This window comes from Lagopus muta, chromosome 1 (assembly GCF_023343835.1).
Source record: "Lagopus muta isolate bLagMut1 chromosome 1, bLagMut1 primary, whole genome shotgun sequence".
Taxonomy (NCBI): Eukaryota; Metazoa; Chordata; class Aves; order Galliformes; family Phasianidae; genus Lagopus; species Lagopus muta.
Window position 1 is genome coordinate 76,139,775 of NC_064433.1, and position 60,948 is coordinate 76,200,722.

The following is a 60,948-nucleotide window of genomic DNA, read 5'->3' on the forward strand; positions in this document are numbered from 1 at the left end:
CCCTTCATCATCCTTCTACATATCTCTCTCTCTTTAGAGCATTGCACTTTAGTCTCTGCAGGACATTCCATGCAGCCAGGGTGAAGAAGAAATACTCCCCTTGGAGTACAGACTCACCAGCTGGGGAAAAGGAGAAAGCTAACAGACACAGTGCTGTAAGGGTTGCAGAGGTCTTCATCCCTGTGGAGAGGAGGAGAAAGGGGTCAGAAAAAAATTAAAATGTGAGCAGAGATACTCTCCCTTGTAGCCCAGAAATTTTGCTTGCTGCCTCCATTTCCACCTCAAGACCATTTGTTCTTTCCAACCTCTCTCCCACCTGTCTCCCTTCCAATCTGACCAGTTTTCCAGACATTTCTGAAACATTTTGGACTGAATGTAAAACTCCATCTGCCTTTTCCCTCTTTCCACCTTGTTTCAGCTTCCATCCCTTTTCTTATTCAGGTCGCTAAGCCCCCTCCGCATGCAACCCCAACATGCAAAGAAGTTATCTTCTTCCTCCACTCTCTCCCACTTTAACATTGTTTTGAGGTGAATTGAGAGAATACATAGGATTCCCATCACTTACTGCTGCCCTTGATCTCCGCTTGTTTCAGCAGCAGATGCTCTGTCTTTCTCCTTTAGCAGTTCCCCCCACTTTGGCTATTGGGAAAATCAAATGCAACCACACCCAGAACATGCTCTACTTTTGATTGTCTTCAAAATACAATTTCGAGGGAGGAAAAAAAAAAAAAAAAAAAAGGAAGAAAGAAAGAAAGAAAAAGGAGAAGCCAGTGAGATGCTGGGATGTGGTGTCATCATGCAGCTGGAATGAGAAGGGAGGTAGCGTGGAGCAGCAGCCCACACCCTCATTCCAGACTTTATTATACTCCAAAGGAAAACTGCTCCTCCCATTCCCCCAGGATGGCCCAGCACCAGAGACGGATTCTTGTGCAGACGTTAAACATTCCCATTTCGCTTTGTTCCTTTCATGCAGTGCTTTCGCTCTCCCTTCTCTCTTCTACACGAAGTCCCATTTTCCCACTTAGCTGTTCCCTCGATACTGTTTTTTGACCGTTTCCCTGTCTCGCCCTTTTACACCAACAGTATGCAGTATGCATATATTTTCCGAAACAACATGCTCGGCTCGCCACGGTGACAGGATGGATTCTAGTCTTCCCCCATGTTCCCCAGCATTGTAGTATTCCAGACAGACCGCCCTATCAGGCATGCGCCGCAAATGATGCTGGCCAGGAGAAATCCGAAACCATTTAGCCAGCGGGACCAGAAGCCAGAGCGGCGGACGGGTCGGCGCACTGCGGCACGAGAGCAGGGCGGATAGGGACGGAGAGACGGGTGGCTGGACGGGAAAGGATATTCCCACTGTGGCGAAGAGGGGTGCAGAATGACGGCGAGCACAAGGCGGCCCCGGCCGCGTGATAGGGAGCAGCGCTTGCACAGGCGAAGGCACAGTGCCACCATCCCCCCCCACCCCCCGCCCTCCGCGCAGATAGCAGCCTGGCCGTCAACCAAACAGCTGGCAAGAAGCAGTGATGACATCAATCGCCGCCCCGCGCCAGGGCGGGAGGAGTGTTCCTGTTCCCAGTTCTCGGCAGCCGAACGGGGGCGGGAGTTGGGAATTGGATGGAGGTGCAGATGTGATAGGGACGGGGACGGGGACGGGAGCAGAGATAGAGAATGAAATGGTGAAAGGGGTGGAGATGAGGATGGGGTGGCGATGAAGAAGTGGTAGGGAAGGGGATGGGCACAGAGGTGGGATGGGAGTACCCCAGGGTGTGTAGGGATGTGGATGGGAATAGGGTGGGAAATAAGGATGGGCACGGGGAGGGGAAGGGGATTGGGATGGACATAGGGATGGGATGGGGAAGGGGATGAGGAAAGAAACGGGTAGGATGGGGATAGGGTTGGAGAGAGGTATAGGGTTGGGGAAATGGGTGAGGATGGGGATAGGAATCACAAAAGGGAATGGGGTGGGAATAGTGATGGGATAGGGGATGAGGATAGGAGTAGGAATGGGAATGTAGATGTGGTGGCAGTGGAGATGGATATGGGGAAGGGGATGGTAGTTGTGCTGTCAGTGTGGCTTGTCCTATTCTGGAGTTGTGTGCAATGGGGACAGGGATAAGGTGCAGGGCAGGAGTCAGCTCTGCAGTACCACTGCTGTTCTGGCCAGTCTGGGAAGGATGGGGAGCATGGAAAGTGTGTGCAAAGGGAAAAAGTGGCAAAATGGGAGAGACATAAAAAAACTGCAAAAAGAAAAGTGAGGAAGGAGATGTAAGCCTCACTGATGCCATCCTTCAGAGTTCCTTTTGCTGCTGCACCTCCAAGGACACTGCACATTACAAATGAAGGGAGCAACACAGGTAATCTGCACTGCAGTTCCCACAACTCTCAGCCCTTCCAGCAGCCCTGGCAGCTCCTGCCTCCGGCTGCCTTCCCAGGATAGGGGATGGCCCAAGCTCCCTTCCTTTACAACAACGGAGGACATGAACTTTGCACGGGAAAGATGCAGCCTGTAAGGCTTACCCTTGTTCTGAACAGAAAACTAGGAACAGTGCTTAATTGGAAAAGGAAATCCTTAGTATGTCCTAGCTGTCACAAGGGGCCCAAAGCGTTACCTCATGCAACAGAACTGAAGCCAGCACCTCTTACCTAACAGCAGCTGAGCAGTGGTTGTGGCAGTGCTTGCAAGGACAACAACTGCCCGTTTGCTTATTCCTGGTCGTGCTAGGTCTCAGATGAAAAACACTAGTCAGCACTGCCTAGCAGCAGCAGGACATGAGTAGGGAGAATGGGGAAAACTGGACATTTATTACCCTGCTCAGCAGGGCAGTTCTAAAGTGAATCTAGATACTGTTTCACTGGATCTAGATACCACCTGTCCCACTTGCAGGGACTGGCCAAAACTTAGTACACTGGAGATTCCAAAAGGTGTTTGAACAAACAAAATAAACTGCTGGAAGCTCTAATAGCTCACTGGTTAAAGGAATCCTCTCAGATCCAAATAGCAGTATGTTTGGTCCATAACTTTCCACACAGCTTGGTTTACTGTTTGTTTCTCTCTGTGCCTCTTTCAGAGTAGCATGCATGATTAAAATCTGAGAGCTGCTTCAAAAATAATGCCTCCTATTTTATTATTTTATTATGGCCCACAACATCAGAGGTGAATGCTGATGGTGTGGCTATAAAGGTTGAACCTTCCCACCAACCTTCTGCTACATTTTGTTGCTGTGTGGCAGATGGCAGCAGAGGGGCATTCCGACAGAATAGCATCTGACATGGAAGTGCATGTGAAACAAATGTGTGTAACTGATTTCCTCCTTGTTGGAAGAAACTGCCCCCACTAATATTCACTGACACTTGCTGAATGTTTCTGGAGACTGAACAGTGGATGTTAAAACAATGAGATGGTGGTGGTGCATTTCAGCAGTGACGACAGTGACATGAAACACAAGGCACGTTCCAGAAGATCATGTAGATGATTTTTATGAGTGTGTCATACAAGTTCATCACTGATAGAAATGCATAGCTAATGATAGAGACTATGTAGAAAAACAGTGTTTTGTAGCTGAGAATTTCTCTATCAAACAGTGTTATTGCAATCTTTGTATCTGTTGGAGTGTCTATGGAAATAAATAGGAGGCATTGCTTTTGGTGTAACCTACTTTTTGCAGATGAAGACTGTGTGAGTTCTGAAACCCATTTATTTGAAAACTTTCACTGATGTCATAGTCTAGCAGGTACTGATGTATCACTATATACCACAGACTGCAGAATTCAGCTCGGGTCCTAAGGAAGGCTTCTTCAGATTACTTTTGAGCTTTAAGCCTTTTTTCATACTGGAGGATTGTGTTCTCTCTAGGCTGATCAGTGTATGTTAAGGGGACTGCTTTTAGCACTTGCTGCGGATTGGTGGGTGCTCACGGTGTCGGAATGGATGGCTGTGAAGCAGCTCAGTATCTTACACACCGGACAGACAGCAGTGAAGATAAATGGATGCATCCCGCTGTATTTGCTTTCTCCGTACACTGGAGGGAGCTGCAGCATACCAGCTTGGCAAGCCACATTTTTTCTCTTGCAGTCTAAGCACGTTCTTGGGAAGTGGCTCAGTGTCTGCAGGCCCTTAGCTGGCATGAATGGTCTTCTTTTAGCTCTCCCATTTTCCTCTGCATTGGACCCACAACTCTTCAAGCGTTTTGATGTAGGGGAATCTTGTTATTTTCCCCCCATCCCTGCTCTGTGGCGTTCACAAAGATGGCTAGACAGCCCTCAATGTTTGTGGATAAGAATAATTAACATAATCCTAAATCTTCCCTTCTAATCCACTTTCCTATCTAATTCTTTTCATGCAGCTGTCCTTCTCCAAAAGAAGTACCCTGGGGACATTTGCAGCAATTTGGCAGGTGACTCAACATTCTTCCCTCTGAAAAGTCAGACCTCAGTGCCACAACATGATGTGAAAGAGACCTGTGCTGCAGTAAACTGATACCTTAAATCAGTCAATCAGGAAACTAAGACTCAAACTGGAGTGTTAGAAAGCAGGTGTTCTTTAATATCAGTGCTGGATGCATAGGGGCTGTCCTCCTATCATGCATGGCTTACACAAAAGATCTTAAGCTTATATACATTATATGTTTTACATATGCTGATGTTTCCCAGAAGTATGTTACATGTTCAGTGACATAATTCCAATCAGGAACTCCTATTTTCTCCTCAGAGATTCAGCAGAACTTCCTTACCTCCTTGGTTCAGAGACATAGCTCCTTCTGAAATCTAAACAAATTGCAGGGCAGGGGTTTTAAACACTGAACACTAGCAAACTTAACAAAATTGTATCAAACAGCACGAGTAACTCATAAAGGAAATGTGTCCACATCCATAACATGTGCCCTAAGCTGAGCTAACCCCAGCACCTGTATGTGTTTACCTAAGAAGAGATGCAGTGACATTGATTCAGCAAGAAGTTCTCTTCTTTTCAAGTACTTATGGCACAAGGATGTTATAGCAATGGTAGCACGAAACTTTGGATAAGACACAAAATCAGCCTTCCCAAAAATGAAAATCACCTCCTGGTGTATTTCACCCTCAGAGATGACTGCATCTCAGCAGACAGGTGCACATCATTTGCAAAGGTCCTGGAGAGGCATTTAAATGCCAGATGAATTCACTCTGTATGTCTCTGGTCTTTGTATATCCTCACAGTAAGTTACATCTGAGTAATAATAAATTAACGGACTGCTCTAAGATGTTTGAGTGTATCATTCAATAATGTAGTATTTGGTGGTTACTTGAATTGGGGCTGGTGAAGTGAGTTTTCTTGGAATGTATATTGATGACTTCTTGTTTCTGATGGGCTCCACATCTGAGGTCTGAAACTATCCTGCAGCTGTCTCACTGATGTAGCTGAGATCATCAGTGGGGAGGAGGAATGAGCTCAAAGCCTGATCCATCTGTCCCCATTTTGGGGGATTCTGACTTCAAATCCAGTACACTGTAGAAGGGGAATACTACACCTCTTGTTGAGTGATAATCATACTTTATGCTGTTTGTGTCTCCAAGGATAAGGGATTCACCCCTTTATTTCCAAATAAGCAGGTTTGCCTTGTGATGTCTTACAGTCACACAATACCCTAAGGGAGTCCATGAAACTAATTAATACATGCTCACCTCCTCCGAATCATTTCAACGCTTGTGAAGAATGAGAATAGGCAATCAGTGAGCTCTGAGCTGTTCAGTGAGTTGGCCTTGTTATTTAGGCTTTTCATGTCCAACAAGCCTGCAGTGAGAAGTTGCCAGGATGTTCCTTCTTCCTTGCTGTGCTTCGGCATTCCATTTTCTGCTTTTTCTGTAGTTCCTACTACCAGAAAGCCCTTTTCTTTATGGTCCCTTATACCATCTCAAGGCCAATGTTCTCCAGGCTATTTCACACGTCCTTTGGGAATTCCCCTTTCTTCAAGCAGCTGAGCTTAAAAGTGGCTTTTCAGGGTCCTTTCTCCAAGACTCTTCTCCCAGGAAGAAATATAACACTGCCAGTTTTAATTACAGATTTACTATGGCCACAAGTTAAATGACAGTAGCAGTTTTAGACATTGATTCCTCCTCTCTTTCTCCTATCTCACAGCCTGGAGCAAAGTTAGCAGGATGAATCCTCCCATCAGAGAGCAGTAATTAGAGCTGGCTAAAGAAGTCACTGCCCTGTTCACGCCTCATCCGCAACCAGCTGCCTTTGCAGCTCCAGGAAGAAAGGACCTTCTCTTGAAATGTCTCCTGAACTGTTACTGTAATCTAACACATATGTGTGCTCCAGATTCAAGACTGTAAGTGGTTATTCTGGTTCTGCTCAACAACCAATCTAGTACCGAGGTTGCAAAACCATCATCTGGCTGCAAGCGAAGCAGATCTTAGAAAGTAGGAATGTTTTAAACTCAGAAAGTTCACCTGGTGGTGATTAGGTCACATCTGAGTTTTCTCAGCATTACTTGAGGCCTTAATTGAGGCTGACACTTTTCTACCATTTTATTGTCATTTAATAGTCCTAGTTTAGTAGCAGATGGGACAAGTTTTGGCACTTTAACTTCCTCTAGCAGGCCAAAGCCAGGAGCTGGCCCAGCCCTCTCCTCAAGCAAAACAGCTTCAGAAATCACACACTCAGCAGGCCACCCTGGTGTTCAGATGCAATGGCGCTGAGATGTGTACTGGGATCCTCATGCAGCCTCCTGATTCCAATAGTGGAAATCTGGGAAGGCTCTGACTGCTACAAGATGCAGTGAATGCAGGATAGTCAGAAACGTCCAGATTAAGCACTTCTGAGTCAAAAATTAAGGGGGGGGAGGGGGGAAAGATACCCCTATAAGCTCTTTAAATCAGAGATAGGGACAAGCGTTATGGTTTTTGTAACATTTAGAAAGATATCTACTGTAACGGGCTTTCAAAAGAATCCATCCACATTCAAAATACGCAAACTGTTGAAGTCCTTTTTGGTGTCAGTGATGACAGCATTTACCCTGCTGCTGGAAGGAGGTAAGAAAGGAGAACAGCAATTGGACTGTGTAGAAGAAATGCAAATTATGCTACCTGCCAGCAGATAAACTGATAGAAGTTTATTTTATGAGAAATTAGGAACCACCACCTTTCAGGTTTCCCATCCCTCCACAGGGACTGTAAAGGCTGATTTACTTTTTAAATCCTCAGTTATGTTTTATTCCACAATTGACATTATGGGAATTTAAGCAAATGAAGATTTTAGACATTACTGCAACTACAATAAACACAAATTGCTGTCTCTTCTATAGGTACAGTGGGGTTTGACCAGGTTACTCAGATTTTCTCTGTCCTTTCCCATGTGTAGTCACTATTCTGATTTGATAGCAGACTAGGCATACAATGTTAGTGATAATGTCCTAATGTGATATGCATGCATTTAAAAGGAAAGGAACTGCACTAATTTAACCAATCTCAGCTAAAACAGCACCTAAAGTAGACCATTCTGTATCAATATAAACAAGATATCTGTAAAAAGAAAACAACACAGGTGAATAACCCATAGCAATTTGGTAATATTTTCTGCTTTTCTCCGCTGAGGCAGCTGTCCTAATATCTATTTTGTAATTAGAAAATAATTCAACTATTAATTTATTATTTCCTCATTTGTAATTGTTCTCAGAATAAAATCGTACTGGAATTTCAGTTGCATGCAGCTGTACAGAATATTTGCACTGAAATCAAAACACATTTGGTTTGCCTGTTGAAGTATATAAATGCTATTTCTTTGTAACAACCTAACCTGTTTAGCAAGCCTACTATACCCTTAGTTCTACTTCTTTATCTGCCATCTCAGATACTCTTCCCAATTTCATCCTTTTTTCCTCCTACTTTTAAAAATTTTTTCCTATATTTTTTATATTAATATTTTTTCTTCCTATCTTTATCTTCATATTTCTTCCTTTCTCTCCTCTTCTGTGCATGTCTTTTTTTTTTATTCCTCTTTTCTATTTTTTTTTCCACCTGTGCTTTCTCTCAGTTTTTCTGTCTGAGCTTTTACAACCCTGCTTTCTCTGTCTCCCTGGTTTCTGTTCATTACCTTCACTGAAATGCTGGCAGAAATATTTTTTGTCTTTGAGGCTAAATAAGTAACTGAATAAATAGCTAGAAGCAGACAGGAGGTTTCAGTTGCAGAATCTTTTGTGTTTTCATGGCATTTCTTCCTCAGCAAAGGAGACAGTCATGCTCCTGCCCACACCAGCCCTGCACAGGGACCTTGGCTGAGAGTGATGTATCACACTGCAGCAAGGGCTGGGAGTACTGCAGGGAGAGGAGGGGAGGTGTAGGGAGTGAAGGGAGAAGACAGTTTGCCAGTATCAGGATGGAAGGGGAGAATGGGGAGTGGTGGAGAGAGAGGAAAGAGAGTGCAGTATGGGGAAGGGAGGGCATGTCTAGGAAGGTGTGTTTCTGCAGGCTGCACCATTCTGGCTCTGGTTGAGCAGCCTGGAGAGACAAGATCTGAAGGGAGGCTGAGCCAACGATGGCAAAAAGCAGCACAGACAAGGCTGTCATAGGGCAGTAGGGAAACAGGCAGAAAATAGAAAAGCAATGGGAAAAGGGAGGGAGAAAGGGGTAGAGGGGGAAAAAAGTAAGGCTTGGTTTGCACAGCAATTGTAGAAGAACACAGCTCTTAGAATTTGAATTTCTTTGAAGCTGTAACAGGGGAGGTAACACTGAAATGCAGAAAAATTTAAAAGGTCAATCAAACAAGGTGAACTGCAAACCTCATTGAAGCTCCCTTCTGTTGTGCTCCAAAGGGTGCTTTTGGGCAGCAGTGAGGTACATTAGTATCTCTAAGACTACTGGTGATGGTAAGCTGCCAGCATCTGGCTTCAGCAGATTTGTTGCCATGTGGATTTTTGCAAGGAGGGTGTGCCATTTTTGTTGGGAATGCAATCAGCATCTCCACAGCACCAACTACAAGTACTGAAACGTTACTCATCATTCTTGCCTTGCGTTTCTCCTCTTCCTCTTTCATTTTCTCTCTATGCTTCTCCATATGCTCATTATTTGCTGGCCAGATTTTTCTGTTTCCACACAGCTTCCCTTCTTCCCTTAGTATTTTTCTCTCCATCACTCTCCGTCCTCTCTCTTTTGGTAGACTTCTTCCTGCTGCTCCCAGACCCAGCTCAGCGTCAGGGCAGTGTCAGGTCTGTTCTTGCCCAGACTGGGGATTGCAGGGCTGTGGTGCAGCATTTTCAAAGGGAGTGGGGCTGACACGCATCAGAGCTACAGCTCAGGACAAGAGTGCCTGTCTAGCTGCAGGAGGCTGTTCTTTTACAACCCGCCAGAGGAACTCCCCTCCAACATGAAGCCCTCTCCCGTGCTTGCCCCTTTGGCTCCTGCTGTCTGCCTCTCCAATCACCTCCCCCATCCCTCATCCAGCATCATGCTGTACCAGCTGCCGTTTTCAGCCATGCTGACCCAGTTTTGCCCCCCTGCAAGACTATTCCATTCCCACAATGCCAGCTGCAAAGAGAGCAGGGAAAGGGGATCCTGCACTATGGGGAGCCCCGGGGCACTATGTCTGCCATGGTGCACCCCCTGCCAAGGGGAGAGGGCCAGAGCTGAGGTACTTATGCCTGCCGCCCTTCATCTACTCCACGGGCTTGTTGCAGAGCACACAAGTTAGATGAAGCAGTTGCTCTTCACAAATGGGAGAAGAAAAACATTTCCTCTAACACTGACTCACCAGTTCTGGACACAGAATTGCTGGACACTGAGGGAAAACACCAAAATGACTGGGAGAAACAGCATGCTCTTAAGACTGATAAACATGTCTCCTTCAGGCTAAATGTAACAAAATGCCTGCAAGGTATAGCCACCCTGTGGCTGCATTATAACCTTCCCAACAGGCACTGAAATTGCAAGTCATCACTGCAACAGCATTCATCAAAAGAAAATGGGAACATAGAAAAGGAAGAAAAGGGCAGAACAGGGATGAAAAAGGGGGAAATGATCTGGAAATGAACAAAGGAAGAAAGAAAGGGAAAAAAAAAAACTTCCTCAAGTTGTTAGAGGAAAAATGGATAGAATGAGAAAAATAGGTGGGGAAGAGGAGCAAGGTAGACAAATACAAGAGATAGAAGGGAGAGAAGAAACATTTTCCTTCTGAATTACCACATCCCTCAAGGGTTACCTTTTCCCCTTTGTCCAGCTCCTCAGTTCTGTTCCCTGTTTCTATGCAGTGTAACTGCATTTAACAAGATGTACTGCTCTCTTTTAGAGCTGGTTATGCAGCAGGGCTCGAAGCCTACCAGCTGTTATTCATCCGCTCCTTTGTTTCCGTGTATAGCTGCCTGAGCTGCTTTGTGTTTTTCTGTACAGACCATGCCCAGAAGGAGGGCAGCAGCAGCCCCTGCCTTTTCCATTACCCATCACTGTGATGCGCGCTTTCCCCCGCCAGCTCCGGGCGGCGCTTTCTTAGCGGGAGCCCCGCCGCCCCCTCAGCACTGCTCTTCGGGCTTCTCCAGTCCTGGTTTCAGGCACTGGGACACGACGGGGTTCCCACTCCTCCTTCAGGAAGAATTGTTCCACGCCTTCAGTCCATCTCTTGCCCTTTATTTCGCCTCAGCGTTCACACCACAGGAATTATTTCCCGCCTGATCAGCTTGCTGGCTCCCTCGCTACCGCTAAGTGAGGAAATAGATAAAGCGTAAGAAACGGGAACAAACGAGTAACTCCTACACACCGGTCTCAACCCGTAACGCGCCTCTGCCGCGTAAGCATTTTCTGAGCTCAGACAGCGATCCCTCACGCGATGGGGAAATGGAGCGGAGCAGGAGACCGCAGACCGACCTCCGCCGCTGGTTACAGCCGGCTGCTACCGCCAGCGGAGCAGGCTAACAACGGAGAGACCGCTCGCAGGGGCGGTCCGCAGTCGCACGCAACCACACGCCTCCACTCACTCGCGCCTGGCCGAGTATGAGCGCGCGTGCTCCGCTGACGGCAGGGTGTGTGCCGCATACGCCGTCTCGAGGCCCGTCGAGCTGTGGCTGCCTGCAATCCGGTGCGCGCATCGCGCGGCTCTTTCCGTCAGCACCTCGGTCTTTGTGGCCTGCTGTCCGCCCTTTACTTGCCTGCCGCGGCTGCGGCTACTGCGGGAAGAAATGCTGCTCACTCGCTGGGAGCACTGCGCGCAACGAGGTGTGGTGCGGCCAATGGGGAAAGGGCAACCAGTTGGGAGTGTGGGCCTCGGTGTGGGGCTGCGGACGGGACGTGTTGGGAGGCAGCAGTGGGTTTGGTGTAATGAGGGTAGGTTATGTGTGGTGTGGGTCAGTGCGCAAATCTAGATGCTCTACCCTTCAAGGGGATGTGCGGTGCTGTTTGTCCCCGAGGTTGGAGCTGGAAGCGGCTGGCTGCATCAGGAACCTGGAGTTGATGGCATACTCATCTCACTGTGAATCTGCTCCCCTGGCTGCAATCTCTGTTTCTGCTGTCATACAGTAGCTTATTCAGAGCAAGAACTAATATAACACAGTTGGAACCAAAGAGAAGCTGTGGTTTTGTGAAATTCAAGATCATTTTGCATTATTTTGTATAGTTCTTATCTTACCTGGTGTAAAACAAGAATGATATAGCTATTTTCTCATTGAAAGACAATCCAAAAATTGTTTCCCTCCATGGGAGCATCTGAGTCCACATATGAACCCAAGCACTCACGTGTGAACAAAGGCATTTTCACCTTGCCTTATATTTTTTATTTATTTATTAGCCATCCAAGTGGGAAGCAGAAACATCGGTGCAAGATTTGGCCAAATTTGTAGCCGGTGCAGACACTGGTGACATGCAGCAAATTGATGTAAATAATAAGGTTTTGCAAATTTTTCGCGCTAGATTTTTTTTTTTAACCATTTTTCTCATCACAATCTCATGCACTTAGAGACAGTATATGGAACTTTCTGATGTCGGTAGGGGAATGATGCCCTGCAGACTTTGGCTTCAGAACTAAACAGCTGTTTTGCATTTTCAGTAAACCCAATGACAAAATATGTTTCATGGAATCAACAGTAAAATCAGATTTTGCATACATTAAGGCTTTGGACTAGTCCTCCATTTCAGACAGCATGGGAAAAATCTCAGAAGAAGGGCGTCAGCAATGCTTAGTGTGTGGAGGCATCCATTCTTTGCTGATAATATAGTTTAGTTTGTGTAGGGTAAAACTAGGCAGTCTTCTGGTCCATTGACATTGAGGGCACAAGCAGATGTTTTCCTTCCGCTATCAAACAATGAGAACTTTGTCCTAAGAACAGATTTGTGGGTAATTAGGGACCTCATGTTCATTGGAAAAAAAAAAAAAAAAAAATTCTACCTACAACTCAGCTGCAGTAACAATTGTTTAGAAAAAATATCTCAAAAACTTCTGCACCAGTGGGCATTTCTTTGGTGAGAATATTCTGAACAGTAAATTGGTGCTTTCATCTGTTTTGTGCTTGAAAAAAATAGCAAAAGAATTTGAGGACTCCCTCTAGAATGACTTAAGATTCTAGATGATGGGAAATTATTCTAGAGAGGTGTTAACCAATCTCCTTTTTCAACTGACTCCATCAAACTCAAAAGTTTGTGCCTGCGTTCCAAGTACTAGAACTTCAGCAGCTCAACAAAAAATAGTAAAGGTAATCAATGACCGCATTTTGCGTGCAGGAGAGCTGAGAAGGTAAATGTTAGTTGGTGGAACAAATTCTTGCTAATAATCCTTAGATCCATATGAAATATCTGAACAGTTTGAGATATGTTTTAGTATGAGCAAGCTGAGTGTCTTTCATGTACTTGTGGAACACCTTTCTTTAAGATGTGTTATAACCAAATACATATTTCTATGTTCTAAAATCTACATTACAGAATTTCCCAGCTGTGCAGTTCTTTCTATGAGCTGCTAATTATATCTGGGATGCAGAGGCACCTGCCTTAAAGCTTGTCTGCTTAAGGGAATATGAAAGAAAAAAAATCTGCTATGTGTCTGCTGTACATCACCATAGTTATAGCTATGTAAATCCTAACGTGCACATTCTTTTCTTGCTTTACATTGTTTTTAAAACAGCAAACATTAATATAGAAGAATTCTTATTCTGCCTGCTAAATGTGTCTTGGTTACACATATTTTCAGTATAGTAGTAATACCACAGTAGATTTCTGTTAGTAAATTCTTTGTGTAGACAAACCTTTGCACCTCACAACATGAAACTGGAGCTTTTGAAAATGTGAACTTGAAGTATGTGTGAACTCTAATCCACAAAGCCTAGAATTCAGTTATTCTGCCAAAGAATATGTTGTTTTGCTAATATAAAAGTAAAAAAAACAAAACAACTGTCCAGCATTTTTGTGTTTGATTTATCCCAGGAGGAGTTGCCTACAATTGCCTCCTTCTCAAAGTTTTCTTTGGCATTTAAATGAGCAGTAGTGTGTTCTTCCTGTGCAGAGTCAGGCAGATGGGAACCTGGAATCCAGAAGTGATCTCTGGCTTGCAGAAACTATTAAGGAACCAAAAATATTGGCAAGGCACTTAAGTATAGAGGAAGGCAGTGCTTCTGGTGATGTTCTGAGTAAATGGGGATGCTGACCACCAGTGTCCTCCATGATGTAGCCTTTTCCATAGCTTACTTACTAGGCAAAAAGTTTTCAGAATAGCTGCCTGAATCATGCCTGAAGTTCGGGGACTAGAACTAGCATGTTTGCAGAGCAAAATGAATGAAAGTAAACATAGTCTTAAAAATGCTCAGTGGTGTTTGTGTTGATGAGTTTTAAGTATCAGCTGTAACACTGCAGCAGGTGTAACAAAACAGAAATGCATGATATTATGGTACATCATTCTGCAATATGACTGAATGAGCATTGTATCAGATTTTAGGACATTCTCTAATAGGGATGTATACATCAGTACTGTGGAAATCAATCCCACTGTGTCAGTTAAATATAGAGGGCACTGCATAAGAGATTTGGATGGCACATCTTTGTTCTGCAACTGCAGGTTTTACAGCCTGTCTGAAACAGTTCTGGATGCATCAAGTGCAAACAAATTACACTGGGGAAACATGGAGTATGTAAGTGTCTGCCTTTTAGTTGGTGAAATTAAGGTGGTTAGGGTTAATTCTTGGAAGGCAGACGAGAGCAGGTTGTTTACTTGCTAGATTATTGGAATGAGTGTTAGGGACCATCACATTTGACCAAGTAGGTATGTCCCGTATTTGAAAAGTTGAGAGTGTAACACAGTGTTCAGCAATATATGTATATATATGCTGTTTTCCTTAGACACAGATGTTGTGTGTTTTATCCAAAGATTAATAAGTTAGATGAGTAAGAATTTCCTACAGGATAAGATCAGGACATTAAGTTGAATATGTCTTGATTTTGTGTTGAAGCCTAGTGATGCTGCATCTTGGGATCCTCAGTATGAGAGACGTGGACATAATCAACAGGTCCAGCAAAGGGTCCTCTTAAGATATGGTGGATAAGAACTTGGAGCATCTCATACATACAGATTCTGCAAAACTGGAGAAGGAGGCTCAGGGGACGAGTGAATACATGAAGGGATGGAGTGAAGGTGAAAGCAGACTGTTCAGTGGTACTTACTGAGCAGTCTATTCATTGTGCACAAACTGAAATACAAGAAACTCCATTTAAAAGTTTTTGGTTTTTTTTTTAAAATTATTTTTAATGTGAGGGTGGTCAAATCCTAGAAATTGTGGAGCATTCATTCTTGGAGATGCTTAAAACGCAACTGGGCGTAACAGTCAGCTCTGGCTGACCCTGATGGGGGCAAGGGGCTGCACTCAGCAGCTTCCAGAGATGGGAAAGTGTCATTGATGCATCAGGTATGCATCAGGTACCAAAGTGTGACCGGCATGGATTTTTGGAGCAGCGTGCCATTACCATGAAACATACCTAATATGTGCTAATATGTGTCTTGTAGTGTGGTATGGGGGAAGTTGAGTAGGTGTGCTACAGAAACTGATAAACATGGTGTTGGTTAACACACTGAATGTGTCATACTAATTTGTTGCCAGTAGTTATTATTTTAGACAAATGATAGCAATATGGGATGATGCAGCCCAGGTGGCATACTGGTTATGTCAAACATAATGATGTATGGCAAGTAGCGTGTGGGATATGTCACACGCTTATCTGCCATACGAAGGACAAAGGTTTTGGCTCTAGGTACCACGTGAAGCAGCAGCCGCGAAAAGCACGATAGTTATCATACGTTTTGTCATACCACCTGACGTTCACTGCTTAACCTGCAGCGTGCTGCCCGTACCCCGCAGTGCTAGGGTACAACTGGCACGTCCGCCCTGGGAGCAAGCAGCTGGAGCCGTGGAACGCAGTAGCCTGGCTAGAAGTACCTCACATAGCTGCGGGAGAGGCTGGGCAGAGCCGCGCCACTACTGCCGGAGCCCTTTTTGTCTCGGCCCTGGTCTGGGCTGCAACGCTGCGAGCGCGCTTAGACCGCATTTCTGGCCCGGGGTAGACGTAAGCGTATCGAAGGGGAAGCCGCTTGCCGGAGGTGGTCGTCGCCGGGCCGCGGAAGCCGGGGGGCGGTGCGAATCGCCACAGGCGTGCCCGTCGGCGGGGCGGGGCGAGGGCCCCGCCGTGCGGGTGCGGCAACCGCAGTGGCGGCCGTTGCGCCTGTGGGGTGCGCGCGTGGCGATCGGCGGGAGCGCGCGGCCTGCGTTCCTGCCTCGCCCGCCTCCTCGCGGCGCCCCGCCTCACCCTTCTCTGCGCTCGTCCCGGCCGTACGCGGCCGTTAGCGCCGCCGCCGCTGCAATTTATCCGTCAGTCGGGCGGCGGGAGAGAGCGCGGGAGGCGCTGGCGCCCGCTCTTTGGCTGAAGCGGCGACCGCGGGGGCGGAGGTGCGGGGGACAGCCGGTCCGGGCCGTCCTCTCTCCCCAGCCGCGGGGAGGAGGGAGGCCAAGGAGGGAGAAGGCGGAGGCTGAGCCCACTCCCCTTTAGGACCGCTCCTCTGAGTGACTGCTGTCCGCGAGGAGGGGGAGGAAGGGGCGAGTCTCTCTGCAGCCCTCATCGAGCCGCCGCCTGCCCAGGCCTCTGTTCGGCCCTGCGGGCGGCGCTGAAGCGGGCGTCGGCGGGGCGCGCGGGCCGCGTGAGCCCGGGCTCTGCAGCACACGGGGTGGGTGAGATGTCGGGCTGAGCGGATGTGAGCCCGGGGGTGGGGTCCTCTGTGTCTGGGGGGGTTGGGATCGTTCCGCCCGCCGCCTCGCGCAGCGCAGTGCCTGTGGTGATTGTGCATCCTGGGGCGCCGAAGCAGGCAGTGCTTCGATCTGCCCGCGCCTTCCAACCGCGCCCGTTGCGGGCAGGCCAGCCGAGGCACCGGCTCGGTGGCTTCACGGCAGGGTCTTTCTGTGCGAGGTGGGTGGTTGCACCTCATGCTTCCCCAGCTGTAAGGCGGCGCGGGTTCCGTACACCGCGCTTTCTGTGGTCGGATCGTGCTCCGCATGTACGTGTTGGGGTAGGTCTGCTCGCGTCTTGCCTTCCTCTCCATGCTTGCACGCCCTTCTCTTGCACGCCTTGTGCGTGCACACACGCGCTGGTGTGTATAAAGCAGCCACTGAGGTGGGGCAAAAATCGCTCCCGTGTGCCCGAATGCGAAAACCTGCGTCTGTTGGGGACAGCTTTTCACGTGATTTAGGTGGGAGTGTGTGTCTGTCGTTGCGACTTAAAATGAAATCTTTACAACTACGTTTCTTCTCTTTTTTTTTAATGTTTTCTTTTTCTTTTCCTCTTACGTTTAAAGAACTAATTTTTATGTTGGTGGTTTGACGGCTTAGGATCTACCAGGATATCCATCTTAAAAGTGTGCAACTGTTATGCTTTATTTCAGGAATTTAAACAGCTTATTAAACAGGATTCTTCTGCTCTGTAATGTACTTTTCTGCAGTCTTCATATTTGAATTCTAAATGGTCTTCTGGGGGGTGGTGTTTAAAGATTCCCACAAATAAATATGAATGTGTTTCTTAGATTTTAAAACAATTCTTCATGTTTTATGTGTAGATCCAGATTTAAGTACACGTTCCTCAGTAAGTTAACAAACTGCTTAAGTTTATTAATTTTTTTTTCCTTCCCCATTAAAATGGGTGTGTGTGATATTGTATTTGTGGAAATTGTTTGAAGTTGCACATTTTGCCTAAGTGGTTAATCAGATCTTTTTCTTTTGGTTCTGCTTGTTTCCTTGCATAATGCCTTCTCTTCCTTTGAAATTTGTTCACTGTATGTCTTTGTATGTTTATGTCTAATAGGGATCTTTCTCTTTCTTTCCTAGGTGTCTGTGTCTTCAGACTAATTTAAGATATAGTCCTGAGAAAGTTGAGACGCAAGGAATTACATACAGAACTACTACTTTCCGCCAGTATTCTTTTTCCTCTTTCCTATCCCTCTTCTTCCATAGGGGAGTACAGCTTGGGAATTTAGGTCCATTCATCCCACAGAAATCTACCTTATTCCTTAAGGGATAGGCTAGACGTTGCCTGTTATAGTACCAGGAGAACGTTATTCGTTGCTTGCTGAGGGAGCTTTATTTGTATATTTGGAGTGCAGTGTAGAGAGGCATCCAGGAGGCTTCCTTGCCCTCCCTTTTTGAGTGATAGTGGATTCGGGAAAAGGGGTGCTTACGGAGACACGTGACCTCGTTAAAGGACCCAAGACTGAAGCAGCACTTGGCACACTGAAGGAAGCACCCGCTTATCTTTTGGCATCTTTTTTTGTCTGCTGCTCGTTCCTCACCCAATTTCGGGTAAGTCTTTTCAGTCCATTCATTGATGCAGTGCATGTCTCCCTTCCCCCCACCACAGGCACTAGGAGAAGCATGCACAGACTGAGAGTAGGGTGGGGGAAGGGAGGAGGGCGAACAGGCGTGCATACACAGATCAGGAGGAGCAGAGTGTGCAGTACCACACTGCGGAGGAACCTGGACAGAGATGGAAGAACCTCTCTTTCAGAAAAACAGCTGATGTGGGAGGAAATGTTTTATTTGCATGCATGTGTGCACACAGTGGAGGGGGGTGAAAAATCTGTGAGCCTGTTGTGGACAAAAAAAAACAAACAACTAAGGTTGAAGTGGAGAGAGAGCTGTTCTTGACCACTGTTGACCAGCTGATGTTGCCCTGTGTAGTATGGAGGGAAGAGGGCAGATTATTCCTTGGAGATTAGGGCACTGGGGTGTGTGAATGAAGAATGTTACCACCTACTTGCATGCTTGAACGTATGTGGGGAAAGGCTGGTGGTGTGGATGCCCACATTTTATAGGCAGTTGTGCCTAGAAGGATTGCTATGCTAGCATCTTTAACATTACTCAGTGCAAAGGTAGGGAAGAGAAGGTGAGCGCCACCATAAGGACTGCATTTGCCAGTCATGGGGAGTGGGGGATTGTACTGAAAAAGAGTGAGAGTGATTAATACATTTCCGTATCCCATGACTCTTGCAGTCTACAAATCTGGCACGGGAAGGGAGGTGAATATTAAGCTGTGCTTTCAGGGGGGTGTGTTTGGGATTTACCTGCTTGCAGTGACTTTAAATTCTAGGGCATGTTCAGAGGGTGGATGATAATGCATCAGGGCTTGGTGAGTTGTACTGCAGCTGCTCAATATTTTATGTAAAATGCATTTAAAAAAATATGCTAACTTTTCAGATTTTTCACTTTTAAAAATCGGTTCTCTCCAAAGATGCTCAAACAATTATGTGGCATTTTTATGAAAACTAGTCTCTGGTAGGCAAAACAAGAATTTTTCTTGAGGTTGTCCGTAAGCATCACCATGGAGGAGCAGTGTCAGGAATGAATTGATTTACATTGGGTTTATTTTTACAAAGCAATTTTAGAAGTGGTTTAAGATGTTAGTCTTCTCTCTATATTCAAGCATAAATATTTCTTCCTAAAGTGTTTAGATATTTTAGATAATTGTTATTCTGGTGTCTCTGTGGGGAACAGAATTAATTGTTCTTTATGCTTGAAAGAGATGTGAACCTGCTATCCCTATATGCTCTATTCTCCTCACTACAGTGAGATAGATGTTTATGACACATGTGCAGCATATGACCCATCATACAGTCCTTAGTTAACTAATTAACTGATCTGTAAAGCTCACTCCGAAAGTAATGCCTCCTATTTATTTCCACGGAAACTCCAACAGATACAAAGAGCACAGTAACGTTATTTGATAGAGAAAATTCTTAGCTACAAAACACTTTTTCTACACCACAATTAGCTGCATTTTCAGCAGCAGTGAACAGGAGCCTGCATGTAGCACTCGTAAAAATCTGCACCAGTGGAGGTTACCTGCTGTCACGACTGCTGAAGCACATTGCCCCGTGCCTCACTGTGCTGGCATCCACTCTTTGGTCTCCAGAAACATTCAGTAAGCAAGGAGTGTGTGTGTGTGTAATTTTTTCTACAAGGAAGAATTCAGTGACATACCTTTGCTTCATACGTGTTTCCATGTCAGATGTCATTTTGACAGACTGTCCCTCAGTTGCCATCTGTTGCACAGCAACAAAATATAATGGAATATTTGAGGGAAAATTCAGCCTCTACTAGCCTCCATACCACCGCCGTCTGCCTCTGATATTGTGGGCCAATCTAATAAAATAAGAGGCATTACTTTCAAAATAGTCATAGGTGTATCTAACTTCTTCATTGTAATTGTACCTTGAGGTACCACCATTAATGTAACTTAGGAGTATCAATTGAATGTTCTAATGCCTTCATCATCTTCAGGTGTAGCCTTCTAAACAGCATTCTAGAAACTGCTGTAATGGTAGAGAAAATTGGTTTATTGAAAGTATGTGCACAGTTTCAATTCTTAGCTTATTCATGATAAAAAGTAAAGCAAAATTCCCTTTTCCAACTCAAATAATACCATTCTGTGGGGGGGAAAAAAAAAAAAACAACAAAAAAGCAATGAGGTGCGTGCATTAACGATAGATGTGAGACTGCACTGTTGTTTGTGGTGAGATGAGTGCTTGGAGTTAATTTTTTCCTTTTTCTCTATTTCCCATGGCAGTCATGACTGTCACTTTTTGCTCTTCTCAACTTCCTTAAGATTTTTATTATGATCTAAGATATAGGGATTAGGTGTGCCTAATGGTATGCTAAATCTAAGATTAGGTTTTACCTTTCTAACTGCTGAAACCCATAATCTGTTAGCTGAACAGTGCTATGCTGTAGCTGAAGCCTAGAGTTTCAGACAAGGACTAAAAAAGAGGTGATTCTGGGAGGTGGTGGTGATAATAATTGTTCCAATAACTTGTTTCCCAGATCACTGTGTGCAATGGGAGAGAGCTACATCAGATAACAAGTTAAGTAGTTCAGATAGATAGTACTAAATAGCATTGATTTCTAATGATACAAAACATTTGTAATTCCCATAGCGAAGGAACAACCAAAGTTTATTAATATAGAAATGTATTGAGTATTTGTGTTTTGAATAGAAAGGACATAGAACAATCTTCTTGTTTAACTAGATACCTTGAACATCACACATTTATCAATAATGCATAAATGAATTAGTGTATCCTGACAATTGATTCCTTGTTTTACCTTTGGGGAAAAAAAATGTCACAATCAAAAAGAAACTAGTACATTTTTTTTTTTCCTTCAGCTTTTTGGTGTTGAAGGTAGCACAAGGACTAAATGGAACAGAGAGACCAAATCTCTAATTCCTGGAGACAGGTCTTAAGTATGTCTGTGTGAAGAAGTGACTCCTTCAAGGGAAAAAGAGTGGTTTTCAGTTTTCCAGCTCTGTTTGGACTGCTGATATGATTGGATGAATTCCCTACTATGTCAGTATGATATATTCTGCTATGATGCAAAGTAGAAAAGAAGCACGGTGACTGCTTTTGTCACAACAGCTGCAAAAGGTATATTACAGATTCAAGGAATGCAGGACGAAATACGTTTGCTTGTGATGGGTAAAAGAAGAAACTGCTGTGTGAATGCCAGAATGAACTTCGCTTAAGCAATGCAGCAATACTGCAGCTCGAAGTGGAGGTTCCATCAATTCTCTTCATAAATTGCTAAGAATCTGTTCCACTCTGCATCTCTCTGAAGCAGATGCAGCAGTGACTGCTTGGCTAGTCTTAGACGCAGTTTGCTTTCTATTGTAGAACTTAGATGCCGCTGTTTTATTTATAATCTGTTTTATGCAGTTAAGTCTATTTTTTTCTTGTTGCTTTTCATTTTCTAAATTTGTTAGTTACTGGAAGATAAAAGCATTTGAACTGTTCATCTTGTAGAAGACATTTAAACATCTGCTCTTCCCTTTACATGTACTATGCTTACTTTGCAATTGATGTTCGCATGGATTAGAAACTATTTCATGCACACCCAACATTGTATCAGGCTGTGGCTTTTAGATTGAGGTAGGTAAAGTTGGTTTTCGTGGAAAAAATAGTGGAGACCACATCCAGATCAAGAGCATAATGCTGTTGTGCATCTGACTATAAGGCCAGCTTTCTTCTTGCAGACCATTTTCTTAAAAAATGTGGGAGGGATTTTTAGGAGGTTTAACCCAGTAGTGTAAACTGAAGATTTTGTGTTCCATGAGACTGCTACGAATTCAAAGTAGAGATTATAAGGACAGGCTGAAATTGGTAGATAGAGACCACTTATAGGAACACAGAGGTGAGGTAAGATGAGGATATTTATCCTAGATCCACAGATGAGGATATTTATCCTAGTGGAAAAAAATTGGTGTTGGTTAAGAGGATTCTAAAGTTAGGATTACTTGTTTCTGCTTTGACTAGTCTTATAGCTCGCTTTAAAGTGAATTTCTTAGTCTTTATCTGCAGGCTTAAGGTTGCTTCCTACCTGCCTTATGATGAAATAGGTGACTTAATATGTACATTTATTAAACTTCATAAGATTCACAAGAAGTGAGATGAAGTGTTAGGAGAGTGGTAAATACAAATCAAGGCATTTTGGATTGGCTTGCTTGTTTTAACAGGATAGTTAAGATACCTGGATAAGTCTTCCTGATGCTGTAGCTCCTCAAAAAAATACTTGTAGGAAAGACAGGCATATGCTGCTTTTTGTTTCATTCCCACCTTTCCTTACCCTCCCGCCCTCACTCCTGCTATTCCTTGAGCTCTCTCCCTCGTGGCTTCTTTCTCCCTTGCTTCCTCATTCCCTTGGTTCTGTCTTCCCTCACTCACTTTCTCCCTTTCCCCCATTTGCCCTTGCTTCCTCTGTGTTGTTACTTCCCTCCCTTGTAGTTTCTCTCTTTCTCTCTCCCTCCCTTGCCCCCTCCTTTCCTCACCCACTTTCCCTTGCCATCTCTCTCTCCCTCCCTCCACCCCTTGTGTTTTGTCTCTCTTCCTTTCTCCCTCATGTTTCTTGTCTCACTCTCCCTTGCTCCCTCCATTCCTCTCCCTCCTTCTCCCTTGCTCCTGCTGTTCCTTTCTCTCGCTCCCTCATGTTTTTTCTCTTCCTCCTGCCCTCATTTTTTTTTTTTGCCGTTGAGCTTTTCCTCCCTCTCCTTGTTCCCCTCCCTCCCACTATCCCCTTTTTTTCTCCATCCCTCTCTCCATGTTCTCCTTCCTCCCTCCAGCTCTCCTTTTTTTTTCCTCCCTTGCTTTCACCCGCCTACCTGCCTTCTCCTTTTTCTTCTCTCCCTCCTGTCTGCCTTCTCCTTTTTACCTCTCCCTCCCGCTCTCCCTGTTTTCCACTCTCATCCACCCTCCCTCCCACCTTCCATGTTTTTTGCTCTTGTCCAGCTTTCCTCCCTTTTTCCTCCCCAGTCTCCCTCCTGCACCCCAATTTCCTTCCTCTCTACCTCCTTCTCTTTTTTTCCTCTTTTCCTCTCCTTCTCACTCTCATTTTTCCTTTCTCTCTCTCCCCCTACCACCTCTTTTTTTTCTCTTTCCCTCCTGTCTGCCCTCTGTTTCCCATTCTTGCCTGCTGTCACTATATTCCTTTCTCACCCACCCTACACATTCCTTGATTTCTAGTCTCGCCTCCCCTTTCTCCTCCCCAGCTTCCTTCCCTTATTCATTTATTTCCCTCCTTCCTTCCCTCCATTTTCCTCTCTCCCTCCCTCTTCTTCCATCCCTCTCAGTTTTCCTCTCCCTTTGTTTTCCCCTCACTGATTTCTCCTCTCCCACCCTTGCTGTCTTCCTGATTTTACCCTCTCCCTCCCTTGCTCCCTCCCTCCTTTACCCCTCTGCCTTCCTCTCCCTTTTCCCCTCCCCCTTTCCTCTCCCTTCTCCCTTTCCTCACCTTCCTTTGTTTTCCTCTGTCCCCCCTCCCTCTCTCCATCCTTTCCTTCCCCCCCCCCATTTTTCTCTCCCATTTTTATCTCCCGCAGTCTCATCCATCCTTCCTTTTCTGCCCTCCTTTCCCTCTCTTTTTCCCCATGCCCTTCCGTCACACTTTCTGCTCTTACCTCCTCACCCTCTCCCCCCTACTTTTCCCCGTCCTTCCATCACCCTCCCCCTCTCCCATTTTGCCTCTTTCTCCCGCTCTCCATTTCCCCCACCCACCTCCACGCTTTTGACCCTCTCTCATTTTTTTTCCTAACCCTTCTGCGTGTTTTTTTTTTTTTTTTTTAAAAAAAAAAGAAGGCATTGAAATGGTAGCCAGAGAGAGGTGATGGCGCTGTCTGTGTAGATTTTAGGACATACAGATGTGGCCATGTATAAGAGAGACTTAAGAAAAATGAGAGGAGGTCTGTGTTGGCGAAGAAATCAAGGCTTAATAGCAAGTGAAAATGGGGAGAACATTGTGGGTGAGAAAACACTTAGCAATTTTAGTATCAATACCAAGAGGAAAAAAGGAAAGGGGGAAAAAACATACCGACCAATAGACTTGATGATCTGTTATGGCTTCTGTTTTGTTTTTTTTTTTTTTTTTTTTAAATAATCAGAAAGTCTATCTAGTGTGTTTTTTATGTTCTCTCTGTTCTGTAGTTTTTTTTCATGATGAGTTGTGCTATCCTGCTAGATACTGCTGCTTTTCAAAACAGAGATGGTAGGTTGTGCTGTTTTGTCTTGCCAGTTGTTGATGCAAAAATGAAATAAGGGTAGAAACCTTCTGAACTGTGTAGTAATGGTGCAGTTTTTGAAAAATATATCTTGTCCAAATTCTTACCTAACGATGTAGTAGTGCCAGAAAGTCTTCTGTGAACTACCATACTTAGAAAGCCAAAAAATGAGGCAGGATCTGTCAGTTATCTCCTGCTGCTAGCCCAAGACCCATCTTGCCTTTTTCACTTTCAGCTGTTTTGAAGGAAAAAAATACCAAACAACTGTGATACAAAAGATGTGCTTTACAGACTATTTCCCCTTGTGCTCTTTTCCTTGGGAGGACCAAATATTCCTTATCCTGCTGTCATTTGAGCATCTTGCTTGCTCTCGAGGGCTGGTCTGCATTTGTGATTGCTTTTGTCTAGCTTCTGCTTTCTTTCAGTCTATTAGTAGGAAGAGCTTTTTTTTCTTGGCTTTATTTTTGTTTCTAGTTCAGCAAAGCTGTGGAAAACTAGTTGTGGGGTATGCAGAGATTGCTTTTTGCCATTGTGATTCTTGGTACTAGGAATAAAAGTGACCACTTAAAGCTTTTTTTTTTCCTTCATTGTTGTTTAAGAAATAGGTTTGCTAGTAGAGAAAAAGAATGTATTTTTGAATTTAAAAATGAATCTGTTCTTGTGATTGTAGAAATGACCCTTTTGCCTCAATACCTGCTGCAGAAGCTTCATGTGTGAACAACAGAAAAAATACCTACTAGAAATTCTTTGAAATACTAAGTGAAGGTAGTTGTATACCTGAGGTCTTGTCTGTGCTTGTATCTTCTGATACCGTGTCCTGTCATTAGGACCACCAGGAAATTGCCTGTTTTGGTCTCACAGTTCAATTCTGTTTAAAAATCAGGTAAATCGTATTGGTGAAAAAAGTGTTTTTTCTCTCTTCGTTTAACAGGAAGATTTAAAATGTGTGGCAGAAAACAGCTCTGGTTTTCTCCAGAATTCTTTTTCTCTATGCCATGCTGCTTCCTGGTTGTTGTTTTGTTGCTTGTTTCCTTGCTTAATGCAAACATTTGGGTTTTTTTGGGTCCGTTAATATACCTTTAGTTGTTTTACAGCTCTTAAAATATTTTCAAATATAATTAAAAAAAAGCAACGCAAATCCTCGATTCAAATCAAGGGACACGCCACCGTGCAGTTTATCATTTCTAACATAATTGAAGTTTTCTAATTTGAAGCATGCTTTGTATATTTGTAAGTGCTGTTTATTTGTAAAGGTTGTTTTCCCTTTTGTAGATACAATCTTTAATCTTGCTTTTGGGTATGTGTATTAGTGTTTAATATTCTTATAATTATATTGATGCTCCTTGTTCCATTGGCTCTCCAGTAATATTCTGGCTAATATCAAATGTATTTCTCAGTAGATGCGAAATATTTGTAAGAGTGAATCCATCTTGAAATAATACCGTGGAAGTTACTGTTTTAATGCACTTTTGTCTGGGATATTTTCCTATTATAAAGATTTGGTGTAATCTGTCTTCTGTATATTGTGAAAGGATGTATCAGTTCTGCCACAGGTGTTTTAATGGTACTTAGGGAAGCACTGAGCTATTTACAGTTGTAAGGAATTACTCTAAAAGGTGGAATTCTTGCCTTCAAAGATGGCCATTCAAAATGTTTTCATGCCTCAGTACTGTCAGGAAAGAAGAATGGTACTGCTGCTACCAGTAATTGTCAAAATGTGTATTTACTGTGGATGAAACTAGGGTAGGAGCTGAGGTTAGCATTTAGTAAGTAGCACTGAATGTAAATGGATTTATTTCTGTTGTTACTTCAATTACAGATTAGGCATAGACATTTTTTCCCACTTGGAGGTTGTGAGTCTTTTGAGAAGGACTGACTTGTACAAAAACAATAGAACTCAGGACAGTGGGGAACATGGGGAATAGGAACCTGTGTACTCTAACCGTCTCATCTTCTCCACCATCTAGAAGTTCCACTGAAAAGAAACCTTGAAGGTTGCAAGAAAAGTCCAAGATGTGCAGTTCAGTTGCTCCCAGACTGTGGTTCTTAACAGACCGTCGCATCAGAGAAGATTACCCTCAGCAGGAGATCCTGAGAGCGTTGAAGGCCAAGTGCTGTGAAGAAGAGCTGGATTTCCGGGCCTTGCTGATGGATGAAGTGGTGCTGACAGTCGAGGATGGAAATCTTGGTGAGGATAAGCTAAGGCTGGGAATGTGCTGAACGGGTGCTTACAAAAAGATTTAATATGGAACGTGTACTTTTTGATAATGAATTCTGTGTGTGCCAGGCTACCTATATGTTATCTAAGTAATGCAGTACACAGGATACCATATTCTCCAGCATTAATTGTGATAGTCAAATATATTAACTTTGCCTGTTTGCTTTAGAAGTGCATTTGCCTTCCCTTTTTAGAACAGAGAAAAGGTTTGCTTTAGCTGATTAATTCCTGGATAAGGACTATAAAGTTTTCAAACTGAGACAAAATTACTGAGTTTTATTTTTGTGTGGATACTTTTAATTTCATTGATCATACTTTGAGAGGTTTAGGTAACTTTTTTTCTTTGGTTTATGTTCTGGCTCCAAGTTACCAGTCACATTTGAAATAAAAGGGATTTTCAGCGGACAGTACAAATTGTTAGGGAACTGGAAGTAGTAATTTGATATAACCAAGCATTGCTACTTTGCGGGTGTGTATTTAGAAAAGGACACTGAAATAGACAGTATGTGCCTCAGAATAATTTGAACCATTATTTCGACTTACAGTTTTAAGCTGAATTGTAACACTTCTATTTTACTATTAGCTTGTTTCTTCTGAGGTAATTAAAAATGAAAAGCAAAACATCAAGGTGTGTTAAAAGTGTTTAAGTAATCTGATTTTTTTTTTAGCTTATGAATTTATGTTATTGGTAGAAAAATAATGCCATTGTCAAACTGTGTAATGCTGTATTTTTACAGCTTTTTAGTTTGGATTTCCAATAGGAAGGAGAATGCAATGTTCTTGCATCCATACCTTTTCCATTCCTCTTCACTGTATATCACTCAAGGGAGAGAGGAAGGACTTACATTCCTGCAGGTTGTGTTAGGATTCTGTGTAGGAAGAAAATATGCAGGTATTCAGCAGTGAAGAAGAGGTTGCCACATTACTGTATGCCTTGTTCCTCGTTGAGGAATTTTTATAGGAGGGAAATCTTGAATTGGCTTTGGGGAAGAACTTTGGTCAGCATTTGTACTGTAACGTGAATCAGTTGAGCATAAAACAGAAATGCTTGAGGAAATGGGATTTTTAATTCTTCCATTACTAAACATTCATTTTGTTACTTTGAATGTTGTTATTTTTGTTAATTTATCTATTACTGTGAAATGTCTGTGTTTTTTTTACTGGGGACTTGAAATTCTGCAGGATGTCTACAAATCAGAGAAACTTGTTGTCAGAAAGTCTGAACATTTTTTTGCCTACAGTATGCTGTTGATTGGACAGTATGTTCTGTTAAGGCAGTCATCCAGAAATGTGGCTGCAGTCTTTTAAAACTCATGGTAGATCCTTCAGCTTTACAGTATTGTTTTTTATTTCCTGTCCTCTGCCTGTATTGGGAGAATTAAATATGTCAAGCATGAACTGTGGGCCTTTCTGCTCTCTTCCATGTAATATTGCAAGAAGAAAAGATAAAGTATGCAAGCTGGAGTTGCTGAGAAACATGTAGTACAAGAATGGGAAAAATTAAAGAAATGACTTGAGAGAGAATGCAGAAAAAGGAAATTATTTTCATTCAAAGTGTTCATTCAAAACTGTGTAAGTAACTAAATTTTTTCAAAAGGAGTGAGATAAAAATGCAGAAAAACTGTGGATAGAAATTTCCTTATGTTTGATCTGGCCTGGCTTACTGTGGAGTTGTTTTTTTTTGTTGTTGTTTTTTGTTTTTTTTCTTCCTGCTTGAGAGAGATGAAAAATTGTGCCCCTTAATTTTCCAGTTTTCTTTTTCCCAATGTTTGTCCATAATTATAGATACAGATTTCTGCTTGAGGACACATGCAGATGTTTTGTTTCATTTTCTTCATAATAAACTGGTCTGTTGGCCTAGAATAAAAGGTGCCTTATAACAAAGTTGAGGAGGTAATGCATTCTGCACCCTTTTTTTGATCCCTTTTTTGAGGGATCCAAGTTGCTTGAAAGTTTATGTAACAAACAACCTCATGAGGAGCCTGTATCTTCAGTGGATAATACCTGCTTTTTCTCTAAGTTTTCTTGTTATTTATGTTAAAAGTTTGGCAGTAGAGGGCTTGGACTTAGAGGGTAATGAATACATGCAGAAGAAGTCCTCTATACTCTGCCCTTATGAGGCCCCATCTGGAGTACTGTGTCAAGGTCTGAGGCCCCCAGTACAGGAAAGATGTGGAACTGTTGGAGAGGGTCCAGAGGAAGGACATGAAGATGATCAGAGGGATGGAGCATCTCCCTGTGAAGCCAGGCTGAGGGAGCTGGGTTTTTTCAGCCAGGAGAAGAGAAGGCTGTGAGGGGATGTCATTGCCCTTTCCAGTATTTGAAAGGGGATTATAAACAGACAAGGAATCAACTTTTTACTGAATGGTTTTAAGGTAAAAAGGGGAAGGTTTAGATTGGATATTATGGAGAAGTTCTTTACTGAGAGATCAGTGAGGTGCTGGAACAGGCTGCCCAAAGAGGTTGCGGATGCTCTATTCCTGGAGGTGCTCAAGACCAGGTTGGATGGGGCCCTGGGCAGCCTGGTCTAGTACCAGATCTGCAGGTTGGTGGCCCTGCCTTTGTTAGGAGGGTTGGAACTTGATGATGATCCTTGGAGTCCCTTCCAACCCAAGTCGTTCTATGTTTCTGTGATTCTATGAAGTAATAGATTTTTACATACTCAGATCTGTGATTTGGACCTTTAGAATCTAGACAATTTCTTAATTGTTAAAAGAATATGAACTTTGCAAAGACAAGTTGAAAAAGAAAGTATGCTATTTAAAACTTCAGCATGTGGTATTTTGCATGAAATATCACCAGTGATATTTTTGTGTAGTCTTGCTGATTGTTGGGATAATGGATAAAGAGGCCAAAAATTCAGCATAGTGCTTTAATAAGCTTGAAATCATTTGCTTCGTAGAGGTATTGTGGTAAATATACTTCTTAACTTACGAAGTGTTAGTAGAACAGTGGGACATGTGCTGAGACTAAAGACTTGTATTAATTAGGTAGCGTATGCCTTGGCAGTAGAGATTGTTGAGGTAAATATCACTGGAGCCCAGAGACAAAAGTCTGTAAAACTTCAGCAACTCTGTGACTCTTCCAGAATCTGCATATGTCAGAAAATAAGATTTATCAGGTATTCAATCCAGTAAGCAATCACAGCAGTAGTGACTCAGTCACTGCCTTACAGTGTTGTGTGGCTGGATACCCAAGTAGGTCAGCATTGCATGTCTAGCATGCTCTGCAGGTTCCTTCTGCAGATAAAAGCTGGGATTTCCCAGCATCTCTAGCACCTCCCTGTTCTACTGGATACATTATGAACCTTTAACACCAGAGTCCCTGTGAGTCTTCTTGGAGATCTGTATGCAGCTTCAGATCCGCATGTTAGGAGCCTCAGTACTGCAGGAATCCAGAAATGATTGTAAATGCAAGTTAGGAAGTGTAGAATTAGTTTCTCCTTTGTGTTCAGAAGGAAACACTTAAATGTTACCAAAAAGATAGTGTAATTGAGCTTAAGTTAAATAAGATAAAAGCCATAGACGCTTTCAAAAGTGATCCTAGTAAGTACTTCTTCTTGCTAGCTTACTCAAGTTGTGCAGTCTTACTTCCTTTCCATATCTCTAAGGCAGGAACTCAGTGGAAAATTCCAGCTGCATAAAACAATGGATGTTTTTATTTGGTGGGCTGAAACTGCTGAAATGGGTACTGACTCAAATACACAGCACTGATGCGCAGGAAGGGGGCAAAAGTAGATGAATGGGTAGAACAGGAGGGTGGTATTGCAGCTGATTTGATTTAGACAGGCTCAGAATATGTCTCCTAAGAACCAAATTCTAAGCTAGTGTAATGATAATTCTGCTGTTGAATGGAGTAGTTTCTTTCAGCCTTGGTGGTGCTGCTTGTCTTTGGGCTTCCTTTCACGCCTTACATGAACTCATCTAACACAAAAAGAGGGTTGACCTAATACTCTACTCTTTTTTAGGATCTGGCATTTGTGGAAGTTGAATGGACTAGTGCAGTCAAACACTATCAACTCTGCTCAACTGATTAACAGGTTTCTGCTGGAATAGCTCTGTGCATTTAGTAGTAACAGAATTGCTACCTCTAATGCTCAGAGCAGAGAACAAGTCTCTTCTTTTAGGCAATGTCTCATATTTAGGTGAATATAAGTAAACATTCAAAGCATTTTTAGCAATTTTAAAGCACAAATTCTCTTATGGGCAGGATATTTGATAGCATCAATTTAATTTTGTTTTGTTTTTGTTTGGTGTGTTCCTTTGAAGCATTTGCTATTTACTGCTGTAAGGAAAACACTAGGTTATTAAATTAGATTGCTTGTACTCTAGTTTAGCAGTTCCTGTATTAATTTGAAATAAGTAGTAGTAGGCAATTTATCAAATTTAGTGTGACATTTTCAGACACACATCTTAAATCCTGTTAAAATGTGTAATTTTAAAATTCATATTTGTTTGCTAGTGTAGTGGTACCCACAGTCTTGAGGAATTCAGATCTAGAAGGACCAAAGCTTGTGAAGAGTAGTGTGTGGTAAATGTGTTAAATCCAGCTGGCGCCCAGTCACAAATGGAGCTCACCAGGGTCGGTATTTGGGCCTTCCTGTTTCATATTCTTGTTGATGACCTGTACCCTCAGTAATTTTGCAGATGACAGTAAGCTAGGAGGAAGAATTGATCTGCCTGGGGGTAGGAATGTCATCCAGAGGGATCTGGACACTCTGGATTGCTGGGCTGAGGTGATGGTATCAAAAATGGTGTTGCTAGTGGGAGCAGGGAAGTGATCATCCCCCTGTGCTCAGCTCTGATGAGGCTGCATGTTGAGTACTGTATTCAGTTTGGAGCCTATCACTGCAAGAAAGACACCAAGGCGATGGTGTCCAGAGAAGCGCAGCAAAACGGGTTAGGGGTCTGGAGAGCAAGTCTTATGAGGAGTGGCTGAGAGAACTGGGATTGTTCAGTCTGGAGAAGAAAAGGCTCAGGGGGAGTGCTTATTGCTCTAACTACCTGAATGGAGGTTGTGGTGAGGTGGCCTCAATAGACAAAGATGATCAGCCTTTTCTCCTGCATAACTAGTGGTAGGACTAGAGGGAATGGCCTCAGGTTGCACCAGGAGAGGTTCCAGTTGCATATTAGGAAAAATTTATTCTCCAAAAGAGTAGTCAAGCACTGGAATACCGGTGTCCAGGGAGATGGTGGAGTCACCACCCCTGGAGATACTCAAGAAATGTTTAGATGCACTGAGGGACATAGTTTAGTGGGAAATACTGGTCATAGGTGGATGTTTGAATTAGATTTTGGAGGTCTCTTGCAACCTTGGTGATTCTGTGAGTGAATTGGAGTGGAGGAAACCTATAGAGAATAAGCATGGATGTTACTGGGAAAGAGACAAAATTGATTCAGTGGTTGTCTTCTCTTTCTGAGTAGAATGCTCTTTCTCTTGTCACTCGTGGGACTTGGCTGAAATGTTCTCCACAGACATACCTTATCTGAAGAGAAGCAGATTTTAAGAACTGATGGCTGATGAAGGACTGCCTAGGTAACATTTTTCCTTCATAAAAATATATAAAACATCTTCACTAAAATTCTTTGCTACCTGAATATAGCTAAACTAGCAGAATTTAAGACAACTGAAATAACAACAGTTCCTTTGTCGTAGTTGTTTGGAATCACCATGTTTTTTTGATACTGTGCCGTGAAGGACAATAGTTGAGAGGAAAGTGCTTTTGTGAACTTCTAACTAGGAAAGATACTGGACTTAGTTGAAGAGTCCTACACCATAAAACAAAGTGTGAACTTTTCTCAAGAACTTTGTGATGTTTCTTTGGGGAATATAAAAGCAAGTGATCAAGATACATGCTTAAACAACAATATTTAGAAGGCACATTATTTTAACCATATAAAAGTTACTGGTGTGCTTATTCAGGTATTTGGATTTCCGATGTGGACCTGAAATCTGCAATATTAGTCAACCATGTAGCTTAAGTCTTTAATATTGCATAATCTGTTTTTCGTTTAGTGACATCTATCTTTCATTTCTAATTTGGTCTAAACTAGTAACAAACCATTGTAGTTTTTGAATTTTTTTTTTCCACACTGGGTTAGATAGCACTGAAAAACAAGCATGGATTAATAGGGATATTTGTAAGATTTCTGTGAAGTATATACGTAATAGAAAGCTGAGGAAAGAAGGGTAAAGTTAATAAGTATCTGAGTTCTTGGTGTAACAGTAAGAGTAGCATTCAGTCAGCTAGATCAATGATGATGGCATTCATATCTACAAAATAGTTCTTATATTAAGGTATCAAGAGTCTTAATATTTATGAATCATCTTTAAGTCACTTTGAAGATTGTCTTCTATCGCACAGTAGGGAACGTAATCACCTCTTCTTCCTTCTGTCTGTTTCAGCAGTCCCTTGGCACTTGGTAGTCCAGAAGTGTACCTTACTATAGGAGCGTTTCCTGCACTGTGCAGCAAATTGCTCTGGGAGTGATGCAGCAGAGGCAAGTGGCCTTGGCAAGGTGCCTTGTTGAGCACTGCAGAGTTGGCCTGTTTCCTGCTACGAACAACAGCCACAGCAACCATTACTTCCACTGCAGACTTGAAAAATTGGTTTGTAACCAGAGGAGGGCCACAAAAATGATCCAAGGAATGAAACACCTCTCCTGTGAGGACAGGCTGAGAGAACTGGGGCTGTTCAGCCTGGAAAAGAGAAGGCTCTGAGGTGACCTGATAGCAGGCTTTGAGTACCTAAAGGAGAGCTATAAGAAAAGAGGGAAACAGACTCTTTCTCATGATCTGTTGTGACAGGACAAAGAGAAATGGTTTCAAACTAAAATAAGAGAATTAGATTGGATGTAAGGAAAGTTTTTCATGAGAAGGGTATTTACAGGCTGGAACAGGTTGCTCAGAGATGTGGTGGATGCCCTGTCCTTGGAGGCATTCAAGATCAAGCTGGACAGGGCTCTGAGCAACCTGATCTAGCTGTAGATGACCTTGTTTATTGTAGGGAAGTTGGCCTAGATGACCCTTAAGGGTCCCTTCCAACTCAAGTGATTCTAAGTTTCTATGATTATTCCATTACAAGAGTAATTTTTCTTTTTTTTTTTTTTGGTTCTTTCAATAGAATAGATTTCAGTGCTCTCAAGTATTTCACATTTTATGAGGTGCCATGCACTCCGTATTTCACTGTAAAGAGCATCCTCAGCTAAGTGCTTGTGTGTTTGTGTGCTTTTGTATATTTTTATATATTTTTATATATATACAAGCATGCGCAGGCTGGCATGCTCAGCTGTCACACCACAGAATGAAGAGCATCTTGATCTGCTCATTCATGTGAATCAAAATATTATGACCAGAGAACTTGTACAGAGCTGAATAAGAGCCTCAGTGCATTGGAAACAATGGTGGCAACATTGGAATATTGCAGAGTTTGTGCCAGGTGGGTCCTACAGATGTTCATGTAGGAAAAGAAAAAAAAACAGCGTATGCAAGTTTGTCAGGACCAATATGAACCAATATGAGGCTAAGGGTGACTGTTTTCCAGATCACACCATTACTGGTGATGAGATGTGCGGCCACCACTGTGAGCTGGAATCAAAACTGCAGTCCATGGAGTGGTGACGTGTGAATTCCTCATTGAATAAAGAAGTTCAAGACGTACTATGATGTGCACTGTCTTTTGGGATGAGAAAGAGGTGATCTTTCCAGACTTCCTGGAACCTGGACAGACTGTCAACTGTGACCTCGACATCATGATGCTGACTAAGCTGAAGGCTCCAACTTCCAGAGTCAGTCCAGAGAAGAAAACATGAGAGCTCCAGTGCCCATACCAGTTTGAAGACTGTAGACACATTGTGAATCCTGGCCGGACTGCCCTACCATACTCATCACGTAGTCCAGATTTAGTGCCTTCTGACTTCCATCTGTTTGGGCTGATGAAAGATGGACTGCATCACCGACATTTTACTAACAGTGATGCCTTTGTAGCAGCTGTGAAACAGTGGGTCACCTCCACTAGTGCATATTTTTGAGTGTTGCGTGCAGGCTCTTGTTCACGGCTGGGGGAAATACATAGATACTGGCAGTGACTATGTTGGAAAACAGTATTTTGAAGCTCAGAATATGCTCTATGAGATAGTGTTATTGTGCTTTTACATCTGCTGTGGTTCCTTGGAAATAAACAGGAGGCATTACTTTGAGAGTGATGTGTGTGTCCATGTGTGCATTACTTTGCGATACCTGTATTGGACAGTCTGTTCCTGGATGAGGAACAGATAAGACAGATCCGCAGGATGAACTACTTCTTATTTCTATGGCAAGTCAGGAGGTTGTGCTTTGAGTGGAATTGTTTTTTTTTTTAATATGAAGCAGAAAGAGATCGCTAGTGCAACTAAGACCAACAGGTTAGATGCAGTCAGTTTTTACGGTCTTGAACTTTATTTTTCCAGAAGTTCCAGGATTTTCTGCACCAAGCATATGTGTCTTTCAGATCACTTATAGGAAGTACAGCTATCCAAATCAGATTGTGCTATGCTTAATGTTGCTGAAGGGTGCATTTCATTCCTATAGCATGTCTTTACCTTCTCAGCAAGGAAAGTTAATAGCAGAAGACTCCATATCACATTCTCCTGCTTGTGTTGCTGAGTGTTGTTTCCCTGACACAGATGTTATTTCTAGATATATTCTATACTGGGATTAAAATTTTAAATATCATTTACATGGATTGTCTGTTGCTGTGTCTGCTTATTCCTAGTGAGACAGACTGTGGTACTTCAGCTTAAAAGTTCATTAAAAAGTTGAAGTAGCTCTTTCTCCACAAAACCAGACTCGAACTCAACTCAGGACCTAAAAGAGACTAATATTTGTGCCAGTGACAGTGTCTTGTATTTATTTGCATGTTTCTTTGATGGAGAATGTTGTTGGATGGCTGTTTATGCCGGGAAGAAGGAATATAATGGTGAGATTACTTGTTTTTTTTTTTCTTTCTACTTCTTTATAGCTTAACAATAAAAGTTTCACTTTTTTTTTTCTCTGCCCTTTTGAATTCCAGGCAGAGTGTACATGTACTTATGACTGAATTTCTTAAATTGCTTTCTAAATTTCACTGTGGTCAGGAAATCAGGCTATGTGTTTTATCCCCTAACATCATCCCAGTAAAGGGGAGGCACTTTCAGTTTGGAGAACTTTTTCATAGATATTGGATTGGAAGAAAGGACATTTCCCATTGTACCTACAATTGATCTGTGGATGAGTGCATTGTGGATTCTATGCCCTGTTCTTTCAGCCACCTAAAAGCTCAGGCAAATCATGGGGGAATGCCACAGAATAATATATATATAATATATATATTATATTATAATTTATATATAAATATTATATCTATATATATAATATTATATATATAATATATATATATAAAACCATAGAATAATATAGATTTTAACTGAAAAATTTGTACCAACCTGTTGCAGAAACAAAGATCAATTTGAAAGTTAAATACAGCTTTGACATTTGATTAGACTCTTCAGAGCATATCCAGACAGCTTTAGAAAATCTCCAGAAATGAAGTCACCGTAGGCTCTCTGGCAGTCTGCTCCAATGTTTGACCATCCTCACAGAGGAAAAAAGTGGTGTAGTATGTATGCAGCCACAAGTGTGTTTGCGGGTTGCATCTGTTCTGTAATGCAGACCAAAGCTGTGTGTGTGTGATATGATTCTTTGTGTGGAGAACTTCCTCCTCACTTTCACAGCCTGTCTTTCTGTGAGAGTGTTTATCCATTCACTTCAGCACTCCAGACGTGCAAACTATTCAGTCATATTTCTGTGCTTCCTAGTGAGATTGTACCTTTTCCTCTGCATGTGGCCTTCCTCTTTTTGCCCTCACTGAACAAATGCATGAACCAGTGCCTAAGATGATTTGCTTGCATTGCTTTTACAGGGAAAGTGTGCTCTTGGGTATCATGCTCTTGGGTATACTTTTCCACAGCCCTGTTACCAGTTTTCTTTAAACTGGTCACTCTTGCACTGTGAAACTGGTTTAAGTCCCTCCTTGTTATTGGCGTAGAATCTGTTGGTATAGATAGTCTAGCTCTGCTTTGTCAGATTTTCTCTCTTCAGCAGTTTCCATTCTTCAGAAAGGATTTTGGGATGGTAAATGCCATACCATTTCATGTGGCAGCAGTTGTGAAACCAGATGTTGCTCAGGAGGATGTTTCTTCTGCTCAAGCCTTTCCCCTTGTGGACGAGGTGAAAGAGTACAGTACCTGTGTTCTTGTACAGCTCACCTAGCATATAATTATGCTATATATCTAACTATGTGCTTCAGTGCTTTTGCTTGTTTGTTGTACTTGAATGAGGCTGGCTTCTGGGCCTTAGTAGCAATTTCGCTGCCGATTTTTTCTTACCTAACACTGGGAGTCATCAGGGATTGTATTGTTAATTTAGGACAGGAGAACAAGAAGACATTTGGAAAGAGGGAAATCTGGCTGATGAACTTCTTTTTACAAAGTTGGAAGGAGGGATAATGATCATGGAGCTATAAATGCAGGTAGAACAAAAAACCATGCTGCAGACAATTCTACAGTCTCAGAATGGCAGTATGCTAATATTTTAAGCTGTTTAGATGACTGCTGTTGCTATGATCCAGGCTTGTTTGTTGCACTGACGCTTATATTGATCGCTTCCTATAGTGAGCTCATTATGCAGTACCTGCAGAAATCAAATTGAATGAAGGAACAGAATAGTTTTGTTGCTGATATAGGATGTTTGCCAGCTCACCAGTGGGTGCAGCGAGTGCTAGTGAATGATTTGCATGGATTACATAGGGCTGGAGAATTTTACTTGCTACAGCAGCAGTTTAGAGTGACTTCTCTTTGTCTTTCAACTACAGTACTACCTGACTGTCCAGCAGCCTTTTCTCATGGTGATTTCTAAAAATGTGTTCATTTCTCCTCTATTTTTGCTTGAGCCTAAGGTATGTAATGCACAGTCAACTATTTAACTTTTCAGAACTTTTGATCTTTTTAAATAATTAGAGGCAGAGTTTAGGGAGAATGTAAATGACAGTTCTATTTCTGAGAATGAATTAAAGGTAGCATTTGGAGTTGAGATTTTTCTGATTGTATTCCTAAAAGCAGAGGAAAACGTAATCAAATATTTGAAGGAGTTTCTTAGAGGAATCTGCACAATATTGATTTGAGCCTTGTAATACTAACTGCTTGTAAAAAGCTTTGGTTTCTTGTCATTTTTTTTGTGGTCAGATCAACAACCCTTCAGTTCTTTTTGTCTCTTTAAGTTAGGCAGGTGCTAATTTCCAAACAGGTAAGACAAAGACCTTATGAGCTTGTAGTGCAAAGAAAAAGTAGGTAAAGGCATTTATGAATTTATATGGATTGATAGACTTAGCACTACATTTGAAGTCTAAAGATTACTAAGATTGGTAAGACTTCCTAAATGTATTGATTTCAAAGGTCAAAATAAGCTGACAGTTGGGGATATCCCTTCTGTTGTCTTTCAGTTCAATACTACCATTGCCTGCTTTTCTTTATTTGTCTGGTCTGGTTGGAAGGACTGTTTATCTGTTTAATTTTGAGGAACATTTTCTTGTTAAGGTAGTTACAGATTGTGTGGAGTGTCTTAATTAGGGAGCATACTAAGCAGATGTCTTAATTAGTTAACACAGTCTTGGTACTAGGTGGAAGCTTCTGCATCCACAACATGTGAGAAACCAAGGCGTGATCTGGTGGGTAGCAACTCTGTCCGTGGCAGAAAGGTTGAAATTGAATGGTTGAGATCCTTCCAGCACCAACCATTCTATGATTGTATTTGTATTTTCATTACAGTACTGTCACGAACCTTGTGTGCAGTTACTGCAGTGTCATTTTAATCCTGTAAAGCTGGGAAGAGGAAAGAACCCCAGTAAGCTTATAGAGGAATTAGGAAAATTGAATCCTTCCATCTTCAGTTTTGCTTTCTCTGTATTTTTTTTTTTAAAGTCTGTCAGAACTAGGAAGTTTTGGATTATATCTTTGTGTTTACAACAATTCCATTTATTTATTTAGTATTTATTTACTTATATGTTTATTTATATATTTATGTTGTACTTCTCTTATGAAGAGACCCCAAACTGTTATATAGCATATATAAATTAAATATTTCTCTACCATACGCACAAAAACAGTAAACATTAAGATACAAAATATCAGCAGAGATGAGAGCTGATGTTATCACTGCAAGCTTTGAAAGTCAATTTTAACCCAGCCTTTGAGGCAAGTATCATTATTCAGTTACTGCTCTTAAGAAGATCACATTTGTCTCCAAAACAAATGACTCATAAAGCTAATGTAATTTTGTTTAGATGGTTCTTAGACTGGAATTACAGGTCAAAAGAATATTGTTAGGGAACTTTCATGTTCCCCAAAATTCAGGCTCAAAAAACACATTTAGGAACACTTGGAAAGACATATAGTTGGATGTTACTTATTAAAAGTTTCTGACAGTATAAGAACTTCTAGATGTCTTACTTGATGTGGGAGACAGATATGAAGGATACATGTCTCTGTTAGAAGTGGAAGACTCCTTTGGGATACTTCTCCACTGAGTGACTTGCTTTTAATAATAAAAGGATGAGTTGCTGAGATAAAAGAGGATGGTTTTTGGTAGCAGAGAGAGATGAGGTGCTTAAATTTTGGACATTACAGGAAAAATCTTAGATTCATCTCAGGTGCAAGGAGATGTCTCTGCCATGATGGATTGCTTGAATTTTTCCTCTGGATTTATGTCTGGTTTTGGAAAGACCTTTGTGATTACCCGTTTTTTGGGGGCGTGTGCTCTTAATTCTTCATCTGCTATTTATTTCTAAGGCTCTTGATGTTGATGAGCTCTAGATAGATGATAAAGAGTGACAGATATCTGCCACAGTTCTGTCACTTGAGTGCTTTGTACTTTTAAAGCCTTAAGAGCATACTTGACCTAAGAAATGTACTGAGATGTCCTAGTGGAGAAAATTGTGTGAAAATCTTGACAAGATATACAAGAATACTCATCTATAGTGATGTAGAAACTAAGAGATCGTGTTTCTTCTATAAGCAAAATGCTCTTTTTGCTTCTGAGGTATGGTGTATGCTGAGCAGTGGTTTTAGGCAGCAGTTCCATTAGGCAGGCTTACTAACCTCAGCTCCAGGCATCTGAAACACTGGGGGGATTGCCTTTGGTCCCTCTCTCACCCCTGTTCCCAGTTATGCCATTATTTCTCAGTTGTGCAGGCACTTTTTCTTACTTTCTAATCACAAGTCAGTGTAGCTCAGTAAGTTTCCCTCTCACCAAGTCATTTTTCTGTCATTCAGGCTTTTTTGAGGTAGCCTATGGTGCATCCATTTGAGTACCAAAGCTGCCTGTGAGTGCAAGCAGTAGGGAGATAGATGTAGGAATGCCTTATGTTCACGACAGGGAGGCTATTATTTTTAGCCCTTCCAAGAAACCATGTCTTAGAGCTCACGTTCGTAGGACAGTTCAGCTGCTGCTATCAAGAGAAAGAACGTTTTCTTGTTTTGTTGGCTGTATGTTTTGACTGCTACTGAGCTTCTCTAAATTAGTAGTTAGATTAGGTCCCTGCTGTTTTGTCAGGTAAAGCAAGTCAGAAAAGCAGTAGTCACATATACCCAAGATTTTGAGGGAAAAGAGAAAGAGGGGGAGAGGACAGTTCTTTATTCAGATCTCAAATAAGCATTCTTGAGTGTCGTGGCAGTGGTGATGCCTCCCTCATCTCAGACAGTGAGTACAGGCACCAAATAGGGGAAATGTCAGCTGCTGGCAAAGGCTGCTTGTCCAGATCTAGAGCTTAAGGGCTGAGTCTGTTATTCCTCTGTGTACACTGGAGCACTGGGCAATTGGCAATGGCATAAAGTTCAATGAGGGTAAATGGCCGGTGAAGGACCTGTGGTAGAGTAATACTGGAAACAGCCTGGGAGGCAAGTGACTGGAGAAGCACCCCTGCAAAGAGAGATCTGGGGGTATTAGCGACTGCAGACTCAGCATGAGCCAGGAATGTGCCCTGACAGCCAGGGAACAAACTACATTTTTGAGTGCATTATACACAGCACAGCTAGTGGCAATTCTCCTGCTGCATTTGATAGTGATGCAGTTTCATATGGAGTGTTGTGTGCAGTTCTGGGTTTCAGATTATAAAAAAGATGTTAAGGTTCTTGAAAGCTTCCAGAGGAGGGCAACCAAGCTGGTAAGAGATTTGGAAGCCATCACTGGAAGTTTGCTGCAGTGAGGTCTCTTCTCCCTCTGAGGAGGGGAAGCAGAAGATGATGCTGGACTCTGCTCCTGTCAGACTAGGCACGAGGAAAAATCAGATGAGTGAGTGATAAACACTGAACTTCCTAGTGAGGTGGTTGATGCCCCATGCATGTCAGTGGTCAAAGACACATTTGGATAATACCCTTAATAAAAGGCTTTAACTTTTGTTAAGCCCTCATGTGTTCAGGCAGCTGGACTATCTAGTCTTAGTAGGTCTGACTGAAATATTCTAAATTCTAATTCTATCCTGCTCTGTCCCATGCTGTGCATTAGTTGCTGAGCTGTAGATGGTCTGTTCCTATCACATCTCAGTTTTCTAGACAGATTACGTTCCCTTTCTTTCTCTTCCCCGCTTTTTTCTTACACCTGCATCATGGTGCTTTGAAATATTAATGATAATGTTGCTTTATTTGGGAGTACTAATCAGTGTTTTCAAGAGTATTAATTGATTAACATCAAATTTTAAGTTCATTAGAATTGTATACAAATTATTTATCCTAAGTACCAGTTTTATAATGGCTTTGATGATATTTTAAAATGTCTTTGACATTTTGAACTAGTTCAGTTTTCAGTGCATGTTTAGGGTTTTTCCCGTAAGGTCTGTATTGCATGTCAATAATGGACATGAGAGGTATGTCAACACATTTCTGATTCACACAGTGTTCAATTACTATGTAGGTTGATTCAGTAGTAATGTCTCCTATTTATTTTCATGGAAATTCAAAGGATGCAAAGAGCAAAATAACCTTTTCTTTCATAGAAGAAACTATTAGTTAAATATGTATCAAAATATACTAAATGCTTGTGATTTGTGATTTTTTTTTTTTTTTTTGTTTGTTTGTTTTGTTTTTTTTTTAAACTTTCTCCTTAGGTTAGACTACTTTGTTTCAGTGAGATTCATTCAAGAGAGCTGAAGTTACTTTAGGAATGCTGCAACAAGCTTGGCAGTAGCAATAGCTGTAGCAGTTCATTAGTGATCCAAATAATGAACATTATTTGCTAATCCAAATAATAATGCCTAAAATCCTGATCTACTTCAGAAGTAATCTGAAAAATGTGAAGGTGCAGAAAACTGTAAGATGACACTGCCACTAAAAGAAACAAATGAAAAAAGCGCTACTTCTAACTACTTGTTTTCTGCCTCTGCGCTGCCTTCTTTTTCCTTTGAATTCAAGTTGTTGTGTGGGTATATTACTTTTGCAATATAGAGAAACCCTGTGAGATTTGGAACCAGCAGCCGCAACAGTAAAAGAGCAGAGCTTGTCCATGATTGGACAATGTCCAAGATTATCCATGCGTATGTTAGCTCTGACTTAAATCAGATAAGCAAAACTGATCATAAGACCCAAGGTTTTTTTGTTTGTTTTTGCATGTATACATACACATACTTGTATAAAAATTGGAGTACCTTTTTGTAATATTAAAATAAATAACATCTCTCTTGCTCTCACAGTTAATAACTGTGAGAGTATTGTCTTCAGTATAATCAAGATACTTCTAAACTCTGGTCAGTTTTTAATTTCAGAATATTCAAATTTATCTCACTGTGTATTTTTTTCTTTGAGTTTTTTCTATGGAGAATATTTTAAATTCTTCAAACTTTGCTCAGGAACAAATCATAAAAGCAGATGCATAATGAGAACTTTAAAAAAGCAACCGAGCAAAAAACCTGACCTCACTTGGAAAAGCAGAAATTAACTTTTCAAGGTGTTTAAAATCATGTATTTTCTTAACTGTTTTGTTCTTTGTTTCATAATTTAGTCTTTTGATTCCTCTTTTTTTGAAGTTTTCCTTACAACGCTCCATTAAAAAATGCATCTTGACAGTTATATCACTAAAACTTCCCTGTACGGGAGTACGGCTGAAATACTGTGAAGATCCTTTTTGCCTTGCTTAAATCTTTTTTGAGTAATTTCTGAAAATACTATCTTTTGAAATTTTTTTAATTATGTGATTGTGTATATACAAAACTGTAGCTGGTGCTTTACCATGATTTCAGTATATTTTCTGTTTATATTCCCACCATAAATAAATAAATAAATAAATAAAAATTCAAAGCAAGATGGTAACCTAGAATGAATCTATGTTTATAAAATACTTTTCACAGTATATGTCTTTATGTTTGGGTCCAATCATTTCACATTTATGCATGACTCTGAAGTGCTTGTGATTTGAGATTCTAAGCAGTGTATTGTGAATAGAAATGTAGCTCAGAAAAACAGATATAGCCATCAAGTCTAGTTAATATTAATGAACTATACATACAGGTGGCTGGCCTGTTTTCCATTGTTTGGAAAAGAATGCCTTATCCAGAATAGCTATAATTATTTTGAGCGTCATCTGTCTCTCCAAGTTTTTCACTATCTTCATTAGTACAAGCATTTGTAAGAATGGTTCTGTATTGTTTCTTGGGAAATTAAGAGGTACTTTGAGTCAAGGAAGGGACATGAAGTAGAACTGATTCAATTGAGATGCCCACTTTCTGTTTGTAGTTGTAGCAGTGCTCTGCAGTTTAGAGTCTTGTTTAAATAAAATTGCATTTGAAGTGCTATACTATGAAATATCACCTGATTTGTGGTTGCTTACTTACAATCATTTTATAAGATAGACTTGTCGATGTATTAAAGCAGACTTTTGATTTATACAGTTGCATTTTTTAAATGTATTCTGCTTTTGTTAATTAATCCTAAATACTTCCGTGGCAGTATTAATGTTCAAAGTATTTGATGTTTTAAAAATTGTAAAAATGTAGTTTCATTTGTAGAGGTTAGTGAGGAAACATGTATTTTGTTATTGCCAGTAAACCACTACTAGTAATAAAGTTTGAGGTATTTTCCTTTAGAGCTTTTTTATGGCAATTAGGATTTAATTATCTTCAAGTAAGCTGTAGGTAGTTATTAAACACTTTAAGAGTTCAACACACATTATGCAGCATCTTCTGCCTGGTGGATACTGGAAGGGTGAACAAACCAGAAATAGTAATGCATTGCTTTGAGGACAAGAGTGAGGCAAGAATTGTAAGCAATTCAGTGATTCTTGTTACAATAGCTGATTAGTTGGGAAGAAACTGTTAGCAGAATGAGATGTCCTCGAATTGTGAGTAACGTTTTTGTGCTGAGAGGCTAGTCTCTTTTACCCAGCTGAAGAAATTGAATTTGTACTAGCCTACTTACTCAAAGTCTGTTCGTTTGGGAAGTGTTAGCAAATCCAAAGTGGTTGGACTGATAAATTGGTATAGTGAAGTCGAGAGAGCTGGAGACCTTCAGGATAGCATACTGATATCTGAGGTGAAGTCTGAAATTTTCTGGGGGGTGTGAGAATTTCTTATTCCTTCTTAGTTCCTTTTAAGAATGTGCTAGAAGCTGGTATATGTTTAGTGTTTTTGAAAATGTAATTCTAATTTTTTATTTCAGAATGTTGTGTGCATAGTAGATGTATATTATTCTATTTGTACACTGCTGATATTAGAAACGTGTTCCATGTTCTTGAAATGTACTGTGTACTGAAACAGTTTTTTCTGCTTTCTTGAATTATGAGTTTAATTATGGAAACATGTTTACTGGCTCTTTTTTAACATATGTAAAAGTACTAGCTAATACAGCATTTCTCCCTGAGAAAGTTTCTTTTTCCTTTCTCTTGTGCTTATGCTTTTTGGGTTTCTTACTCAAGCTGTAACTTCTGACGTTTCCAGCTACTTTCATATTTTCATCTATTATAGAATATCTATTAATACCGATTATTCAAATTGTGTAAAAATAGAATCAGTATCAGTATTTTGATATCAGTAATTAGATTTACTGCAGCCAGAGCAGTTCTCCTAGTACTTGTGCATTTAAACATTTAACTTTGTATTGTACCATTTCATTAAATAAGTTAACCAAGCTGTGGTTCATATGGTTGTGCTGTACTTGAAGACCTGAATTTGAGTCCTAGGTAATCCATGGTCTTATTGAGTCAGTTTTTTTTTTTTTTTTTTTTTTTTAATTGTTTCCCAAAACAGTATTTTGGAGTGAAAGTAGTTTTATCAATTTAATTATTACTGAGATTTATATTTTAAGTTAATTCGTGTTTGGTTACAGTTGTCATTGCAAAAAACTTTTGCACTTTATTCTTAATACTGTGGCATTTCCTGTTTAATGTTAAAGGTCTGCCATATTCCATTTTGTAGACTTACATCTCATGGGAGAATGCCGAAGAAAATTGAGTGAAAGAACAGGTCTTGCTTGAGTGCAGGATTTACATGTATTTTTGTGATAGTGATATAGTGATAGATGTAGTGTGATATTCCAGCTCAGGTGTCTTCTACCTCATAGGGCCAAAGAATACCCAAATGTTTTGTAACTTCAGACTTTTTTTCTGAACAGTAGTGAAATGAATGTTGGTGAAGTTCATAATATTGGATTATCAGTGCAATTTACCTTTCTTTCCTACCGATACTGGTACTACAAAAGATATTACAGTTATCTGTTTTCCATGCCTGCGATGTCATGGGCATCATTTGAGGAGGTCAACAAATGGACCAAGTTGCTATTGTTTGAGATACTTGCACATGGTCTGAATTTCTGCCTCCTGCTCTTTTTTTTTTTTTTTTTTTTTTTTTTTTTTTTGGTGAGATCTGTTCATTGTCTGCAGAAAACCATGAATGTAACTCACTGTTACTGTTGTAGGACTGAAACAGTGCCATTACTGTAAAGGAAATAGACCCCAGTTTTCAAAAAACATTTGATTAGCTCTTAACCCCGCTATAGTGTACCTCTTCCTATTTTATTTTTTAATTTTTAGATTTTATTTATTTTTTATTTTTATTTTATTTTCCTCTCCTTCTTTGCATTCATGAATTGTTTCTCTGGAAGAGAAATTATTTGTGTGTATTAATATGTTCTGTGTTACTGTTTTCAGTGCATCATAGTGAATAAAGCATTGCTTTATCAACCCACTCATCAATAATGACCATTAAATGCTGGGTGTCAGATGGAATGTTGAATACAAGCTTGTTCTTCAAAGTGGCAGAATCTGACTCCTTTTTGCTGTAATAAAGTTGCTTCTGTTTGAGGCACTGTGTTGCTGGGAAACTGCTGCTAATTTTATGCTATATGTCAGTAGTGGTGACTCAAATTGTACATGTCATTGAGTAGCTCTGCTCCTTGTTTGTAAACTCTCTTCTGTTAGGAGAGAGGGAGAAAAAAAATGTTCTGCAGGGAAGAGTATCCAAAGAAGAGAAAAAATTTGAATTGGGAACAAAAGCTCAGATTGTTCTGTTGATAATGTCACTTCCAGTCACTGAAGGGGAGAGGTTGCTTGTCTGAATTTACACCAATCTCTTAGACAAGTCTAACAGAAGAACCCTACATTTCTACTGCTTTCTTCTTTGAATTCCAGTTTCCAGTGTGGAGAACTTCAGTATGTGATATGACTGAAAAGAAGAATAACAAATTAGACTCTCAAGAGTTTATGAATTAAGAAACTGAAGTTTTGGTTCACAGCAGTGGTGTACAGTGGCAATTTTGGAAGACTGTAGAAAATACAGTACTTTGTAAAATGGGTTGCTTCACAGCCTGCACATGAATCAGAACATGCATACAATTACAGTTCCAAAAAGTGAATGTACCTGAGCATAAACTTTAATATATTTTCTAGATGTGTAAATGGAATAAATTGAATCCGACTGTCAAGTTACAGTATTTTCTTAAATCTGCCCTCTTTTGCTGATTAAAGGAGATGATCCATTTCTTGATATTCACATTCAACTCAGTTTTTTATCAGTCTTTGTTTTTAATCTTACTTGGGATGCTTCTGTAAGACTGTGTGTGTGTGTGTCTGAAGCCTGCTTATTTAAGCACACAAATCATGTCAGCTGCAATGCGGCAGTGCTTGGTGCTAATGAGGTTAACATCCAGAGTATCCGTCTGTTTGTTTTCTGATCTCTGTGCAATTCTGGCAATGGGAACTGGGGATGACGGGGAGATATTTTGATTGGATATGGCTTTGTTTTGGCTCAATGCCCTCCTGGTGGCTGGGCAATATATTTCTACCTCCATTTAGGGAGCTCAGTGTTTATTTCATTATTTTTGGTGCAAGCTCTAAGATACAACGTGGTTGGAAAGAGAAAGCTGGAAGTACACATAGGATCCTTTGTCCCCAAAGAGTTGCTTCAAATGTACTTTTAAATGAAAATAAAAAGAAAACATACTGCCTGACAGTATGCATGTCTACAGATTGAGTATGTGCATGTCTGTGTTTGAAAAGTAATGACTTTGAAATAGAGCTAATCAGGTAATTATTTGGGGCTAAGTCTAGATAGTTGGACAGGCCTTTCATAGGTACAGAAATGCAGATGAATTATGATTTCTGAGCTCATTTTTTCTCATTTTTAACCCTTCAGTTGCTGACAGCAGTGTGAACTGTGTATTTTACATTCAAATCAGTTGGTCTTAAAGTCAATAATAAAGTGAATATAAAAATAAAGTGAATATAAAATACTTGTCTTTTCCCATTTTCAGCTGTCAGACTGTCTTCATCAAGCTTGATGCCTTCCCAACTGATCCTGTCATATTTCTGTGCTTGCAATTTTCTTTCCATGTTTTTTTTCTTTTTTTTCAGAGACATTGTAAAACTGTAGGTCGTGAGAAAGTGATGGCACTGGTCTTGGTGATGGAGCTGACTTTCCTTACAGTTCCTTTCTTAATGTTAACTAGTGCTATCCTGCTAGCTGATAACATTGAATATTTATGTATTATATGTCAGGTTTTTAAATGATGTGTTAAAAATGTTGCTTTTTTAAGTATCTATTTAACCTCAATTACTTTGGTGATTGTGTAACATGGTTTCACAAGCAGAGGAATCAATACAAGTGGGCCTGAGAAAGGTAAAAACTGTATCATGTAGGCAAGACATATATGAGAGAGGCAGGCATTTCCTGAGTTATTGTTGCTATTGTCACTGTAGTGCACAGCTAACCTGCAGAGGAAGGTTGGCAATTCAACGTAGCACAAAGTTTTTCATCCTGGGAAATGGCCTAAGATTATGTGCCCTAATACAATCTAAAAGTAGTATGTGAAGCTGTATGACTGAGAAGATGCATGCTGTTCTAATGCTCGCTATTGGAATGGTTTTGTTTTCCTTCTTTAGGTCTTCGGGTGAACGGGGAGCTTATTACTGCTTACCCCCAAGTGGTGGTAGTCCGGGTACCAACACCTTGGGTCCAAAGTGACAGTGATATCACAGTCCTTCGCCATCTAGAGAAGATGGGCTGTCGGTTAATGAATCGTCCCCAGGCCATCCTCAACTGTGTCAATAAGTTCTGGACGTTTCAAGAACTTGCTGGTCATGGTGTGCCCCTGCCAGACACCTTTTCGTATGGTAAGCCTTTGGAATCAAATAATGAAATAGTTGCCTGCACAATTTATGCTTTTATAGCGAGTCAAGTTTTGGAAATCCTTAGAATTAAGTAGGGAGAGGCTGATTCCACAAATAAGTGATCAGTAACTAGAAAAAATATGGTAGTCACATGCTGGCTTTGGCTTTGTTGGTTAGCTGTGATATCTTATGAAGAGTAGTGTAATTATGGCTCTACCTCCCAGCAACTAACTTTGCTGATTACTTCTAAAACACCTTGAGCTCTTCCAGTTGCCTAAAACAACAGACAGAATCTCAGGGAATGGAATGTTACAGGATGTTGGAGATCTGAAGTTTAGTAAAATCTGAAAATATGTCAAACTTCTATATAAATAAAAACATCTGTAAATGTATTAGTTGTTATGAAAGGCCAGAAGTAGCACAAGCTCACATGTTCAAGTACTTATTAACAGTTCTTTGAGGTTTGGTATCCCTCTGGAGTTCCCTCCTTCAATTAATTACTGATGCTCCTTGTTCCTGCCTCTGGAGTCTTTGGTTCGTTACAGAGTGCCAGATTAGGAGAACCATTTGTTTGAGCTACCATGGTTTTTTTTTTGCTTTAATTAAAATACATTAAAAAATGGAATACACCTCTCACCCTTCCTTTCTTTTTTGGGAAGCGTTAGTGCCTTCCTCTCCTTCATACAGTTACACTGATAGGCTTTTCTAACGAAAACTTAGCAAAAACGCAAACTTGATAAAAGCATCAGTCAACTATTTCTATCAATACTATGAAAACGCATTTGAGAAGAAATATCCATTCTTTATAGATACAATTGCTCTAGCTCTTTCAGAAAGGGATGAGTTTTTAGTTCATTGTGGGGAAAGGAAAACTAAGAATGACGGAGTAGTTGGAGAACATCTCTGTTTCTTCCTAACTCCCTGCCTGTCTTTTAGTTCTTTTAATGCCTGTCTCTGGAGTTTGACAGAAGTGTTACCTTTCTTTTTTACACTAGTATGAAGTTATCAAGGAGAGTCAGCTTTGCCAAGAAAAACAGGATGTATTGAACTACACTTTATTCTGTGACATGCGTTAAAATCTGTGGTGGTGTAGTGCTAGTTGCTTCTGGCTTTCTGAACAGTGTCCTGGCTTAACTTCTGTGCTTTACTGCACATGGTTTAAGAGGAGTCTCATCCCTTCATCTGCTGACTTATCTTATTTCTTGTACTGTAGTCAGCCTCCTGTGAATCAAAGAACTCAAATAAAATTAAAGCATCCATCATAAATGTTAAATGTTACTCTCTAAGATTCTTGCAGATTCAATGCAGCAAGAAGATCAAAGTAGTAATTCAAGAAATAGGGAGAAAGAGATGCAAGAGACTTAAGTCTTAGAAAAGGGGAAATGGGTCACAAGATTTGAATTGCTATTGCTGTCAGGATTACGCCTTTGAAAAGCCATGCTGTTTTTCTGGCTTGTAGTTTGGATGGAACTGTTCCTGGTGTTATGTCGGTGGTATTTTCCTGTTAGAAAATTTGGATGATGAAGTACAAGGGCTAAACTGGAACAAGATGGTGGAATCAGGGCAATCAAATTTGAATTTGGGGTTGTGATCAATCACCACTATCATTATTAAACATCTGTTAATCTAAAAGAGATTTAAGTTAGATGTTATAATTAAATTCTTAACTCAGAGAGTGGTGAGACACTGGCATAGGCTGCCCAGGGGAGCCTTGGAGGCATTCAAGGCCAGGTTGGATGGGGCCTCGGGCAGCCTGATCTAGGAGTTGGCAACCCTGTCCACAGCGGGTGGGCTGGAACTGAATCTTTAATGTCTCTTCCAACCTAAGCCATTCTATGATAGTCAGCTTGTGTCTTACATTCCAAAGGAAGTAGAAATTGGTAAAGCACAGATTACAAAATTCTTAACTGTTATTTTTTTTTCTCTGCATTATCTAAGTTGGAAAAGTGAGAGGAATGTATCACAATTAAATCCCCAGTTTGGCTACACCAGACTGGTGGCATATAATATTATTGGTTTTCTTTTACCAGGTGGTCATGAGAATTTTGCCAAAATGATTGATGAGGCAGAAGTGCTGGAATTCCCTATGGTGGTGAAGAACACGCGGGGTCACCGAGGTGGGTCTGAGGTCAGAGGTGAAGGCAGCGAGTATTCTGAGCAGTACCTGAGATTTTGTGTTGTCAAAGAGTAATAGTTAAGAAGGTTTTCTATTAGGTGTTGAATTTTTTTTGCAGTACTTCTAAATTCTTCTAGCCTCCAAATTCTGAATGTTGAGTAAGCTGCAATACTGGGAAGCAGTTTTAATAGAATATGATCTTGAAATACCAGGGAGGGTAAAGGTTCAGAGTTAACAGTACATTAGTGACTTTTGCAAGGAGTGCTTTGAACTGGAGTAATGGAAGGCCTAGCTCCAGGGATATGGAGAAGTGCCTTCCTGGACTTCAGGGGTGTTTCTAAACAGGCATAATAAATAAAATTTTAGTTCAATAAACCTTAATTTGTCTTTTTTTTCTAAGTGACTTTTTCTATAGTTAGGATTCTGATTTATATATAATCTCATATGCAGTTTGCCAAATGGAATCTTTCTTTTTGGGGGGGGGGGGGGAGGGGAAATCTCTGACAGCAGTGGTGATAGTGCAGCAGGTTCATGTGAAATTTTTTGTTATCATTCTTTTGATTTAAGGGTTGGATCTAAAATACTACATCAATTCATTTTAACGATAGATAGTGATCTACTAAAGTAAAAAGGTTTGGAATCAATTTTAGAGGTTATTTATATAGGAGATCACACTTTTTAATCCACTTTGAAAAGTACAAGAGTAATAAAGAGTCTGAAGCTGATGCTTAAGCACATAAACCAGGAATTACTATAAACTAATAGAAACATACCCACATGACACCACTTCTTCCTTCTTATTGCACCTGTTTATTCCCACACGATTGTTCTGGTACATCTCTTCTGAAACATGATGGTTTCTGTAAACGTTCAATAAATGATTCAGGAACAATTATTAGCTTAATCTAGACTGGTTATGTTTATTTGGATTAGTTCCTAGCTCGAATTACCATGTATTTTCACAAATTCTGCACTGATGTGGTGGAACTCTAAGAGCAAGAGGCTGTGGCAGTAGAATATTTTGGCAGTAATACCTATTTGTATGGTCTTATAGTGCTTGCAGACCTTTACAATCTGTGATGTTGGAATTTGACTTTTCAGCAAGCTAAATTTGACAAATGTGGAGTAACTGAGGAACTGGATTGGGTTTGCCTTGACATTGCTTTTTGTTAAGATTTAGAAATAATTGTAGAGTTTGTTGCTATTGACTTTCTTTTCGATTCTTTCAGCTAGAATTCATATGAATCTCTGCTTAAGGCTAGTGTATCTTGGGCTGCATTAGGCAAAGTATTGCCAGCAGGTAGAGGGGAGTGACCCTTCTTATCTACTCAGCACTGGAAAAGCCACACCTGGAGAGCTGAATCCAGTGCTGGGCTCTCAGAACAAGAGGGATATGAAGCTGAGGTTCAGCAAAGGGCCATGAAGATGATCAAGGAATTGGAGCACCTGTTCTATGAGGGTAGACTGGGAAGAGAAGGGACCATTGAGCCTAGAGAAGAGAAGGCTCAGAGGGCATTTTACCAAGTCTACAATTATTTAAAGGGGAAGTGTCCAGGGAATAGAGCTAGGCTCTTTTCAGTCGTGCCCAATGCCAGGCTGTGTACACAAGCTAGAACACAGGATGTTCCCTATAAATGCCAGGAAGTACTTCCATGGTATGTGTATGACTGAGCACTAGCACAGGTTGGCCAGTTTGGTTGTGGAGTCTCTTTCACGAAGATACTCAAAAAAGCATCTGGACATGGCCCTGGGCAGCCTGCTGTAGGTGCCCCTACTTGAGTAAGTGTTGGGACCAGATGACCTCCAGAGGGTCCTAAAGCATCAATTAATTCTGTAATTTTGTTTACGAATCTTACATACTTCATATACTGTACATTCTAATGCAAATTTATCACAGTGCCTGCACTTTCACATTGAGAGAGTTGGGGAAACTTCTTCAAATTAATTTAAGATGGGCCAATTTCAAATGGTATTTAAAATTGAGACAGATGTTCACAGGAGTCATTTAATGAATAAAAGTCATGCTCACCTAAGCCAATTTTCTGCAGTTTGCTGCTGCAGCAAATGTGCCATTTTTATTTTGCCAAGATTTTGTGGTGATGCATAATCACAAAAAACTAAGTAGTTCTTCTTCAAAGCATCATTCATTCTGTCCAGTTCTAGGAATACAGTAGGAGTAACTGCCAGTAGGAGAGCTAAACTTGGGCATGGGAGAGATCATGTGGAAGATTTAGCTTTTTTTGTCTACTTCTAAGTCTAGGTTCTGCTACTGTGATTCTTATAAGAAATTCCGTGTTCCTCAAGCAGCATTTTGTGCTATGAAGGACTTAAACCCTGAGAAAGTAGAGACTTCTCCTGTTGAGCACTTGCTAGAAATCTTAGCACATTGTTTCTGCTAGGTCTGCTACAGTTGCAATTCTGTTTTCTTAGAATAGGCGGTTTATAAATCCATTTTTGCATTTTCTTAGTATTGCAGCATAACTCAGTGATAATTGTGCCATAAAAAATAAGTGTAGCCTTATCGCAGAACATACATTTAATATGACATGAACGAGTCATTAACAAAATGAGAGAGGAATTGGGAGAAGTAGCTAAAGATGGAAATGGATGACTTCTTGTAAGACTAGAAAAGAGATGGAAGTGATGGAGTCTTCCTTAAATGCTTTTCATTTGTACTAGTAAAATTGGATGAGAACAGAGAAGTCTTTCAATGTGCTTTAGAAGTGAAGGAGAGTGAAATGACATGTTTGAACTTAAAACAAATCTTTCCTAAGTTTGCTGGCAGAAAAGCCAGTAATTCCTGAAGAGCTAAAGAGGTTTTTTTCAAAGTTACAGTACATGCCATTTATGTTTTTGGAATGTTCAGCTAAATTTATCTTGGATACTTTGGAGTGTAGTATTTTGTTCTGAACTAAGTTGTTTCACAGCTAAGCCTCATTCTGGAATTCTGAGTTCTTAGAAGTACTGGGAAGAGAAGCTTTCAGCAACTTCCTGGTAGTGAAGCAGCTTTGCAATAACACACTAGTCGCTTAAGAGCTCCTAGCAACCTAGGAGTTTAGCAGTTTCATGTGATTAGTTCTTGCCATATCAAACATGTAGGCTGTGGGTCTAATTAAATGTCTACTGCTTTTGTAGTATTTCTTCCCTTTTTCTCTCATTAAGGACTTGTTAACTTTACCACCCCAAAACAGACTGAAATTGCAAAAACACCTCCATTATCTACAGCTTCTTGGTTTTATTTGTTTACTTTTATTTTTAATTTATTTTTATACTCTTCTCATGGCTCCTCTATTCTTTCAGTACTTGAATGCTTAGAAGTACTGAAGCACTGGAATGCTAATGTGCACAGAAGAATTTGTAAATGCATGTATACTACAGATAGTGCATGTAAGAATGAGCAACATAGTGGTCAAAGGTTTTACTTCTCTGTGTTGAATCACTGACTCAGCACAAATTAGTAGCTTCTTTCAATCCTACAATGCATCCTTTTCTTATACAGGCAAAGCTGTGTTCCTGGCACGAGACAAGCACCATCTGGCAGACCTGAGCCATTTGATCCGTCATGACGCCCCATACTTATTTCAAAAATATGTTAAAGAGTCCCATGGCAAGGATGTACGTGTCATCGTAGTAGGAGGCCGTGTGGTGGGCACCATGCTCCGTTGCTCTACAGATGGGAGAATGCAGAGTAACTGCTCACTTGGTAGGAAAAACTTTGTTCATAGTTTTGATCAAAATATTTGAATTCAGAAAAAGGACAAACACAGTTGCAATAAACTGAAAGTTTTATTTTGTGTTATTTGTGTTTACCTTTAGATGTTCACAGAGGAAACGTGAGAGCAAGAACTAAGTGAAATATGCATCACACAAACCTATAATCAGAAACTATCTCTGCCCCTAGATGAATAGGATAGATAGAAGGGGTGGGAATTTCTAAGAGCACAAACAGAGTGTATGGTGCAATGGACTAGAAAAACAAAAGGTAGTGGGAAACCAGAGAAAATATGAGACCGCCAATTTGGAAAAGAGTAGAGTACTAAGAGAGAGAAAATAGTTTAAGGAAGTCGACAGCCAAGTTGCATTTTACAGCTGCTTGTGCTGCCTTAAGTATGTCAGTCTCCTCCCTGCAACATTTTTTCCCTGAAAACCATGTATGTGAGGAAGTTTACTACACTGATTATTGTATGCTTAGATGTATGCTTTCTGCATCACTTTTTGTAGGCTAGGAGAGGGTGAAGGGAAAAAAGAGGGTTGGGGTTCCTGGCTAGTAAATTCACTGAAATTACTGAAACTGACCTGAGCAGGGATTGGAAGAAATGTCTTCATGTACAGTACAGTTTTAGTAAGTCAAAATGCACTAGAGATTTTAGTTACTACTTCTCAATGCTGGGGAAATGCAGCCTGAAAGATTTTTCTACTAAATATTTTAAGTGTTGTTTTATATTTTTAAACCTAAGTGATATGATAAATGAATTTTGTGTCATTTAGTACTTAGATGATGGTCTGTGTAGTAGACAAGTTGAGGTACAGACAGTGTTCCAGAATTCTTTCTTTAGAATAACTTATGTTAGTAAGTAACATATTACTTACTTAAGTAACTTATGACAGCAAACTGTGAGGGATACAAGCAAATAAAAATGTCCTAACCCTCTTCCTCCACAATTCTATCTGGTAGATCTGTATTCTCATCAAGAACATTTGGTTCTTGGATGATTTATTGTGATAACTTACAAATACATATAGCAAGCCTCTATCTTAAGGGAGGAAACAAGGGTATGTATAGAAAGCTTCTATCTTAGAGATAGAAACAGAAATGATTTGTTTAGTCATCTTTTTAATTCCCCGAAGATAGCAAAAATATATGATTACATATTTCTTCACTATTTTTATTACTGTTTTTTTTAAACAAGTCATAGTTTTGGTCTGCCTTTTGCAGAATCTTTTGAAGTCCTGCTAGGTTTCAAGTTATTAGCAGTTGTTGTGGCAAGGTGGTTGCTTTCTGAGTTGTTATCATCTCTATGCTTGCAGGCTTTCTTTGATCTTCAACTGAACTGCACCAGCCAGGCAAGAAGTATGTTGGTCACCTGTGTCCAGAATAGACACTGAGTTTTTTTTCACTTTTTTTCCAGGCGGTGTAGGGATGATGTGCTCACTGAGTGAACAAGGCAAGCAACTGGCAATCCAAGTGTCCAACATCCTGGGGATGGACGTGTGTGGCATTGACCTACTGATGAAGGACGACGGTTCATTCTACGTCTGTGAGGCCAATGCAAATGTAGGTTTCATTGCCTTTGACAAGGCTTGTAATCTAGATGTAGCTGGTATCATAGCGGACTATGCCACTTCTCTCCTAACCCCCGGTCGCTTGACGCGGCGCATGTCCTTACTCTCTGTGGTGTCCACGGCAAGCGAGACTAGCGAGCCAGAGCTGGGCCCTCCAGCTAGTGCCGTTGTCGACAATATGAGTGCTAGCTCCAGCTCTGTCGACAGCGACCCTGAGACCACGGAGAGAGAGTTGCTCACCAAGCTCCCGGGGGCTCTATTCAACATGAACCAGCTATTAGCCAATGAGATCAAACTTCTTGTGGAGTGATGCCACATGTAAATAGATGACCAACAGAACTCTCTTGTAAAATTTTCTTTGAAACCAACTTGCAGTGCTGTTTATTAGAGAAACTCAGAGAAATGAGGAAAGGAGAGTCAGTCAAGAGAGCAAGATTAAAAGGCATGTGTTCTGTGACAGCTGCCTCTATTTTTTTGCAGAACATAATATTGCGATAATTCTTCAGCACTATTGTTGTAATGAAGATGTTTAATTTACAGCCTAAATGGGAGTTTTATTTGGATGCTGCTTTGATTCTGCGATTTGATATTGCAGTGCATGGATGTTCGAAGGAAAGCATTAAAATATGATTAACTGAAAATTTTCAGAAAGTTCTGGTATCTCTCTAGAAACTTCTGTGAGTTAATGCAGCAGTTAACTCTCTTGTGCTCTCTAAGGCTTGATCTTGTAAATTGCTGACTGCCTTTAATTGTCAGTGAGAGTTGAGGGTGTTAAATGCCAGGTATTTAAAACTCCTGGATACCTACTGTTCCCACTCTTGTGGTAAATTCAGCATAGTTTTGAAATCATCTCTTTCAGACCTTACAGGATGTGGCCATTCAAATGTTGAGACAGAGAGGAGTGTCAGTTGCCCTAATGTGAGCTTCTGTACAAATCTCAAATTGGTGCCATCTTGATATTAACAGGCAGATTTGTGTCTGTTTTTCTTTATAAGGCATTTGAAAGAGGATTTCTAGTACCTCAGATTTTTTCACTTCAAATCCTGAGTTTGAGAGGTATGCAGGGGAATGGGTCATATTATATTGTGGTAGAAGTGGCACATTTTAACTATTTTTTGCATGATTGGAGGAGTTAAACAGCACTGTAATGTTTGGTATACAAAATAATGTTTAATCCAATGTGAAAAGAAATTACACTAGTTTAAAAAAAAATGTGCATTGGCTTGTATTTGTTAGTGTTTTAGTCATTTTGAGAGAGATCTGCAATGTTAATGTTCCTTTTTTTTTTTTTTTTTTTTTTTTTTTTTTTTTTTTAAAATACATGCTAGTCCAACACTCCCTTCTCTATGCCTGCATCTTTAACAGTGGCCAAAGTGAAAACACTGCAGACTACTTGCTAAGAAAACACTGAGTTAAAGTCTGTACTATGTTTTTTTTTGTTTGTTTGTTTTGGTGTTTTTTTCTTTTGTTTTTCTGTTTTGTTTTTTTTTTTTTGGTGGGAGGGGTATTTTTTGTTTTTTATGGGGGAGAAATGTGATAAGGTGTGGAGAAGTGAAAAGTTGGTGAAAAGTGATTAGAAATCTAGAGATACACTAGAATAAAGTTGCAGTTCATACAATACTTAGAAGGCTTACTTTTTCCCATTGAGAGTACTTAAAAGCTGATGTTATCAGAAATCCAAAGTGCATAACAGAAGTTCTCAATTGTTTGGCAAACATGCAACAAATTAAATTTAAAAAAAAAAAAAAAAAAAAGGAAAAATAAAAAAAAAGGGAAGAGAGCTCAGCCAGAATAATAAAAATTTTAAAAAAGTAGAACCTAGGTCCGTAAACATTTAACAAATTGATTCTGTACTCTTATGTGTTTGTGGTGTGAACGCACACACTTGTGTGTGTTTGTGAACGCGCATTTGCTTTGCTTCATTTCTTTTTGAGTTTTGTCTATTTAGATCCTATTTTTTTTTTTTCTAGACTGCCTGATTTTTCTTAGTTGTTCTGGCTGTGCATTTTCTCATTAGCCTTGAACTGTTTTGGGTAACACATAACCAGAACAGAGATATCGAGTCAGTTATTCAGTCCCTATTTTCCCCTCCTCCTTTTCTTCCACTTTCTCCTCCCTCTGTTCTCATTCCATTCCCAGTTTTCTGTGATCATAAAGCCCTGCAACTATATATATATTTATATATATATTTATATATATATAAATATATATATAAATATAAAGATAAGCCTCTTTTTTAAATACACAAAGTAAAACGTTTACAATTGAAAAACAATCTTGTGAAAGTAGGGTTTGTTTGGAGGGGGGTTGTGTGTGTGCAATGCTGCTGTTTCCTGGATACTTTAATGAAGCATGTCCCATGTACCCTCTGAGGCTCTGCACTGCCCACTTTTGCGGCCCCTCTTCACCTCTTTGCTGCTCTGCTGTTTTATCTTCACTTGGACCTTAAACACAACTCATGGACACTATGCAGAGAGTCTTCAAGAGGCAATAAACAGAACAGTATTAACCTGCTTTTGTGGAGATTTGATCATGCTTCTTTGTACAGTTCTTTTTTTTTTTTTTTTTTTTTTTTTAATTTAAAAAGGAATGTAATAAAATGGCTTCTTTTTTTTTTTGGTAGAATTAAATATTATTATTAAAATCAAGTGTAAGGTTGACTTGTGGTATTAAGCAGGAGAAGTGGACTAGCTGGTCCAGCAACAAAAGGGGGTTCAGCGGCCTGGATATTGTCTTTTCTTCCTAAACCCTCAAGTGCACAGGTTGTATCTGAAGAATATAACGGTCTTTAACTTCCGTGAAGAGCTGCAGAAGCACAGAACTAAAAGGAAGCTGATTTTCTGGTCACTGAGCAGTACACTGTTCTTCAGAAACTCTTCTCCCCTTGTGTGTTTATCTAAGGGGAATTTGGATGTTGGTTCTTTTCTTTGGTTTTTCTTTTCCTTTTTATTGGTAGATGCTTGCACTCATTGAGAAGCTGATGGGCCAACCTTCACCTTTTCAGCTGTGGCTCACATAAAGCCAGTGTGGAATAGAAACAGGGAGTCAGCTGGTATAGTAGGATCTCTGTACTTCTGTCACAATAATGTCTTTAAGGCAAAAGAACAGGTAACTGAACATCAAGGCTCCATTCTATTTTGTGGAGAAATGTTGTGTTACACAGTAACTTTACATTTCTCTCACCCTTTCAGAATATCCAGATAACATTTTCCCATAATAAAATAGGTGTAGTAAATAGCCATGAGATTTTTTGACAAACAGTGGGTTGAGAAACTTGCAGTTTGGTTCCTTTGTGATAAGATACTCCTCTGTGGTTGGTGCTTCCAAGCAATTTTGGAGATAAGTCTGCGTAGTGATCAGGAAAGGAGGCAATATTTGAAACAACATGTATGTTTGTTTATACGTAGGTTATTGACATTACATATGAAAACTCTACTTGAAGATTTACTGGTACAAATGGTACTTGTCTGATGTATTTACTCACTATTTATCTGTTGCTTCTGAAATAGTGAAATGTACAAAATGATATGGGATCCAGAGTAAGGTTCTTGCTTTTAAGTTTAAAAAAAAAAAAAAAAAAAAAAAAGTATCCAAGTATGACCTGTTATAATCAGGCCAGTCAGGCCAGTATTTCCCATTGAAGGTGAACTTCAGAGACCTCAGCTTTATATGCTGTATTTCCTTCATTTCCATATGCTGAAAAAACACATGCTAAACTTTCATATAGTTGCACTAAAACTACCTGCATATTTGAGTTTGGAATTTTATGCTGAAGAAGTAATCAATATACAGCTGGATATAATATCTTACAGTGATAGAAATATTTCTGTATTTCTTAATTTTGAAAAAGCCACTTAGAAACTCTCTTACAACAATAAGTTTCTTAAACTACACCTGATTATTATTATTATTATTATTTTGTAACAGTGGAGACTTTCTTCTGTTCAATTTAACATGTTTCTAATTGATGTCTTGCTATGTCAATGTATGGATTGTATCTTAAGCTTTGTATTTAATGCTTTAGTGTGTTTTATAAAAAATTGTAATTCAATGTTACACCACATCATTCATAATGCAATAATAGAAGGTCAATGCTTGATGAGTATGTGGACTGTTAAAGCTTCTTATTCTGAACTTGTGGTCACTATTTGTGCATTTTCTTCTACTTTGTGAGCTATCTTTCATGTGAGATACTTATTCAGGAAGTATTCTCTGGAGCACCAGTGTACTTCAGATGCAAAGGATACTTCTTAAGATATTATATTGGACTTCAAAATTCAACATGTGAAACCAGTGACATTTGTGAAATCTTTTCTCCCTCTTGTGAATATCTATCAGTTAAATACCTAAGTGACCCTAGGGGCTTAGAAAGACTTCATGAAAACAATTTGCATGTACAATATCTTTCTCACGCCTCACTCTTTTTGAGAAGGTTTATGGGCATTATGGCTGGTGCAAGATAAACGACCCACTTCTGTTCTCTCTGTGGAATTGTAGGTGCTCAGACAGGTAACTTCTGTTGCTACTGTCTTTTTTTAATTTTTAAATTTTTCACTGTTCTAGGAGCTGTTTTAAAATGAACACTGCAGGTTTCATAAATCTTCGTAAAGTACTATAAACTGCAGTATTTATAAACCAGATTTTCTTTCTTTGTTTGTTTTGAGGGTGACTTTTTGGAGTATTCTTGTGGTGGATCTTGCTGGCCTCTCATATTTCTGTTTTTAGTTGAAAAGATTTTATTTATTCATTTAAATTGATGGCAGAAATTTGATGCATGAATTTTGGATGGGTTTTGTTGTTGCTCTATTCTGTGTGACTTACTCTCCCTCTTTTTTTTTTTTTTTTTTTTTTTTTAACAAATATTTTCTAACAGTGTGCACTTTCTTACTGTTCTCTGCAAAACTTTTCAGGAACCAAAAAAGTCAAACAAGTCAGAGAAAACTTTTCCTTCTCCCCTTTCTGATGACAAGAATGAGAACTTATGAAAAGTCCTTGAGAATGTTCCTTCCTAAACTTTTCCTCTCAGTAATGCAAGCGGGTAAAATGGTAAACGCTGCAGTTTGGTGACGTCTAAAACCACCCTGTTGTCAGGTAAATTGACTTTTTCTGTTCTAATTGTAACCTTCATAAGTTTGGTAACTTGTCTGCTTTCCTGTCTTCCCATTTTCGCTATTGGTCCATTTTGGTCAAACTTCCTTGAATGATTTATTTAGCAGTGTAATTTAGATAAAATTATACTTCTTTATTTCCTCTTGTTCTACAGGTTGACCTTTTAAGAAATCTGTCAGTGTCCTTTGCTTTACTCAGATTAGACAAAAATGAGGACAGGATTAAAATCCTCTCATGTAGATACCTGTAGTACTTCAATTCCAAAATTCAGTAGAGCAAAATCCAGTGAAGAAGGCAGGTCGGGGGGCTGATTCTTTTTGTTAGTGAAAGATGAGGAATGCACTTCATGTTGTCTTCACTGATAGATCTAAGAACTTGTACACTTTATCCTTCTCTGTTAACTCCCTTCCTTATTCTCAAACCACGTTAAAGATGATAAGAATTTCAAGGTTTTTTACTTAATGTGTAGAGGAGAATGTGTACTTTATACACAGCAATAAATATCACACAATTGGAATACATGACTTCATACAGGTTCCCAAATTTC

At 40.4% G+C, this 60,948-nt stretch overlaps 2 protein-coding genes across 13 annotated transcripts in view; one reads left to right on the plus strand and one right to left on the minus strand.

Annotated features, from left to right (window-relative positions):
• MFAP5 (microfibril associated protein 5) overlaps positions 1-719 on the minus strand; it is a 263,735-nt gene extending 263,016 nt beyond the window's left edge. For all 3 annotated transcript variants that reach the window (XR_007373826.1, XM_048930693.1, XM_048930679.1), the window contains exons 1-2: positions 566-719; positions 118-180 (exon numbers count right to left, since the gene is read on the minus strand). Coding sequence is in view for 2 of the 3 variants with exons in the window: in XM_048930693.1 (XP_048786650.1) it covers positions 118-178 (61 nt within the window). In the remaining variant the exon portion in view is untranslated. The remainder of the gene's footprint in view (positions 1-117; positions 181-565) is intronic.
• Positions 720-11,066: 10,347 nt separating this feature from the next.
• On the plus strand, positions 11,067-60,173 carry RIMKLB (ribosomal modification protein rimK like family member B). 10 transcript variants are annotated; one of them, XM_048933273.1, is made up of 8 exons: positions 15,674-16,159; positions 17,310-17,780; positions 25,986-26,206; positions 47,666-47,896; positions 49,924-50,010; positions 53,509-53,712; positions 55,139-55,284; positions 59,725-60,173. In XM_048933273.1, the coding sequence occupies exons 3-8, from the start codon at positions 26,032-26,034 to the stop codon at positions 59,803-59,805; spliced, it is 924 nt and encodes a 307-aa protein (XP_048789230.1). In that variant the 5' UTR covers positions 15,674-16,159; positions 17,310-17,780; positions 25,986-26,031; the 3' UTR covers positions 59,806-60,173. The 10 variants fall into 10 exon arrangements, with proteins under 10 accessions (XP_048789225.1, XP_048789227.1, XP_048789230.1 ...); XM_048933274.1 differs by having other exon boundaries at positions 56,621-59,802; XM_048933272.1 differs by lacking the exon at positions 59,725-60,173 and adding an exon at positions 24,689-24,783 and having other exon boundaries at positions 55,139-56,614.
• Positions 60,174-60,948: the final 775 nt, after the last annotated feature.

What these genes read in the sequence shown, in the direction of transcription:
- RIMKLB (XM_048933268.1), top strand. Translation starts at nt 26,032, where the DNA reads ATGTGCAGTTCAGTTGCTCCCAGACTGTGGTTCTTAACAGACCGTCGC. An exon ending in AGTCGAGGATGGAAATCTTG is followed by an intron (nt 26,207 to 47,665) that starts GTGAGGATAAGC and finishes TTCCTTCTTTAG; the next exon opens with GTCTTCGGGTGAACGGGGAG. An exon ending in GCAGAGTAACTGCTCACTTG is followed by an intron (nt 53,713 to 55,138) that starts GTAGGAAAAACT and finishes CTTTTTTTCCAG; the next exon opens with GCGGTGTAGGGATGATGTGC.